The sequence below is a fragment of the Girardinichthys multiradiatus genome, chromosome 2, assembly GCF_021462225.1.
Source record: "Girardinichthys multiradiatus isolate DD_20200921_A chromosome 2, DD_fGirMul_XY1, whole genome shotgun sequence".
NCBI classification, from domain to species: domain Eukaryota; kingdom Metazoa; phylum Chordata; class Actinopteri; order Cyprinodontiformes; family Goodeidae; genus Girardinichthys; species Girardinichthys multiradiatus.
In genome coordinates this window covers 24,767,822-24,839,910 of record NC_061795.1, presented here as the reverse complement: position 1 = coordinate 24,839,910, position 72,089 = coordinate 24,767,822, and the positions used below count along the sequence as shown (strand labels likewise).

The 72,089-nt window shown below is 41.1% G+C and overlaps 1 protein-coding gene across 9 annotated transcripts; it reads left to right on the top strand.

Moving 5' to 3' along the window:
- The first annotated feature begins 31,670 nt into the window (after nt 1-31,670).
- Nucleotides 31,671-59,363, top strand: tle3a (TLE family member 3, transcriptional corepressor a). 9 transcript variants are annotated; one of them, XR_007042136.1, is made up of 21 exons: nt 31,671-32,073; nt 32,542-32,689; nt 33,104-33,204; nt 33,385-33,448; nt 34,751-34,795; nt 40,959-41,021; nt 41,254-41,328; nt 43,876-43,902; nt 47,315-47,519; nt 49,048-49,055; nt 50,326-50,448; nt 51,895-51,945; nt 52,037-52,189; nt 52,637-52,769; nt 52,903-53,078; nt 53,976-54,049; nt 54,138-54,387; nt 55,385-55,632; nt 55,755-55,902; nt 55,997-57,298; nt 57,583-59,363. XR_007042136.1 is itself a non-coding variant. In XM_047390297.1 (21 exons), exons 2-21 carry the CDS (start codon nt 32,666-32,668, stop codon nt 57,688-57,690), a joined length of 2,274 nt encoding a protein of 757 aa, XP_047246253.1. In that variant the 5' UTR covers nt 31,671-32,073; nt 32,542-32,665; the 3' UTR covers nt 57,691-59,363. The 9 variants fall into 9 exon arrangements, 1 of the variants encoding a protein (XP_047246253.1); XR_007042135.1 differs by having other exon boundaries at nt 43,873-43,902; XR_007042132.1 differs by having other exon boundaries at nt 41,254-41,358.
- Nucleotides 59,364-72,089: the final 12,726 nt, after the last annotated feature.

Below are 72,089 nucleotides of genomic sequence, written 5' to 3'. Positions count from 1 at the left end.
TGCAGAACAATTGATTGGATGTCAAACAGTTTGATTTTTCAAAAGATTTTTGTGTGAGGTAATGCTATCGCAATAAAATATGAATTAATCTAAAGGCTGTTAACACATCTTTACCACGTGTGCCAACATTTTTCCTGCATCTGTACATAAGGATTTGACCTTTACTCAAATTACTGGGAAACCAATCATGAATACTGACTGAAGACATTAACACACTGCTTCATTCCTTTTGCAAAGACAGATGAAAACCTCAGCTGCAAGCCAATGGTATTTCAATAGACTCTTGGCTTCTTGTCAGAGCTCCATTTGTGAGTTTAAACGATTGCTGAATTTCATCTTAATTACAATAAAGTCGAGCCAGGCCCAGAGTTCATCCTCATCTTGTTCAGTTTGCCAATTATAGATGTTGGCTGGCAACAAGGTGGTTTTTCCACCTCTTATTTCTCAAACTCACATTATCCCCACAGCAGAGAAGTTTGGTATGTGCCTGGAATCCTGGCGCTTTGCTCAAAATGAAGCAGATGAGATTACTCAGTGTGCATGAAGAAGGTTTTACCTAATATCAACTATGAGTCTGCCACGTGCATGCTAATGAAGTGGAAACGCTCTTTCATATGAACCAGCTTTCACCTTCATTAGAGTATGAAATGAAACATACTTTTCTCACATGATTGATATTCTGGGGAAGTGAGAGACGTCTGAAACTGATAACTATGCAAAGCCAGGTTTGGGTGTGTCCTGCTTAGCTCCCTCTTCATTAAAGCACATTAATACGCAATAAATCTGGCCTGCATTCGTTTGCATTGAGCCTGATAATTCATGTTTCCCCATATCAGATTAAATTTGCTGTCTTCATGCATGTGCTGAAGATAATCTGCTCTGTAGCTCGGAGTTATGATTATCCCGGTAGCAAGGACAGAATTGCAGACCAGCCACAGCGGCCCCAAGTAATTAAATTAGCCCTGAATGGCTAATTGGATCAATTTAGTAGGCAGACACTGTTGAGGATAAGTGTAATCATCTATGCAATAGCAATCTTTTACTGCCCAGATATATCTTGTAGAAAGACAAGGTGTGATCGAGAAGGTTAATGTAATTACTGTCCAATTCTCTCACTCACTGTGCACAAGAACGCTAATTAATCTGCGATCTCTGGACTATAATGAAGCGCGACAAACCAGGTAACCCTGATTATAGTTTTAAGGACATCACTGAATATTCTCTATTATTTCTTCACGCCAGGCTCTGTGCTGGGGCTGTAATTAGTCCACTCATTTCTTTCTAAATCACTATTGCTTCAGAGTTTTTGATCTGCTGCAAACTGAGTTGGATTTTTTTTCGACCGGTGTGCCACTTTAATATGATAGTGATGCATTTTAGTCCGATATAGTAGTGGTTTACATTTTATCCAAGGCAAGCTCTCTCAGTTCAGTAGAGTGTGAAGAACTATAATGAGAGAGAGAGAGAGAGTTGGCTTATGAGCTGCACATTCATATTCATTAGCAACAAACATTAACATATGATGCCCATGACAGATCTGTGATGCATGTTTTATGAATGCAGTTAATGGCATGCTGACAGCACGGCAGGCCATAAAGGACCACAGCAATCCACCAAATGAAAGCCACAGAGCAGTGGGGCAATTATTGATTCTCCCCTGTGTCCTATTGATCTCTGACGTTTTCATCTGGCACAGAGCTGCTAATCTGCTGTGTATCAGAGAAACACCTACAATGCAGCCCACTGACTCTCCTATCAATAGCCACAAAGCTGGATATCATTAAATCCTCATCACTTTGTTTCCCCCCGGCCAACCACCGCAGACAACGGAGAACTCTGCCTGACCTCCGAATAACCACCGTCTGCTGGCTTGTTTATGGCCTCGGTTTCTGGTGCCTGACATCCACAGCCTCCTTTTTAATGGGCCAGTGTAACAGCTTTGCTGTGCACAGAGCTGATATTGACCACAAACTCGAAGAGTGTGACTGGGCATGGTTTTACCCAATCAACTGAACACATAAACTGATCCACCCACCAGCAGTTAGGAAATACAGTTTGCTTTTGTGAGCAGACAGGGCTTATATGTGTCGGGACAAATAGTGAACATAAGTTACAAGACTGCAGAGGACTAAATATTAATATTTTTGTTGGATCTAAATACTACTCTTACAGATATTTAAAATCTGTTCATTGCTGATGATATATTTTCCTGATTAAAACTGTGTTTTTGTGATGAAAGTGATGCGGAAAGGATGATCTCATTAAGTTTTAAAAGGACTCTGAAAGTTTGAGTTGGTAACCTTGTAGTCACCGCTTAAAGAAACATCTCCCCAATTACATTTAGTATAACAAGACAGGTTATTTGGTTGTATTGCATGTAGTCTTTTGTAGATATGAGTATTTATATATGGGGTGTACAGCTAAAACCAGATATTTGCATTGAAACAAATTACCTTGCGTAGCTAAAAATATTTTCATTTGCAAATTTCTTATGGGACTGAGATCAGGACTTTGTGATGGCCACTCCAAAACATTGACTTTATTGCCCTTAGGCCATTTTGTAACCAATTTAACAGTATGTTCAGGGACATTGTCCATTTGGAAGACTGGTTTGTGCCCAGGCTTCAATAACTCCACATAATGTTGATAGCTCATGGTATCATCTATTAGGTTAGGTAACACACACACTCTCCATAGATATGAAAATGTTTGGAAGAGTTCCACATCCTATGGCAGTGCTGGAGATGAGTGCAAACAGATGGGATGATGAAATCAAGGAAGGAGGATGGAAGGAGAGAAGGTTGGTAGCTGAGGGATGCTTCGAATGGAAGCTAATTTCTGCTGCCGGATGTGTGTGTTGTGTGCGTACTCCACCCAGGTGAGGTGTTGGCTCCAGGTAGTAGAGTTGGAGGAGTACACACACCTGAGAGCGTTTTCCAGTACTTGATTCATTCGCTGGCACTGCTTGTTTGTTTGAGGATGAAAAGCTGAGGAAGGTTGGGATTTGTTACCTGGGAAAAACCAGAAGTCTTTCCAGACTTAGGCGATGACCTGTAGACCTCGGTCAGAAGGGATTTTGGAATGGATGCTGTGTAGTTGGAAGAGGTGGGGAAATGAGTAGTCTGATGGTTTCTGCAACAGATGCGAGTTTAGAAAGACAAGCAATGGAGAAACAGTCTATGCTAAAGATAACAGATATCTTTTTTGACATTAGAAGACCAGTGACAAAGTCTATTGTGATGTAAGACAAGGGACTGAGAGAGGTTGAAACAGACCAGAAGGTGGGCAATGAGAACTCTTGTTACATGCACAGATAGTACAAGCTGATACGTATTCTTGCACATCCTTGACAAGGGAAAGCTACCAGAAGTACTGACTGAGGAGGCAGATGGTTTGACTAACACCAGGATGACAACAGAAGCGGGAGGTATGTGCCCAATGAATGACCTTGTAGCAGATTGAAGATCCAACAAAGTGTCAACTGGGAGGTTCCTTCCGGGATCTGGTTCATTCTGGAGAGCAAGTTGGATTAAGCTCTCCAGATACCAGGAGAGAGACCCGATGATGCACGATGGAGTAGGAATGGATTCTGGTTATCTGGATGTTTCATCAAAGGACAACTGTCTCGAGAGTGCATCGGGCTAGGTGATGGTAAAGTTGAACTGGGTTAAGGAACAGTGACCAGTGAGACAGATAAATGTTCGAGGCGCTTAGCAGACTGAAGGTAGGTAAGATTTTTGTGATTGGTCCAAACTATAATGGGTTAATTAGTACGTTCCAGTCAGTGCCTCCACTTCTTAAGTGGGAAGTTTTTGACCTGCAGTTCCTGGTCTCTGATGTCATAGTTTCTTTCGGGTGGGGGAGAAATGCACAATAGAAAGCACAATGTACAAGCTTACCATCAAACCAGGACTTCTGTGACAGGACCACACTGACCCCACTATAAGAAACATCAACCCTCAAAATGAACTGGATGGCCGTGTCAGGGTGAATCAGAATGGGGACTGCAGAGAACTTCCTCTTAAGCTAAGAAAATGCTTTGTCAGTTTCTAGTGACCAATAAAAGGATCTTTTAGTGGATGTAAGGGCAGTGAGAGGAGCAGCAACCAGACTGCAATCCCTTGTGAAGCATCTATAGAAGTTTGAAAATCCAAGGATCTGTTGGAGTTGTTTAAGGGCCTCATTTTTTTCCAGGTCTGTCTTCACCTGCTCAAGGAAGGACTATTGATGTTTAATAAATCAGGAAGAGTGGAGTTCATCTGTAGAATTTGTTTGGATAGTGTGTCCAGAGCCTGAGCAACAGAGTTGTGCTGTTAAGTGAGTGTCTGGAGTAGGGAATCCTGGTGACCAAGGAGGATGCCTTGTTCCATGACGGCATTCTACAGTTGTGCAGCAGAGTCTCAGTGGCCGAGTTTTTCTGTTAAAATGGTTTTGTAGTGAGACCCTTGTGCAGGTAACAACTACAGACAACTGAGTAAGGTTTAAACAGTTTTTTGACAAAATAGAGAAGGTTTTCTCCCAGGTTTCAGGGGCAAGTTCAAGGATGGCACTGAGGAGAAGAGGATGGTTATAATATGAAGCTGAGTCTTACTGTTAGTTAGAGTTGAAGAGGATCCGGGGATAGGTGAGTATATCCACAGGGAATGAGGTTGATAGATTGTGGTGTGTGTGTGATGGTGATCTGGTGATGGTGTTTTTTCTTTGTTCCAGGAGAAAGATGGAGACGAGAGTGGAGAGTGGTGAAGCAGTGGAGCACTGGAGGGTGGAAAGGAAGGGGAGTAATGGTGTAATGGCGGGAAGGCAGTGGTTCCTGGGAGCACCAGCCAGAGGAGCAGTAAGGAGATTCTTCTGTGGGAATCCAGTGGAAAGTTTGCCAGCGAGCACTCAAAAAAGGGTGGGCAGAGGACTGAAGACCAAAGGGCAGCCTGAGGACTGGAGAATCGATTGCTTTCTGGAAGGAGGACACAACAACTTAAGAACATTGGTGAGAATGTAACAAAGTACAAAGAGGCCTGATTACCACTCTGCAAGTAAGAACAATCTGGCATCTGCCTCAGGGGATCCACCCCTCTTTATGCTCCTCCTGATTGGCCTGGACAAGCTCCAGCTGTGAGGACACACCTGCCAGTCACACCCCGCAATAAAACAAGGCGAGGCACACAAACACACAAACCTGCAGACAGTCCTGTGGATATGACACTTCTCTAATGTAGAAATCTGGAAGCTGATCTGAGATATGCATACTCTTGCACAATGCTGAAACATATGCTAAGAAACACAGAGATTTCAAGACTATCAAGAGTAAAGTCAAGAAAGATGAGAGGGCACTGCGAGTAAAGTTCACATTCAACACATTCATCAATTCAAAAGGGTTAAAAAGGCAAATTCCTGCCTTTTTGGTTCATATTTTTAAAATACAGTTGTTTTTGTGCTTTGACCAGACCTGGATCACTATATACAATTGAAACCAGACATTTCCACAAACCATATAAAAAGACACTTAACCTTTTTTCTCACTGCTCAACAGTAAATCATGTCAGCAAGGAATATCAACATTATTTCTATTTGCTCAACACCAGAATACTCAGAGTCAGTCAAGTCATTTTCTACCGCTTATTCCATAGTGGGTCGCGGGGGTGCTGGTGCCTATCTCCAGCAGTCTATGGGCGGGAGGTGGGGTACACCTGGACAGCTCGCCAGTCCATCACAGGGCAACACACAAACAACCACGCACCCACTCATTCATACACCTAAGGGCAATTTAGAGTTACCAATTAACCTAACAGGCATGTCTTTGGACTGTGGGAGGAAGCCGGAGTACCCGGTAAGAACCCACGCATGCACGGGGAGAACATGCAAACTCCATGCAGAAAGACCTCAGGGCAGGAAACAAACCCAGGACCTTCTTGCTGCAAGGCAACAGTGCTACCAACTGGGCCACCGTGCAGCCCAATACTGAGAGTTTGGAAAAAAAATTATTTTGCTTTCTTCAAATTCAGAAGTTTGGAAACACTAAGAATGCTATTTTTTTTTACCAGTTATGGACCAGATGTTGATGTCATGGCTTTGTAGGCTTCAGATAAGTTAACTCAACTCACAACATCTGAGTTGAATAGAAGCACACCTGTGGATGCATTTTAGGGCATCATGGAAAAATCAAAAGAACTCAACCAAGATATTGTCATATCCAGCCAGTGTCTGTGTTTTTGAGTTTGTGTTTTTGTTCATTTTACCCGGTCTGGTCCTTGTTTCCTTCTGTTTACCGCAGCCTAGCTAGCACCTGTTTCTTGTTTCTCCTAATTACCTAGTCTTGTTTTTCATTGGTTCTCCCTGCATTTCCTGTTTGTATTTAAGTTCCTTAGTTGCCTTTGTTCCCTGCTGTGTCCTGTGTCGTACTTATCTTTGTTCCTGGTCGTACCTGGTCGTGCATCCTATGTCCTAGCCTGGTTTTGGTTTCCCTGCCTGGTGGGTGAGTGAAGAACAATAAATCTCGGACTTACCATTATTCATCTGACTCTTGGCATCTCCTTCTCTGCACTTTGGTCCTACCCACAACCACACAAATATGACCTCCACAAGTTTCATGCATCTTTGGATACAATTTCCCTGAATGCAGATACCTGAATTTGCTACGATTATCTGTTCAGACAATTAAACAGAATTAAACACAGCATGGGAATGTCCAGCCATCATACTGTTTGGGAAGAAGATGGGTTCTACAGGGGTTGGACAATGAAACTGAAACACCTGTCATTTTAGTGTGGGAGGTTTCATGGCTAAATTGGACCAGCCTGGTAGCCAGTCTTCATTGATTGCACATTGCACCAGTAAGAGCAGAGTGTGAAGGTTCAATTAGCAGGGTAAGAGCATAGTTTTGCTCAAAATATTGAAATGCACACAACATTATGAGTTCAAAAGAGGACAAATTGTTGGTGAACGTCTTGCTGGCGCATCTGTGACCAAGACAGCAAGTTTTTGTGATGTATCAAGAGTCACGGTATCCAGGGTAATGTCAGCATACCACCAAGAAGGACGAACCACATCCAACAGGATTAACTGTGGATGCAAGCTGTCTGAAAGGGATGTTCGGGTGCTAACCCAGATTGTATCCAAAAAACATAAAACCACGGCTGCCCAAATCACGGCAGAATTAAATGTGCACCTCAACTTTCCTGTTTCCACCAGAACTGTCCGTCGGGAGCTCCACAGGGTCAATATACACGGCCGGACTGCTATAGCCAAACCTTTGTTCACTCATGCCAATGCCAAACGTCGGTTCCAATGGTGCAAGGAGTGCAAATTTTGGGCTGTGGACAATGTGAAACATGTATTGTTCTCTGACGAGTCCACCTTTACTGTTTTCCCCACATCCGGGAGAGTTACGGTGTGGAGAAGCCCCAAAGAAGTGTACCACCCAGACTGTTGCATGTCCAGAGTGAAGCATGGGGGTGGATCAGTGATGGTTTGGGCTGCCATATTATGCCATTCCCTTGGCCCAATACTTGTGCTAGATGCCAAGGACTACCGAACCATTCTTGAGGACCATGTGCATCCAATGGTTCAAACATTATATCCTGAAGGCGGTGCCATGTATCAGGATGACAATGCACCAATACACACAGCAAGACTGGTGAAAGATTGGTTTGATGAACATGAAAGTGAAGTTGAACATCTCCCATGGCCTGCACAGTCACCAGATCTAAATATTATTGAGCCACTTTGGGGTGTTTTGGTGGAGCGAGTCAGGAAACGTTTTCCTCCACCAGTATCACATAGTGACCTGGCCACTATCCTGCAAGAAGAATGGCTTAAAATCCATCTGACCACTGTGCAGGACTTGTATATGTCATTCCCAAGATAAATTGACGCTGTATTGGCCGCAAAAGGAGGCCCTACACCATACTTATAAATTATTGTGGTCTAAAACCAGGTGTTTCAGTTTCATTGTCCAACCTCTGTATGTCTCAGATATGAGCTCTTTATGCTGGGAAATGTGCCAATCCACCCCAGAAGAAAAGACCTTGTGAGGATGTTGGCTGAAGCTTGTAGGGGGTGTCATTATCCACAGTGAAGTGAGTCCTTAACCAAAATGGACTGAAAGGCCAAAGACATGAAGAGGACATTACTCCAAGAACAGCCTAAAAAGCCAAGCTACAGTTTGCAACACTCCTAATTGTAGAAGATGTGTCACATGATCTGATTAAACTACAACTGATCTGTTTGCCCATAATAGCCATTATTATATTTGGAGAGAAAAGTGAGTGAGTGGTGAGTGCAAACTTAAGAACCCCATGCTATTATTGAAGTATGAGGTTGTTCTTGGTGTGTGCTGCAGGAGTGAGTGGAGCACTTCTCAAAATAGATGGTATCACGAGGAAAGAACATTATGAAAAAATATTAAAGCAACATCTCAAGATATCAGTCAAAAACTAAGCTTGGGCACAAATGTCTTCCAAATAGGCAACAACCTTAAGGATACTGGCAAATTAGTGGCCAAAGGACAACAAAGTCAATGTTTTGGAGTGACCACCACAAAGTCCTGTTCTCAGTCATGTTTCAGAAATTTTGTATAAGGTAAGGTAAGGTAAGTTTATTTATATAGCGCTTTTCAGCAACAAGACACTCAAAGCGCTGTACATACAATTACAATACAATCACAAAACAAATAAACACAGATAAAGACACAGAAAAACAAATCAAATGATAAAATCAAACAACAGAGGTAATTTAAAAAAGTAAAATAAAATAAAGAGAATAGAATGATGGACAAGAAAATGAAAGGAAAATTGGACTGAAAACGCAACTAATCTGCCTAGATGGCACAGTCAAAGGCCACTCTAAACAAATACGTTTTTAATCTTGATTTAAAGCAACTTAGGGTTTCGGCGCTTTTACAGTTTTCTGGCAGTTTATTCCAGATTAGTGGAGCATAAGAACTAAAAGCTGCTTCTCCATGTTTGGTTCTGGTTTTGAGTACGCAAAGTAGATTTGAGCGAGATGACCTGAGAGGTCTGGCTGGTTGATACACTGACAACAAGTCTGTAATGTATTTTGGTGCTAAGCCATAAAAAGCTAAAAAGATATGTGAGCAAGACAGCCTACAAAACCAGACTCAGTTACACCAGTTCTATCTGCAGGAATGGGCCATAATTACAGCAAACTATTGTAAGAAGCTTGTGGAAAGATACCCAAAACGTTTGACCCAAATCGTACAACTTAAAGGTAATTCTAGCAAATACTAAGGAAATATATATCTAAACGTCAGAATTTTAAAGAAGAAAAATAAAATCTCAAAAAATTGTTCCGCTCATTATACTGGGATTTAACAAATACAAATAATTCAAACTAACCTAACATAGAAAACATTAAGTAAAATTTAATTTCAGACAGTGAGGAAAAATAAGTTTTTTTATTTGGTTTATGTAAATATCTGGTTTCAGCTGTATTTGGTCACAATTAGAGGATGAATGCTCCTCATATGGTCAAAGCGGCAGGATGAGAAGGGTACCAGAGAAAGAAACAATATTTTTCTCACAGTACAGGATATCTGCTCTCCTCCAAAGACGAAGGACAAGGATCGGTGACACGGGGATCAATAGTGCTTAAGGTGTGTGGGTGACAAGGACAGGTGCAGGATAGCCCCCCCCCCCCCCCCCACGGTCCATTAAAGACTGGGTCTTCCTGCTGAGAACAGACAGAATGATAAACAGCTTCAGCTCTGCTAATACTCTGGCTGATCAATAGCCTGTCCAGCTAACCTCCCCAAGGGACAAGCAGGAGCAGCAGCCATGACAGTTGACCCTCGGGTCATATGTCTTGGACTGTTTCTCTGTGTTTGTGTTTGTGTGGGGACCCACACACTGCACCAAGAAGGTTTGGGAGAAAAGCCTTCACTGAATCAGACACAGCATTGAAGGGGCCCTCATGACCTTTCTGTCTAACCTCATCTTTATAGTGTAATAGAATCAACCAAACATTTCTAATTAATATCTGCATGTCCTTCACTCAAGCTCTAATGGTTTGTTCATTGGCATTTTCACACACTGGCCTGTCATTTTCACAGGGAACACTTTGTTCCACCTGCTTCAGCCCAGTATTGACCTATGCCTTTGGAGAGTTTTAACGGTAATGAGGTGCCTACTGTTGTCATCATCTGATACAATCAGGCCTGAACTGATATGCATATATATCCAAAGTTCTTCTTTACTGACCCGGCTGCCATGGTAAGCAGTTCCTGCACTGAATTGGAATCTTTTACTTTCTAGAAATGTTAGAAATTAATTTGTTCAGAAGGAAGCAGTAACAGGTTGTTTCCTCTTCAAGCAGGATCGTTAAAAAACATCTATGGATGATGGGGTACAGATTACAGAGCATAACCTTTCAGCTGATGAGGAATGACTCCAGAACATTCTTCATGTAGCCTTGTCAGATAAAAAGGCTATCTTAGTACTTTCTCCAGTTTATAAGGAACATCCAGCAGCCAAATTTGATTTTTGATCTATATTAATCTTCACACTGTTTGGCACCTTTAGTAACAATGTGTAAAAGGCCCTCTACTAAATAATATTTTGTTGTAGAAGCGTAATCTTGTATTTAAAAACAAAATAAATACAACCTTTAATTCTAGTTCATTAATTTAAAATCACTGATGCTAGAGTTGGCTGGCAATTCTAACTCTCCCTAGAAAATAAATGTAAAGGAATAAATGTTCATTGTGTCTAGTTTCATAAGTAATTCATAAGTAGTTCATGTTTGACTTGTGTCGTGTCAGAAAAATAACCAAACGTTTTAAACAAACTGAACAAAAAACAGGATTACCTTGTTGCCAAGCATAGTCGGGATGGTGGTAAAAGAGGTAAAACAATCATCATAGTTCCCTGTTGGGGAACTATATTAATATGTGTAATTGATCTTTTCAGCAACAACCACTCAGGGCAGTCGTTGTGAAACAAACCTCAAGCCCGCTATTAACTGTGGTTGAAGGTCTATAATGTTGTGTGCCTTTTTCTTTTCCAAAGGTCAGGAAATATTATTAGAGTGTATTTCATCATAAAACATTGAAAACCCCTGTAGGAGAGCTAAAATACTAGGAGATTAAAAAAAATCAGGTGTACTCTGCCAGTAAACTGGATTAAATAAGTAAATGTGTCACCACTTGTTTTGGCAGGTCAGTGATCAAAACGCTGGTTCACTAGACCCAAAATCAACCTTTTTCCTAGGCCATTTCAGTCCCCATACCTAAATCCTACAGAAAACCAGTGGGGTGAACAGAAGAGAGCATAAGAGAGGACCATGAATTAAAAGTGAGCAAATTATGATTGTTTTTGGAACAAACACAGAAATGAAAATGGGAAAAGAATTCACAGTTTACCAAGGGAACCATCTACGCTTTATGGTGAACAGCATTGTTGACTTTACTATTCGGACCCAACAGATGTGTTTCTTTTTTTGTCTGTGTTTATGCTGTCATGATTAAGCATTTTTGTCCACCACCACCTGGGAGTTATGTGTGCCCACCACAGCATGGCCACCCAGAGTGACTTTCCAGCTTCCTGGTTTCTGTGGTGTGGTCACATACTTTCAACACAGTGTGTGTCAGCTAAACTTAAAGCAAGATTGTGCTTATTTAATCTATTTCTGTTAGATCAGATTGAATCAGAAACAACTGTTACCAATTAAAGTATGAGTGAAGCTCCAAATTTGCCATTGAATGTGTGGGTATTGTATTGATGACTATATATAAGTGAACACATTTTTAGTGGTGTACCTGATGTTACATGTACCTAAGAAAAAAGTGAAAAATGTGTGTTAAACTTCATAAGCCAGGAAATGGATACAAAAAATGCTATTCACCTTAACTTACACGCATCAGTAATCAGAGCTATCATTGTGAAATAAAGATAGAGACATGGAAAAGAAATTGTCCATTGTTAGGCATGGCGGAGAATCTGTGATGCTGTGGGCCTGTTTTCTTTTCAAAAGGTCCCCAGGAAATGCAGCAATTTTCTTCAGTTTGTGTTGGTGTTACTAAACTTAAAAATTTATTTATTGAAGGCTTTAAACATCTTTATCAGGTGCTAAAATATGACAAGCATTGTAATCCCATACTATTTTGCTCATTTGTATAATTAGGAAAGGATGACAAAACCAGAAAGAGGATAAAGAGGTGCCTAAGCCAGCAGCACTGCACCAGTGAGTGGATAAACAATGGGATCTGAAGCAGATGTACACATGCTACCGCACAAACTGCAGCACCGTCACTCACTGAACTAAGACTACACGTCGACTCTGAAGTCTTTCTTCTAGACGTGCTTGTGTTATCGCTGAGCTACAGTTGCGGCTTCAATGGTAGAGAGACATCCTGACTTGGAAAGTGAGACTCCATATCTCGAGCAACCCCACAAGCCATAAACCGCAGGCAGCAGCTTCTGCGGGCCAGCTCGCTGCAACTTCAAACACTAACAAGCTGGAATAACATTTTGCTTGGGGTGGCTTCCCTTGATGGCTTCCAGCTGCTGGAAGAATGATGGAAGAAAGACAAGAATTATTCCAGGCTTTGTCACGTTTGGATAAAACCTAACCACGTTGTACAGAGACTGTGGGATCACAGAATTTGTGGCTGCTGCTTCTCTCTTTGTGGATCAGCACAAAAACTGCGGCAGAATCAGTTTGCTGGAAAATCAGCGTCCACATCTGAGCCTGAATCCTGAAGTCGGTGGTTCTTTAAAACGTTTGTTAATTTAAATGTTGTTTTATGCTGAACAGGAATTGCTTTAAAACCAGCTTTGATTAAAAGGAAGAACTGGGAGTAAAGCTGTGGATCTGAATATGTTCAGACTGCAGGATAAACTTTCAACCAAAAGAGTTTCCGCCCTCATGGTTTGTTAAGATCCGTTTCACTCAGAGAAAGGGTGTCGCGCCGTTTCACAACAGGAAGTGTGGGGTGATGATGAACCAACGATGTGACCCAAAAACACTCTCTGTGGGAGTGCAAAAGGAATAAGTCTCTTTCTATATTAAAGCCTTTAAAAATGTCACACCTATAGCCCTCCAAATGCAGTGGCAAGTCATCTCTGCTGAATCGCCCACTCACAAAAGCATATAAAACACCTAAAAGCCACATTTTCCTTCCCCCAACAAGTCTCAACAGATTGTACTCTTCACAGGTCACTGTGTTACTTCATACCTGTAAGATGAGGAAGTGAAAACACAAGTGAGCAATGTAGTTTCACCACGGAAAAACAAGAAGTGGATGGAAAAAAAGCATGTGAGAAGATTTTCACTTACAATGAGTTTGTGAGCTGTCAGCAGCCCTACTCTTTAAAGGTCAAGTAGTGTGAATGTGTGCGTGGGTGTCGGTATGTGTGCTGTATGTGTGTGTGAGTGTGTGTGTGTTTATGGTGTCTACTCTTTCAAAGATATCAGCTCCGCGTGGCTGCAGACGCTGCAGCAGAACAAATCTTTCACAGATGCGCTGACAGACGAGCTCCTCCGGGCTTGAAGGTGACATGAGGCTCGCCACTATCTTACATTGCAAAAGTATTCACAGCCCTTGGACTTTTTCCCATTTTGTGAAATTTTAACTACAAACTTTATGAATGCTCACAGGGGAACATCCGCCCCAGTGTTTTGCAGCCTGTACCCGATTTTCTTCCAGAATTTAGGTTTGATACTCCATCCATCTTCCCATCAATTCTGACTAGCTTTCCTTCTTTTTTTCTGCTGAAAAAAAATGAGTCTCCAGATCATGATGATGCCATACACATATATTTCATGGTAGGCATGGCATGTTTAGAGTTATGTGAGGTGTTTTTTCTTCGGCACACTAAGGATTTTGCATGTAGGTCAAAAGGTTACATTCTGGTCCCATCCGACCAGACCCTTTTCTTTCACGTTTAATGTGTCCCATGGATGTCTCGTGTCAGACCACTAATGGGACTTTTTATGACTTCCAATGATGGCTTTCTTCTTGCCACTCTTTAATGCCAGATGTTTAGGGTGTACTATGTGGATCTCGTTGGCATCTTGGTTGCTTCTATGATTAATGCTCTCATTGCTCAGTCGGTCGTAGGTTTGCAGTTGTCCCATACTCTTTCTATGTCCAGATGATTAGATTAAACAGTGCTGTGTGAGATGTTCAAAGCTTGAGATAGTGTGTTATAACCTAATTGAGCTTGAAACTTCTCCAGAACTTTATCCCTGGTCTGTCTGCTGTGTTTATCCATCTTCATGATGCTGTTTGTTCACTTATGTTCTCTAAAAAACCTCTAAGGCCATCATAACACAGCTGGATTCACAGTGAGATTAAATTACAATGAGATTGACTATATTATACCTGGTTGCACTGGATTTTATTTAGAGTCATCAGAATAAAGGGGGGACGAATACATATGCATGCAACACTTTTCAGATTTTCATTGGCAAAAAATATTTGCAAACCATGTATCATTTAACTTCACAGCAATGAGCTACTGTGTTAATCTATCCCATAAAATCCCAATAAAAAACACTGAAGTGAAAGATGTGACGAAGCTGAAGGGTGGGAATACTTTTTCAGGGGACTGAATATTGTTGTATTCAACACATGCCTTTCTTTCACCTTGACATTAATGCATAAGTCAACACTGAAAGAGATCAAATTCCATTGGAAATCTGAGCTGCACGTGTCTTAAATGAACAATGATTAGGTGATTTATTTGAAACAAAACAAGAGTGGAGGAAAAAATGCTGTAGGATGTGTGCTGTTTACCCTTATAATAAACGGACACGAGAGGATGTGGGGACCACCCACCACGGCATAAAAAACGAGGGAGTCAGGTTGTGGTAGCAAAGCAACAAGCCCCTTCCCCCCTAACCAGTTAAAAATCTCCTTTCATGAACCACATGAGAGGCACCTACATCTGCAGTATATTTTAGACGACATTTGAAGTTTGTGCAACTTACAATTTAGACATCAGAGCACTCTGAAGAGGTGGAAATTAGGGATTGGGGTTTGTATGATGGAAAGTTGTGTGGCTACAAAAACAGGATGAGTGAAAGATGGTTATTCATCTGAACTGGGAGGATTTAAACCCAACACCTGCCTGCCTGTCTTTCCTCTCTCTGTCTGTCTGTCGGCCTGTCTAACAAATTGTGATGCATGATTTCAAACTGAGACAGTCTTCATCTGTAAACACACATCTTGAGTGTTCAGTGTGCTTGGGGTGAATAGTCTCCCGAATGTCTTCCAGACGGGCTGAATTAAGAAAAAAGAAAAAAATGGAAGCTTTTTTTTTTTTTCCACATGGTTTTGATTTATAACTCCCGGTCAGACTGCAATGCACTAAAAATAACCGGGAAGCAGAAGCAGCACTCGCAGCCCTGTGATTGTATTGATTTTGATAGCTGGCCACAGTGTTTGTGTGGCTGGGGGCATATTTTATCGAGAGCAGTAAAATAACAAAGGAGATGGGCTAGAAGTTCTCTATGTATACCAATCAGAATTTATAAATTGCTCCATTACCTTTATTTCCCTTGGTTACTCTGGGAACATTAGCAATCACTCTCTCATGGGCTTGGCTCATAAAACTAATAATCTGGTGATTTAGTGCCTCATGGCATAGTGCACCCAGCCTAGCCCACTCTAATCCATTCATCTTGCCACCTATTAGTTTTATTTTGGAGGGACAAATTGCATTCCAAGAGAAAATAGGTCAATAGGTGTCCTCTATTAGAAATGGCTAACAACGTAACCGTTTTTTTCTCTCTCTGTGCATGGTTTTGGGAGTGTAGTGAGGCTGATTATCATTCTATTTGCATACTGGGAGGTTGCCTCAATTATCTTTCCTGGGCTGCATGACAAATTGCAAATAGCCAAGGTTTACCCGCAGTACTTAATTTATTCTGCATTTGCTTCTGTCCAAGTGTGTGCACAATGCTCTGCATCCTTGCTTGTATGTGTGTGCACATACAGAGAAGTGACAACACAGTCAGTGTCAACATTGTTCTTTGTCTTTTCGTGTGTGATCGTGTCACTCTGAGCTGCTTGGTGGCTCCATCCCACTGTGCCATTAGTAGTCCCCCCTGCGGGGGAGAGAAAGACCTGGAACCAGATTAGCTCACAAATCACAGCCCTGGGGACCGAGGCAAAACAGTGACTTCATCACTCTGAAACTTCCTTTCCTGTGTTTGGCTGACAATGCAGTTCCGCAACTGATATGAGTTGACAGCTAACTGTGGCACAATAACAGTCCACCCCAAAAGCGCCCAGGGTTTTTCAGCATGTGTATTGCTGCTTCGAGTTTGTCACTTCGGTGACTTGAAGTGTGTTGAACTTTTTCGCATTTTATAACAAGTTTTAATGTATTTATTGGGATTTTATGTTATAAAAAACAAAAAAGTGGTGCATCATAGTGGAGTAGACAAGTAAAAATAACAAATAATAAATGGTTTTCAGAATGTTTTGCTGTCAAAATCTGAAAGGTTGGATATACATATATATGCATCCCCATTAGCTTTGATACCCTTAAATAAATTCTACTATAATTAGTTGCCTTCAAAAGTCACCTTAGTAAATCTACTCTAATTCAGTCTTAAATACAGTTGTTATGTTTAAAGCAAGGCCAGGGTTGCATGATATAGGGAACTCATGCACTGAAGATATCAGTTATGATAATTCCATATTTTGCCTACATCTTTCACTGCAATGCTTCAATTTCTTTCTGTGACCTTTAGCAACTTGGACACCATCATCTGTGTCAGGTTTGGATTTTCATGGCAAGCTGAACAAATCGTTGGCCTGCATGGTATCAGTTTCTGACACATATTTATTTGTATATAATGCTTGGGTATTAGGTCCTGTACAGAATTAGGCAAAACTGCTCTCCCTACATTTGCTCCGAATGGTCTCCACAATTAGTATTCATTACACTCACATTACATCCATCATCTAAAAAAGTAAAGATGTGCAATTGCACACCTACCAAGGCATGGCCATCCCCTAAACCAACTGGCTAGACAACAAGATGATTAATCGGAGGAGCAGCAGAGTGGTACATAACTTTGGAGGAGCTTCAGAGGTCCACAGCTCTGGTAGGAAAATCGAACAACTATTAGCTGCGCTCTTCAGAAACCTGGCCTTTATGCAAGAGTGTCAAGAAGAAACCATGAGAAGTCTCTTTGGAGGTTTGCCACAATCCCTGTAGGAGACACAGCTAATATGTGGAAGAAGATGATCAGGGCAGAAGAAAACAAATTTGACTTATTTGTAAAACACAAGGTATGGAGGAAGATTAGCACTGCACATGACCCTAAACACACCATCCCGAAGGGGAAAAGTGGTAGTGGTGGAACCATGCTGTGGGGATGCTCTCTCTCAACAATGTCAGGGTTAAAGTTCACAGGAAGATGGATGGAGCTAAATACAGGGCAAAACTGGACGAAACCCTGTTAAAGGCTGTAAAAGGCTTGAGACTAGGGCAGAGTCACCCTCCAGCAGGACAGCTCTAAACATACAGCCAAAGTAACAACAGAATGGTTTAAATAAAACATATGCATCTGTAAGCATGTTCCAGCCAGGGTGCAGGCCTAAATGTCACAAAGAATTTGTAGAAAATTTGAAAACTGTTCACAGATGCTCTCCATCCAGTCTGACTGAGCTTTAGAATTTTTTTGAAAGAAGAATTAGCAACAATGCCAGTATCTCAATGAGTGATTTAGCATACACATACCTTAAAAGAAAACAAAATAAATACAAATGCATGCTTTGACTTCACAATTATGCTGTACTTTGTGTTGGTCTATCAAAAAAAAAATCCCAATAAAATACATAGTTTTATTTCAAACATTTAACACTTATCTCCTTAAAGAACAAGATATGTTTGTTTTAACATTACAGTAAGAGATGGGCACTAGACACATTCTAAGGCTGTTGAGGACAAATCCTGCAGTGTTGGTTGGTGGTTGCCAGTGGCTGTGAGGTAGTTGTTTGTGAGGCCCAGTGTGAAGCTGGGTCTGTAATAAGGCTTCTGAATCCCTCCCTGCACCCCTCAGAGGTCTGTGGTCGCACAGCTGGCCCCGTCAGGCCAACCACTGCAACCTCACCACTTCCCCTCCCTGGGTGGGATGACAGTGGAGAGGAGAAGGACGGGGCGAATGCCTTCTGTGGGTCGCTCACCAGATGTGGTCTGTCTGTAAGCCGGTCTGTCTGTCTGTGTGGCTGGAATGTGCTGTACATACAGTATATGGATGGGGAGGTCTTTTAGACCAACACAGAGGGTGTGTTTATGTATCCTAAAATGAACCTCATTTTTGTGGCCTCTGGACCACAGAGAGCCTGCATGTCAGATGCGCTGTGCTTCCCTCATCAGGACACACCTCCATACAGCTACAACACAGACTTTTGTGAAAAGTGAGGCATGTTGTCCACTAAATCACTATTCTTGCAGCCAACAGGGAAAACAAATGCTACGGGGTGAGTTTTGGGACTAAATAGAAGATGGCAGTTTTAATTCCAGTTCCTCTGGGGGACTCACTTTAACTGAGAGGAGCTGTCTCCCACAGTACATCCTGTTCCTGCTTTGTTAGTCCACGAAGGGTGGAGGGGACGCATTTGTCGCATGAAGGGAGTCATCCCGCGCCCCCGGCTGCCAGCCTCTTTCCCTCACAGCCTCAGCTGATGTAATCTGCCAGACTAAAACGTACATTTACACAGGACATGAAGATGAGATAAGAGGCCCCTCGGCAGACTTATCTGCTCCTATCAGAGGAGAGGAGTCGAGCCACCTATCCTTCTGCTTCTCTCCCATCTCTGTCCTGCAGTATGGCCCTTTTGCTCTGTCAGACTGTAGCAGTTTTTTGTAATGACATCAGAGGGAGACTGAGGCCTGGCGACAGTGGCCCAGAGGCGCCCGAATCATAAACATAATTGGTGGCTGTCACAAGTTAACTACATAGCAAATTTCCACATTTTCCCTTCGCTCTTTTTATTATTTGAATTGTTCTGAGCTGAGAAAACATGTCTTAAACTGCTTGTTTCATTTGTAAGCAATTTCTGGAGAGCGAGAGCTATGCAGAAGTGTTTTGCTATTGGAAGATTCATATTACAGGATTTTTCTTAAGGCAGATAAGCAAAAGCAACAAAAACAAAAATGTGCACACTTATTTAAAATCTTGGCCTTTCTTGCCTGGGGGGCTGTTATAACGATGTGTAGGCCATCATTGCACGCCATCATTGCCCTGCCCCCCCAATACAAAACCCCATTCAAAAATACTGCATTTGGCTCGGCAAAACGGCTGGCTCCACGGGGCCAGGCTTAAGCGGCTTCCCGACCTCAAAGTAAAGGGGTCAGTGTGGAGGAAAAACATCACACAAGAGCCACAATTGCCGCCCTCAAACATGAAAAGTCTCTTTTTATTTTTGACAGGCTTCCCACTTTTAATGGCCGGGTCTACGTGCTGCATAAACAAACAGTGAGGATTGGTCTGCACAGGCAGCCAGCAGCAGCGGCTTCAGTGGTGAGTTGGATTACAGGCTGCGATGGAGCTGTGGTTAAGATTGTACTCACTGAGCTCCGCTCTGACTCTGACAGTCAATCGAGCTCTCTCCCACTTTCTAACAGCTCATTGGTGAATGCCGCATTTCCAAATGTCAGTGCTGTGGCGTCTGGTCAAGCCAATTCACACTGTAGCCTCATTTAGGTTTAAAATGTTTTCTGTATATCATGTTTAACATAATCTATGATTTCAGACACTTTTAGATACTAGAAAACTACTAAATTATTTTCCAATCTTGTAACAGATATCCTCACATCAGTCTTTTTCTGTAAAGATTGATTTTTGATATTTGTGTTATTTTTAGTGCATTCTGAAAATTTCAAGTTGAATGCATATTTTGCTGTGCCACCAGTGCAGAAAAGACTAGAGTGGATTTTAAAAGTATTTATAGCCCTTAAACTTTTTCACATTTTGTCACGTCACGTTTGAATTTGTGAAATTGCGATTTTTGTGACAGTGGCACATAAAGGTAAAATGGAAGGAAAATTATACAAGATTTTCAATTTTCTTTACAAATAAAAATCTGTTTGAAAAGTTTGAAAAAAATCAACCCCCTTTACTCTAATGCCCCTATATAAAATAGGGGATTTATCAGAGAAGCAGCCATGACGCCCATGCTTACTCTGGGGGAGCTGCAGAGATTAACAGCTAAGGTAAAAGATTCTGTGGACAGGACTACAATTATTTCTCCATTCCATAACTCTGTCTTTGATGAAAAGGTGGCAAGAAGAAAAAAAAAGTTTTAAAAAAAGCAGATGTCCCAAAATATATCCTATTTTCAGGTTCCCACAAACCATGTGGAGGACACAGCAAATATAATAGTATAGATATAAAAAAAACAGTGAGCCATGGAAATAGCACTCCATGTCACACTGAACACACCATCCCTGTTGTGAAGCATGGTGGTGGCAGCAACATTAAATCTTGTCAGTGTTGAATAGAAAAGTGGATGGAGCTTAATTAAAGCCAATGCTGGAAGAAAACTTGTTTACTTAAAAAACCTGGTGAGACTGGAGCAGATGTTCACCTTTCAGCATGACAAAGACACTAAACATACAGCCAGAGCTACAATAAAATGTTTTGGATCACGCATGTTCATTCGTTAGAAGGGCCCATTCAAAGTCCAGACCTAAGTAAAATTTAACATCTGTGGTAAGACTTGAAGACTTACAGCTGAAACTGACTCTATCCACCAATCTACAAATATGCATTGCATTTGCCAGTTGATCAAATAACGATCTAATGAAATACGTATTGTTAGAACATGGCAACAAGTGAAAAAGTCACCGTGGGTTACAGTACTTTTTCATATTAAACTCCTGCCTACAACTCTTGTTTATGCTTTTGTATATTGTGGTGCTGACATGAATTTTCCTATGTTAGGACCTCCCATTCTGTGGCAGTGCCTCGTGTATCTAATGCTGCTAATAACAGCGAGCTTAATTAGTGCCAGCAGATCCCCCCACTAACTGTAACTTCATTATCTGTTGTCAACAGGCCAAGCAACACTGCACATAAATAGAGCTCATTATGTATCTGCTCTATCTTTTGTCTCCTCTCTGCTGCAGAACCAAACTCTATCTTGATATCGCTCTCTCTGCATTTACATATATAAATCTTGCGGCATAATGAGAGCCCCCCAGATAGAATGGATGGGAAGCAGTAAGGTCATTTTTAACTCTGTACTGACTGTAAAACTGCAAAAGTAATCCAAGCTAAGTTGTTTTTTTTACTTCCAGTTAAAAGATACAGTTACACAGCTTTTGCAGTGACATGTATTTTCTGTAGAAGTTTGATGATTGGAATATTAAGCTACTCAAATCAAAGACATTTAATTTTAGTCAACCAGGCTGCTGAGTAGATGATGGAAGTCATGTAAAATCCATGTTTTATTGATTTGTAAACTTGACCCATTAATGCAAATCATATCACCTCAAGATGTATCGATTGACCCTGTGAGATCTTTGGTAGCAAGATCAATATCCTCAAAATGAGATGGGTGATGGGTGGGTAATGCTGGAGGTGTATTCATCTATAACAGCCTTTTTGGTAGTGCAGACGTATTGCAGTTACTCCTTAAACCTTACCGCTTTTTGTCACATTGCAACCCCAAACTTCAATGAATTTTATGTGATAGACCAACAGGCTGTAGTGCATGATTTTAAAGTGGAAGGAAAATGATTGGTTTGAATAAAAATCTGAAAAGTGTGGGGTGCATTTCTATTCATTTCCCTTTACTCTGGTAATACTTAATAAAATCCAGAAAAATCTGTTGCCTTTAGAAGTCTTCTAATTAGTAAGAGTCCAGTAATTCATCCCTAGTATAAATCCAGCTGTTCTTTGAAGACCTCAGAGGTTTGTTAGAGAACATTAGTGAACAAACAGCATCATGAAGGCCAATAGCAAAGACCTTTACAAAATACTTTAAGCTTGTCAAATTACCTAGACGACTATTTAAGTCTTACCACAAATTGAATTTATATCTGCACTTTGACTGGGCCATTCAATCACATGAATATGCTTACATCTAAATCAGTGGTTCAATTCAACAATCTGGATGGTTTTTCTTTCAGGGCTGTCCAGTATTTACTTCTTTCTCTGCTGAAGAAAAGTACCTCTGCAGCATGATGCTGCCACTACGCTTTTTCATGTTGATAGTGGTGTGTTTAGGGTGACGTATGGTGCTAGTTTTCTGCCACACACAACACACTCACAGCAGGATACACACAACATCCTTCTGCATAAATGAATGCAAACTTTAAACAGAACTTCCTATGGGTTTTAATCTTGCCACTCTTCCCTAAAGGCCAGACTGATGGAATGCATAACTAATAGTAACCCCAGAGTTCCCACAAGCCTCTTGGCTGCTCTTGCCTAGCCCACCCTGTCCGTTTAGGTGAACCTCCATGTTTTGGTAAGGCTGCAGTTGTCCTGCAATCATTCCATTTTCCTGTGATGGATGGAATAGTGCTCATCTCTGGAAACTGTTTGAAAAGCTAACCCTGCTTTGAATTTCTGCTGTTTCCTTGGTCTTCATGATAAGCTTTGTTCCTGAATATTCTCTAACAAACCTGTGAGGTCTTCCCAGAACAGTTGGATTTACATTGAGTAGAGGTTATACACAAGTAGAATCTGTTTATTAATTTGATGACTTCTACTATAGATTTTATTTAGGGTTATCAGTGTAAAAGAGGACAAATGCATACCACACCTTTCATATTTTTATTTCTAAAACATGTGGAATCATGTATCCTTTTCTTCTCACACCACGAGATGCTACTTTGTGTTGGTCTGTCACATTAAATCTCAATAAAATACAAAGAAGCTCATGGTTTTAATGTGAGAAAATGTGGAAAGGTTCATGAGCTGTAAATATTTTTGCAAGGGGCTGCATGGATTAAACAGTTTCTCTGAACAGTTATGCTTGGAGGATGCTGTAAACTGCATCTCAGTAGTACTGGACTCCTGATAGAGAGATAATCCCAAGCCTTGTTAGAGTCCTGACAGGCGCACCTTGTCAGTCTGTAGTTCTCAGACCTCCCTAATCAAAAAATCTTGTGAAGTCAGCCAGTGGAATCTGCAGGGAGGGAAAGCCATCCAAAGCCTTTCATGTTTTCTGGCCAAAGGGAGAGAGCTGAAAGAGGAGAAAGCTTCACCAGGTACACTATGCTCTTTGTTTACCCTTTCTTTTCACTAAGCTGGTGCACAGATGGCCAACTATTATTTCTATGTGTGTTCATTGCCATGAGCGAGCCACCAGCTTTTCAAATCGGTGTAATCCTTTATTATTTATGATTGTCTGGGATTTTTTGGATCAAGATTGAACACAATCTGTTGAATAACGGAGACTAGCTTGAAGGGAGGTGGGAGATGGAGGGGCGCGGGGGGGGGGGGGGGGATGAAAGGCAAACAGAGAGAGCGGAAACTGAGAAGTCAGGGCATACATAATGAAGATGTGATGCTCGCTGTTAGGAGAACCACTCCCGAATCCTGCACACTTTAATCCCATTAACACTGACTAAATATACCATTTGTTTTAAACTTGCCAGTGGTGGTGTTTATGCTAATAGTCGGGCTGCTCCAGGCAATTTCAGGAGACTTTTGGAGGGCACCAGCTAATAATTAGATTCAATAAGGAAGTCAATTTCTATCCTCATCTGAAATAAAAATAAGAGGCTTAGGCTCTCAAAGGACAGTCTTTAATTTGTTGATTTGGTCTCGCTTTCTCTTGCCAGGCTTGTCTGTAATTCTTTAACCCTTTTGTGCCTATTTTTCATCATGTTTAGGTTCATCCATTGCCTAGGTTGCTCCTCAGACTTTCCAGGAGGTCAGTGATGTCCTGATCTGGGAGGAGATATCCCACAACAGACGTCATCCATCATCTCATAAAGAGCATGCCTCATCAACTACTGAGTACCATTTTGAGTTGCCACAATGACATTTCAGCAAAGTGGACAAGGTTCCCACATCAGTTTTTCAGTAAACATTTCTTGGTGACTTCGGTGTATATTTATCTGATAGTAATCAATGTGGATGGATGGATGGATGGATGGATGGATGGACTGCAGAATTATCCAGATGAGGTTTCCTTATAGATTTTAATACCAAAAGCTTATTTTAAATCAAATTAAAATCTCTCTGTAGGCCGTGTGGTCTGTCTGGGGGTGATTTTTTTGATGTAATATTGGAATTGTGCTTTCAGTGCACCAGTAGTTGATGCTGATATAAAGATGTGGACATGATATAACTTTGATAGATGCTACTGTTCGGACCTGTCCAATAATACCACAGACCTTATCATCCTGGCTGACTGCTGGGTGCGGCTTTGCCGGGCTTATAAGCAGAGGTTCCAGCTGGAGGACCTCTCTGATCTGCTGTCAGACGGCATCCACACTCAGCTCTGCCCTGATAACTTCCTCAGACGTCCATTATTCTCTTCTACCCAGGCAAGCTTTTTTTTTCCTTCCTCCCCCTGTCTTTCCACTCACTCTGGCTCTCTTTTCCAGCCTAATAATGGAATCAAGCACACTTCCAGAGCAAGAAGCAGTGCCAGCCACTGGTGAAAGAATCATTTTCAGTGAGCATGTGTCAGTCAGCAGGTATAGGAGTACTTGTGGAGTCAATTTGGCATTGAGGAGTACAGCTATAGCACTGTGTGCCATAGAAAGGGAAATGCTCCTCAGTGATGATGAAGTGGTGAAATACTTGCTTGCATGTATGATAAACAGGTTGTGCTCTCATATGGAGATTTGTGAGATACAATAGAGCTCACGTTGTCGTTAGAGAGTGAATTAAAGCTGTCTGGTTTCCATTCAGCAGTCATACAAAGGCACTGCACAATCCTCACTGACGAGGATCACTCTTTGACGTATGGGAACATAACGCTCAACATCATGCGACACTTAGCTAAATAATTCTCAGGCTCTGACTTCAATAGAAGAAGCGCTTTTCCTGCGAGAGCCGTAACCCTAACAACAAATTTTCCTTCGAGACAGTCATGTGAAGTCATTCCCCTACCATGTGAATGTTATCATGAACCAAAACTGAAGTTAGGCCCAAAAAATCTTTTTAATCACATTAGCCATTTAGGAAACTGGATTAGAGTAACAAGATCTTTGTTGTGCAGCTCAAGGTCCTCTTAATTAACTGGTACAGCTTGATCCTCTGATCGGTTTAATGTCATTGAATCTTTACACAATCTTTGCATGTCTACAAGCAGATTCTAAGGACTAATTTACTTCACAGACTAAATACACTTTACATAGATCTGATCTGTGGGTGTAAAAATAGATGTAATGCAGAGGAGTCAAGGGTCTGTTTAGCAGGCGATTTTGAGTTTTGATTATGCAGTGTAAAGAGTATAAGGGAAAAAGAAGTTAAGAAGGACGACTGTCTGCCAACATCACTTTGCTGAAAATAGTTGGATTTAAGTGGCAAAGAATCGAGCTAGAAACCGTCTAGTTCTGCTATTTGCTGTGCACAAAACAATAACAACACATGTAGATGACAATATTACAGATGAGAAAAAGTCTCTGAGGTTAACAGAGATTGTGTAAAAAAATATATTTCAGACTGCACACAAAGAGCTACTTGTGATCCTTCTCTGTGTTTTAGTTTCCAGTGTGCTCCTGTAGGCTTTCACACCACTAAATGCTCCAATCAGTTTGCCGATTCGAAATGCTGTGATTTATTTGACCAAACCGAAAGACGAGGACGTTGCAATTGCTGTGAAGATGAAATGATTACCAAATAAATGCCTGATTGCCTCAGACTTTTATTCTCACTCTGAACCTTTGTTTTTTAATCACTGTGTGGCTTTCTTCTTGTAAACTGAGTGCTATCAATTCAAATCAACTATTTTTATGACTATGTTACAGCAAAACCAACACACATAGCTGTGGTTTGGTTAATCATTAATTTTTTATATTACATATTTTTGATTAAAGTATTAATGCCAGAAAAGTTTCCATTAATTCAGGGCTTATTTAATCATGTTTAAGCAACATATCTCCATGTGATTGAGGATTTGCCTATTTCTTTGAAAGCAAACATAACTATCTAATTAAAGAAAACAAAGTGAAGTACTCGACCAGAAAATATATATTTATTAAGAAATATACAGAAAACTTCAAGACGTAGAGAAAAAAAGGGAACATAACCTTTACACTTCTGATGATCTGCATTTTTATTATCGTAAGTTGTTTTCACAGATATGAAAACCATAAATTATGTTTTTTTTTTGCCTGTCAGTATAAGAGGAGAATAAAAATTTACACAGGGAAGGGACTTTTTGAACTGAAAGTTATGCATGTATTGTTCTTATTGTCAGTACTTATCAGAGAGGGTTATTAATTGCAGGGGAATATTAATTTTCATTGTATCAGTTGGCTGTGTCCCCCTCGGTTTACGGCTATTTACAGCTCCAGATCACTGCCAAAAGGCTCTTTTTGTTTTGCGACACTCTTCATATGTGCATTTTTTCTCCTTTGACAAGGACTCTCATCCTGTTTTCATTGATTACTGTCTGATGACTCATCCTGATAAAAACAGAACAGGCAGTTCATCTTTCCACCACATACTGTGGGCTCTTTGTTGCGTGGAATGCGTGTGACTGTTTTTGCACATTCTTGTCTCTCGCCTGTGAATGATATGGCAGCGATACACAGTGTTTATTTGTGAACGTGCAGTATAAGTCTGCAAGTCTTCATGCAAATAGTCTGCCAGTGTAAGGCGTGTACGTTGCTGCAGTAAAAGTTTGAACCCTAACACTCTACTGTAGCAGGGGGGTCATTTTTTGCTTTGTAAACAGAAAATGAACCATGCAGGAGAGAAAAATTGGTAAATAGTTTATTACAAAATGTTTGTTGTTTTAAAGAGCCAAAACCTTACAAATACTACCATTAAAATGTTAATAAATATTTCCACGCTAACATTAATGTCTGGGTTATTTGTGGAGAACCAACAAGAGGAATTTAATCAGCACCAATTTTCCAAAATTCATTTTTGTATAATTTTTCAATTAGTGTTACTTTTCAATAATTTGACCTTACAGTGATTGTTCTGTGGCAGACACAAAATATTTGCTCACTGGCTACATTTCAGCTAAGGGAAAAGTGTATTGCTAGTCACCTCAAAGTGGCATCACTGAGGACAATCCTTGCTCTGTCAAGAATTAGAGCCACCTCTGCAAACAAACCTATGTGCAACGCCTAAGGGAGGGACTTTGACTGAGGCTGTGGTTCCGTGTAAATAAACAGTGTGGGGGTCTCAGTGGGTGGAGGGCCTCTCCTCCATGGGGTTTGGCCCGGCCTTTTGTTGCCTTTAATCCAGGCACTCTCAATTGAAAAGCATGAGGGGGTGCCTGGCTGAGATTAGCCTGCCAGCTCTTGTGTGTGCTTGAGTTTCTCACAGACTGCCCCCGTACTTTTGGAAATAACACAATTATCCCACATCCTCAAGGTGGCTGACAAGAATGACAAGTAAGACGACTGCTGGGCAGTCTCAGACCTCAGTTTGACATAATGAACTTAGCATTCGCTCCAAATCTGCTGCTGTGCCACAGTTAAATATGGCTGACTGTTTTTGCACTTAAGTAATTTTATACACCCAAGTCTGGTGGTGTTAGTTTAAATTTGCTTCACTAGAATAGCCATCATTATGTTCTGTGTTGTATGGGATTACATGTTGCAACTTTGCACAGGGCACCACACGCCTTAACTTTAGCCAATTTATCATCTTTGATTATTAGCTATACCAGTAGCGGTTTCTGATACGAGCGATGTGGCTCTCCACCCAAGACATCCTGTTTTTATGATGCTCAAACATTATTTTTTAAATTATTTTTCAGTTGTGAAAAGAATTTCTGTAGCTATTTCACTGCCTATCAATGGGGAAAAGGGTCCTTCTCCCTGTATTGTACATCATTTAATGATGTGTTCAATTAGTCTCAGAAGTCGAAGGTCAGATTTGAAAAATGGGCCTCAAATTAGTTGATCATGTTGTCGTACTAGTTGGAAATGCAGTGGATTTGCTATTTATTGTTCTGCTTACAACTAGCACTAGTAAAAGCCAGTAACCATGTATTTCTCAGCATTTTATGAATTCAAACACTGAAGGAACACATTCACAGATAGTGGTTGTACACCACCATGTTACAAACTGTGAGAATTCAGAAAATGTCACTTTAGGCCTTGCAGATACTGAGCTCGGGACTGCTTGGCGATCTGCAACTTTCTAATTATGCGGGATGTGGGGCTGAGGAGTATTTTCAACTCAGAGCTCACAAAATCCAGGTTCAAGTACAAGGAGAGTGCGCTCCATAAGCACTGTAATTGGATGTGGCTGTTTTTACATCACAGCTGGCTATTGTCACTGAAGCTTGTATCCTTGTGCATGCTGGTCAATTCACTCCTTCACCATTTTGTATCTTTGCAATTTCAGTTATTCGTACATAACTTTTTTGGGAACAAAATTCTGTGTCTACAGCAGGATATTTTGTACCAACCATGGGTCACTTTGTACTCGCCAAGGGATGTTTTAAACCCACTTTAACTTAGATTAATAATCTACTAATTAATAATCTCTAATCTACTCATAGCCTACTGTTGTTCATAATTCAGAAAGGTTATTGAGCCCAAACGAGGATCAGAACTAAACTAAATGGAAAGCAGTGTAATTAACATGAGATCTGAACATTTTATGAACATTTACCTACATAATTCATGAAAATGTAAAAAATAACCAGGTAGGATATTGATCACGGGTATAAAAGGGAAATAGGAAGAAACAAAATGGCAGTGCATAGAGGCATTGCCATTTTCTACCTATATGTACGAAATGGGGGTAAGATTATGTAAATGTATATACTAATTGTACTCTTCTAGACTTGTATACGTAGATGCCTTTGACCGTCCAAGAGCTCTTGGAGGCTCCTGCTGGTTTAAGTGTGAAAAGGTTGTAAGTCACTTAATTCACTTTTACCTTTGGCAGGATCTGGCACAATTCATGCAAAAACTGCTACTGAGCTAAACATTATATGACACTCTACAATAAAACCTAATTACTCTACATCTTTATGTATAATGTTGTCTTTCCTATTGGCTAAAAACAAGTAGTGAGTATAACTATAACAGCATAATAGCCTTTTGATCCACAACATGTTCTATAAAACATAACATTAAAATCATGTCTACTGTTAAAACAGGTCGATTTGCATTTGTGATAAACACTATCCTTTTGCCTGCTTTTTACATAGACCCATATGTATGGGGTAAGAACGCTGTCAAAAACAATGTGTATGTAAAGATGGAAATGTGTGCATATTAGTCAATAGTTGTGCATAAGTAAAATCCAAAAGAGGTATTGTATATTTTCTCTATAAGAATACAGACTAAAATGTTACAGCTTCAAGAAATTACAAACACAAAGTTCAAGTTTACAGTTGTGGTTTATTATTTATGAATACAATATGCTATAAGAGTTTGTGAATACGATTTCTTTTCTATGAGAATACGAATTTACATCAGCGACTTGGCGTCACGTGATCTCAGGCCAGTTAGTCGAGCACAGAGCTAGTCGATTCGCGTTGCGCATGCGCTGTCACACTTCTCACCGCCAGTAAACGTAATGCCGGAATGGGAGATAATTCAGTCTAAAAGAAATATTAGGAACAGAGGGGAGATAGGGGGGGGGGGAATCAAGAGTATTATAAATAAAGCATTGTTCTTATTTGTATGAAATACAAAACTAAAACATAGAATATAGTGTGTGGAGTTATACAATGATGTACAGTAGGTGGCAGTATGCACCTCTGAATTTGTTGCGAACCACCAGCAGAAAAAGAAGCAGCAGCACTAGCGCCAAGATGACGGACCAAGAAACTACAAAGCCAGGTAATGTTAAAAAGTTTATATATGTCTTAATGTTGTTAATATATGCTCTTGGTCCGTCATCTTGGCGCTAGTGCTTCTTCTTCTTCTTCTCTTCTTCTGCTGGTGGTTCGCAACAAATTCAGAGGTGCATACTGCCACCTACTGTACATCATTGTATAACTCCACACACTATATTCTATGTTTTAGTTTTGTATTTCATACAAATAAGAACAATGCTTTATTTATAATACTCTTGATTTCTCCCCTCTGTTCCTGCTTTTCCTTTTAGACTGAATTATCTCCCATTCCGGCACTACGTTTACTGGCGGTGAGGAGCGCATGCGCAATGCAAATCGACTATCTCTGTGCTCGACTAACCAGCCTGAGATCACGTGACGCCAAGTCGCTGATGTAAATTCGTATTCTCAAAGAAAATAAATCGTATTCACAAACTGTTATAGCATATTGTATTCATAAAGAATAAACCACAACTGTAAACTTGAACTTTGTGTTTGTAATTTCTTGAAGCTGTCACATTTTATTTTGTATTCTTATAGAGAAAATATACAATACCTCTTTTGGATTTTACTTATGCACAACTAATATGCACGCATTTCCATCTTTACATACACATTGTTTTTGACAGCGTTCTTACCCCATACATATGTAAAGGAAAACTACAGGTTGTAATGTTACAACTGTTTGCATGCTTCCTTTCTTCCTTTGTTTAATGTAGGCTCTCATTACCACGTGGTGGTAACAGATTGTTTGAACTGGAGAGAAAAGCCATTCGAAGCTAATTAAGCAGCCATTCCATGCTCTATTCACAGGCAGAGGACCGGGGAGCACAGGCATTTGTCAGCGCTTGACCCCGCGTGGTATTGATTGACAACCCCGCGCCGAGAATGACAGGCTCGGCGCCAGCGGGCCAATGGGAGGCCGTCGAGTAAGTGCACCCCATCGCTATTGGTCGAGAGGCCTTAAAGCCGCAGAGGATTTCCCCACGTGGGGAAGGAGCCGAACCTTCAAAACAAGGCAGTGCTCAGACATGGCTGATGTTCATATCACACAAAGGCAATCATCTCCTCTCATCTCTCCCCTCCCGCAGTGTAGCTATCGCCCAAATGCTGATGGGTAGGGGCGCGAACGTGTTGTGCAACAATCACGAGTTGCTTAAAGTAGAAATTTATGGCTTTGGTTTGGCGAACGTCGACGATCGATTGGTCATTATCGTGCCCTTCACGGTGCTTGTGCATTAATGGGCGGGTTAAATCTGGATTTCTTGAGGGGGTTTGCACGTTGGATATTTCACAGTAACATTAATTCGTGTTTTTATTGCCCGTTTGCTTGTGTTGAGGATAAAAATGGGAGGTATGCTTGTTGCAACGCAGACCATCTTCCCGCCCTTCCACCCCCCAAAGTTCTCTCGGTGGTCTTAACCCCCCACCCCATAAAAAAATAATTAAAATCATTTCATCGACAAAAAAAAACAAAAAAAAACAAGCAACCTTCCCCTAATGAAGCGCGGATGTGGTATTTGTGCTGCCTCTGTCAGACTTTGGAGATGATCGTCGGCACATCAACGTGTCGTATACACTGTGGGACGGGCGGCTGATGCCTTGTGGATCTGCGGGATGATGTCATGTATCGCTGCACCCCACGTGGGGCCGTCGCTCTCCGATAGGCAGATGTGGTCATATTCCTTCCGAGTAATGCGATTGGACAGATAGGGCGCTTTCACGGCAGTTCAGCCCTGCTGCCTGTGTGTGGCAAAGCTGGACAACTGGGGGGGATGGGGGGGGAAATGCGAGATTGTGGAGAGTACTGTGTTACGCTTTTATAGAACCTCTTCGACTCGTAGATTTTTGGAAGCCTATATGTATGTTTTTTTTTTCCTGTTTTGGGGGGATTCACCAGCCGCGTAAGAAGCGCATTCCTCGGAGGTTCAACGCCGAAGAATAAAGTAGTTTATTCGCAATTTTCACCCAACAGCTCCCTCCAGTCTGGTCTAGTCTGGCTGGGTGCGTTCTGGAGAGAGTGGAGGATGCCTGTCGAGATCTGCGTTCACATTACGAGGAATTAAACGCCTGCCTTACAGCCTTCATTTGGTTTTTTTTTTTCTCTCTTTGGGGAAACTAAGGTCGGACCGACGATTAGGACGCACGTTTGGGTAGGTATTTCTCACAGCTCTTGATTTCAGCTTCAGCGTATTTTAATGCTCTTTTTTGGGGGCGTGCGGTCCGCAGCGCGCCTCTTCACCGCTCCGTGCGGAGTCAAAGTCGGTGGAAAAGCCAGCTGCCTTCGGTGGTGTCCTGTAAGTGCGGGCTTTCTGGTCATTTGACGAACATCAATAATAGACCAATCTTATCCGAGCGTTTACAAGTCCTGTCTTCAAACGAATGACGCTGCATCACTTTAAATTGTAAATTTGGATCATTTTTTTCATATATAGGTAGACATCGCTGCCCACTAACCGAATAAGGTCATCAAAAGACGGATCGGGCACGCATTGTGCTGCTTTTTTTTTTACACGACTTGGATTGCTACAATAACTGTGGACTTGTTTGGAACAGCATTAAGTTGTTTATTCTACATATATAGGTTAATTTGCGGTTTTGTTTTTCCATCCCGAATACAGGATTTTCACGACCTCCCCTAACCCCCCCACCCCTGCCTGCTGAGACTGGTATCTCTGAGCAAATTTCGACCATTTTGCCAAAGGACCTGCACACTGGAGACATAAACAAAGGATACATTTAAAGATGTATCCACAGGGCCGACATCCGGTAAGATACGCCTCTTATATATACATTGAGCATATGACATTTATGCAAGGGGAAAAAAAAAACTCCGATGCAAAGCCCCTTTTCCAACCTTAATGCAGATCATCTCATTCTCCTGAAGAGCATGCGGATGTTTTGCATGTTTGCATGCTTTTACTCACATGACTTTTGCCGAATGTGAAGACAGGTGGTGGCTTAAATTCACGTCTGAGAGAATTCATGTTCAGTGTGAAAGCCTACTCATGTGGTGTTATTAGCAGCTGGAGGTGTGAAGTATGGACCCACCTCAGCTTTTGGTATAATGTCCTACAGCTGAGGAGATGTTCATATCCTGGAAGTAGTGAATTTATTGAATAAAATTTCCAAGCAGGTGAGTCGGATTGCTGAGATTTTCCCTCTCTGTTCTTCTGTTTTCAGGCTCCACATCAGCCCGGCCAGCCTGGCTTCAAATTCACTGTTGCTGAGTCTTGCGACAGAATAAAAGACGAGTTTCAGTTCCTCCAAGCCCAGTATCACAGGTAATGATTATCACAGAAATGACAAGAACTTCAGTTTACTTTATTAGTATGTGAACGTTAATAGTAACAAACTGTTTGGAATGAATGAGGGCCGGCTTTTTTTCCTGCTGATCTGACAAGTAGATACGCATGAATGAGTTCTGAAGTGGTTGAAATTGACACCTTGTCTTCTGTTTTCAGTCTCAAGGTGGAGTATGACAAGCTGGCCAATGAGAAAACAGAGATGCAGCGCCACTATGTCATGGTAAGCTTGCGTTACAATGGGGAACAATTATGGTACCAAATTGCAAGGCTTGTTGAAGATCAGGTCAGGGTGGAGCGGCGCAGGCTATTGTGATCACCTGCATGTGGTGGTTAGGGCGGGCTGGGTGTCAGGTATGGGCCTGTGAAAACCCTCAGGGCGGTGGTGGAAAGGAGGAGGGGTTTGGTGGAGCCAGTTGTTACGGAAGAGCTCTTCCTGACATGCAGTGGGCTTCATTATAGCCCGCCTCTCTGATCTCCAAGGGGTTGACTGCAGCTTTGCCCTCTGTGTGTGCTGATCTGATTATTCTCCTTGGAGACACCACGCTCAGACATATGCAGGGCCATAAATTAGGTGCGAGCTGTCGGCGGAGGCCGCTGTAAACAAGATGGAGGCTGTGGAACAGGGTTGTGGTTGTATCTTTGCACTAACAGTCTTTATAATCTTTAATTATTAGCTTTAATTTAAGCAGCCTTTTAGAAAAACATAGGTGTGTCACTGACGTAAGAAATGTGTCCAGACATAACGCAATGAGCAGGTTTTTCTGTGGATGTGTACTCGCTTGTCTCGAGTAAACACAAACACACACGCAGCAGGGGTGATTTAAACCAATACATTCTGGCTTAAATTAAGCTACTTTTTTGTTGTTTTTCATGTGAAAACAACATGTCAGCCTGACAACCAGGAGGTTAGGTAAACATGTAGGGAAGTATCCCACAGCCAGCGATGGGTGTCAGGTTACGCTATGGCTGCAGGGCTCTGATCTCAGACAGAATGGCTCTCTTGTTTGAGAGTAATTTTCGAAGAAGCTAATGGACTGAATAATGCATTGGCCTCATCAAATAGACGCTGACTGGAAAGCCATTTCTGCCCCGGTTGCCAGTTCTGGACTCTACGGATTACATTTCAGCCAGCCAGACAGACGGACCTGGCTGGAAATATCAAGCGTGTTGAGCAGTTGCGTTACGCTAAGTAAACAGACATCGTGGAGATCTGAGGGCTTAAGATAGTGATCAATACATCTGACCCTTTCCTTCCTGTGCCTACACTACAAGCAGCAGGGGAAAAAATCAATTTATCGACTGCACACTGTCAGCTGCTCAAAGAAGTTCTTTTCTGGTTTGATCTTAGTTCATCACCTTTCAGGGTTTTTTTCATCCTGGTCTTCAAAAGCATGTGATAATGTAATTAGCCTAGGGATCAATCACATTGATTAGTGGCTATGCAGAGCTGTTAGTTACGTTCAAAATCATGAAAATATCACACATTTTGTATAATGTGTACTTTTTTTGTCTTATTTTCCAGTATTACGAGATGTCTTATGGTTTGAACATAGAGATGCACAAACAGGTATGTACCATCTTTTAATCCCTATACCCTTTTAATAGTGAAACATGAAACAGAAACATCTGTCCTATTTCCAATCTCCAGTCTTTGTAAAGCTTTGACTTGCCAATACAGACTCTAGTCAGTTTTAAATTCTCTTATTAAGAACTATAATATCACAACAGGATTCAAAAAAATTTTTTCTAGTCTTTACCTGTGATTGCCACTAGTTGTAGGTGCAGAGGCAATGTCACGCGGTGCGTGAGAGAGAATCTATTGTAAAGCAGCGTTTTACTATTATAAAAGAAATATAAAATAATTCCAGGATTCATATTAGCGGCAGTCTCTGTGTGTACCTAGAGCAGTCGTTGCCTAACTTTTCAGCGTGAGAGGCTTGTAACACAGACAAAAACTTCTGGTAGGGTGAATTAGACGAGGTGTAGTGACAAAACAACATCAAACAATGTATGTATCTCTTTTATCAATTTGTAAGTACTCTTTTTATCTGCTGTGACTTAGTTACAGCTTAGTTGCGCTTTTGCCATATTTTTTTTTATTTTTTAGCTTGATTTCTCCAGATCTCAAAACCCTGGATGTGGGTTTGGGACCTCACCAAACTGTCACCCAACTGTTACTGTTACAGTATACACACCAAAGAATGTTGTTGCACATAAAAATGCTGTGTTCACTGATCAGAAATTAATCAGAGTTTTGAGCCTTCAACCGGCCCGGTCACCGGTCAGGGCTGATCAAGCTTAAAACTGTCCGATAGTTGATTTATCTGTGGGTTACATTATTGCCTTTTTTCTCTCATTGTATCATAGCAGTCAGATTAATCAAAAACCACGTTCCACCTTGTAAACCTAACATGAGTGTGCAGGCGTATCTGCTGAATGAATGAAACCATGTGCCACCATTTATACAATCAGTCTCAGCCATTTTATTGGATATCTGCAAGTGGTGTCATATAATTCGAGTCAGCTTTTTGATAAGATTAAAGGTAGACTTTGACAAGCTCTGCCTTTGACATGATGATTACAAAGACAGAACTGCTGAACAGTTATTACAAGAGCAGAGCAAAAGTCATTTAGCAATTTATTGCGCCCTTATCTTTATCCAAGGGTCCTATCTTGTGTTGCTCCACAGATCAGTCACAATAATGCCTTAAGTAATAAGAGATTGAATGAATGAGTAATCCTCAGATTCTGCTACATGCAGCTTTTAAACAATTAAGTCTGTCTCTTCCCCCTCGGTTAATGACGGCATTGGTGGCACAACGGATTGACATGGTGGGATGATCCATCAGTGTCTGGGGCTGTTTGTCGCACTGCCACATGTCTGTCAAGCCTCAGGCCCCCTCTGATAGCTTCTGTCAGGCACTTATCACCAACCAGAGGGGCGATGGGGGTGGAGGGGTGTGAGCTGGAAACTAGCAGGAGAATAGAGCTGAAGGGGGGAGGGGCAAGAGCCTGGCTTTGTGTAAACAGGTTAATCGACTGATCCATTTTAGCGCCTGACTTTTATCAGGAACCTCAACAGAGCTGATGGAAGCGCTTGAATAATTCATCAGCGGGGCCCCTAACCTCCTGAACGGCGTGTTTGTGAGCAAACAGTGCAGGGCCCCGTTCTTGCAGCTTCCCCAGCTTTACAAACCTGGGCAGGGGGGGAGGAGGAGAATATCCGGAGTGGTGAACAGGCAGGGTTGGGATGGATTATTGGATGCACACAGGCATATTATTTCCCTGCCAGGAGATTTATTCTATAGTGTGGAAGCTCATTCCTCTTACTGTTCCTTTTTCATTGCTGCACAGGGACATATTTCAGGTTTAAGAATGCACACACCGACACAGCTTAGATGGACTGATGTGGCAGTGTTATCTGATCCATCTCTGTCAGTCGCAGCAGTAAGTTGATGCAAATGGGCTAATTTCTGTTGCATGACGTCAACCCCGTAATTGCCATCATATGGTGCTTGTTTCCTGGAGCTACACAGGGGTTTGGGGCTCAAAGTTTAGCTTCAGTCTGATTTTGTTACCTAGTCGTAACACAGACTCATGTCTCCATGAGTTTGCTTACAGGCAATATAACTTCTGGAACCAGCACCAAAGGAAGCGTTGCCCTCCAAAAGTCCGTCGGTCTGTATTGTTCATAGAAAATTGAACAGCGGTTTAAGAAACTGTGGCTCTTGTAAGCAATCAGTGCTTCCACATCCCAAATCTGTGACAGGGGACTGAGCGTCAGTGTAATAATCTTAGGGTGTAAGCATTTGTCTGTCAGGTCCACTTATGTAAATGGAAAGTGTTTATATAGAATTAGAACAAGCTTGAAACCTTTTGCGTCTTTGCCTAAAACAAGTTAAAAAGGTTACTTCAGAATTCAGATTATTTGGTCATGGAGGTTGAAGTTATCAACTCGTCAAAGAGGGGGTCCTTTATGGTGGTTTATTGGAAACCTATGTTGTGAATCTTGCAACTATCGTTACATTTGCATTTGATGGTTATTTACACAGGAGGCGATGAATATTTATATAAGAAATGTAGTTGGGAGGTGGTGTGCCACCAATTACCTTACTGTGGGAAACATACAAGGAACGGTACAAAGCATTTCTTTTCAGATTAACTAAGTGATAGAAAAGTAAGACTATTGGACCAATATGATAGATGTCATATGTCACCATGTCTCACCATATCTAAGGTTTTAGGGACTAGGATACAGTTGGACCCCTTTAGAGCTGCATTTGGGGTTTGGATTGCTCCACTATCATGCAGTATGAAATGCATGCTTTTGCATCCCTTTTGGCCAGACATTGTATCCTAGTCTTCTGGGATTAACATAATTAGTATGGCTTTGTTTTGCACATGTTGGAAACACTGTTTTAGTTTTTTGCACAGCTTTGTTTATACATCACAGTTACCCTGACTGGAAACACTTTATATAATCCGTTCTTAATGCGTTTCACCCAGGAAGATCATTGGTGGCACACTGCCTCCAACCTTTATCTCCTGTGTAAATGATCAGGAACTTCTGTGTAAATAACTGTCCAGTACAGGCTTGTTAGTGGTTTAAAGGGTCATAAAATATAATTTGGGTAAAACACTATGACATTTTCGTGACAGAGTGGTTTTATGTCTGATTTGGTCTTGGCCCCTCTGAAACTAGCCGTTAGCTTCAGCTTCCAGGCCCAGCTAATCTGATTTTATCTACTGCACATATAGTACCCCTCCTCCAAATTTCTGACCTATCCCTTTAATGTTTGAGGTTTGCTGATCTGGGTGCAGTGTCTGACAAGGGTAACCAGAGCAATGACTGCATGTAGACAGGCCATTTGGCTTTTCTTGGTCAATATTGATCACTTCTAATGCCAATTAGAAATTTGCTTTGGACTTGCCTCAAATTAACAAAGACCTGGGCTTTGCTTCTCAGTTAAGTGGAAAACTCATTATTCAGCTTAGAAGAGCTGACCGTACCACTCCTTGTTTCTTCTTAATGGAATAGTCAGACCCTTAGGCCATGCTGTCAGATAGTACAAATTACTGACCCTCTAAATATGACCAGTCAAGCAGTGTTTTTAGATAAATCACCTGCTTTTCCTTTAAATATAATGCCCATCAGTGTTTTTTAGGTCCATTTTCCACTGCTGATAACAACAGGCGAATACCTCTCTGTACACAATTGACATGCCAGCCTGAGAGTGCTCTTAAAGTGGTACTATACAGGTCCGAGTACCTATAATTGTGTAGCAGCCGTGCAAAGCTGGCCTCTCAAGGGCCAAGCTGTCATCTACTTAAAGCGACAACAGCCCCATTTTTATCTGCCAACAGACCAAAAAAAAAGAAAAACTGAAAAAGGGAGAAGCAGTTCTTGCAGTGCTGCACTGTATCTATTTTGACAGCGGCAGAGAGCTGAGCGGATGCCTCTGCCATGTATTTGCATGTTGTGTTGTGGGAGTGCAGAGGCTGGCAGTCGTTTAGGGCACAACGGATCTGTCACCTCCTGACCTCTCCCAGCCAGCTGTCACCATGACGCTAAGCTACAGAGGAATGGACCCCAAGTGCTCGAGTACTTTTTACAAATCCCGTCAAATGTTTGAGCGCTATTTACAAGGCTTATCTCAGCAAACATGGATTATACAGTCCCGGTAGCTTTTCAGTCGTTTCTAATGCCCTCTGTCAACTCTTTCTAGAACTCTTACAAAATTGCATTGATATAACTCCCATAAAATCTTTATCTTATCTCTCAGGTCAATCCCCTTCTTGTCTAAAGGCAATAAGCAAGTTATGGTCAGATTTGTATTACTCAAGGAAGTGTATCTCAATAATACAATACTATGTAAAATATATTTTATTTCAGAGATCCAGTCCAAAAAGAAAAACAAATCTATAGATTCATTAAACAAAAATTAATATTTCAACACTTTAATTCTTTTAATTTCTTGATTATGACTTTCAACTGATAAAAGCCCAGAAATTCAGTTTCGTCTAAAACTTTCATATAATGTAAGGCCAATTAAGAATGGAATTTTTAATACAGACATGTTATCTAACGGCCTACACAATCATAAGGAAGACTGCTGACTGCATAGTTATCCATCAGACAGTCTATGACACCATCCTCAGGGGCGATAAGCCACAAAAGCTGGCTGTTTAGAGTGCTGTATCTAAGCAATTATATAGAAAGTTCAGTGGAAGGAAAAAATGTAATGATATTTCTAAAATGAGGTTCACTTTTCAATGTTTCTAAGAGATTCTAATTTATTGAATTATACCTGCGTAGTATGCAGTTCTTTCAAATTATTGCTTCCTGTGCCAGACATCTGACTTTGTTTCATCTGACATTGCATCTCTAGCTTGTTTTTTATCCTGCTGGCTTGCCTAGCTTAAGTAGCTATCCATGTTGCAACTTGGGTCAGTAGGTATTGTACCATCATTACTTTCCCATCGCACTCTGGCTCCGCTCTGAGGTAATAGATCAGGCTGCCAGAAACTGCCTGGCATTTCTGCTATGTGTAATAAATAAGCCGCCGGTCTGCAAGCTACATTGTGTGTGCTGCTTGTGCTCCAAATGAGAAATCAGAGAAAATCCCTGTGATGTGTTTGTGTTCTGCAGTGGCCTTGGGTTAAACTGCGGCTCATAAATTCCAAAGATGATGTAGCTTTGGCCCTGTTATTCTCTTTGCTCTCAATGCAGAGCTCAGACCTGAAAGTCTCATCTCCCAGCCTAGAAGGAGAGAGAGAGCGAGAGAGAGAGAGCAAGGGGAAAAAACAAGCTGGCTGTGCTGTGTTTTTACAGGAGAGTGGGGGTGGATCAAACTCCCCTCTCCCACTGCTCTTTTTAACCACCATTCATTTGGTCCGTTCATGTGATCGACAGGCTGAAAATTCAATTTAATGACCTGCCTCCGAGCACGTAATATGATTTTTAAAGCCTGTTACGGTCAAGCAGAGGTGCCATTTGCATAATGATCCAAGCCAGATAGGGCTGCAGCCGTTGCCATGGCAGTTGGTAGACAAGCAGAAGAATGGAGGCAGGGTTCTGTGGATAGATGGGGGGGCGAGGAGGGTTGCAACACGGGGTGGGGGGTGGATTGATGGCAGCAAGAAATCTCTCCTGCTCAATTCTTAGAAAGGCCAAGCTTCAGCGAGCCACTCCTGATGCAGACTGCATGCTGTCTTTGTAATGCTCATCGATCACAGATTGGAGGACAGTAAGCCACAAAGTTGTTATGGTTTGTTTTCATTGTGCGCTGTGAGTCATAATGTTGATCTTCCACACTGTCACGTGTAACTAAACAGTGCAGGTTGAAGGCCTCGGCTTCATAAAAGGGTGTGGTTGTGTGGTTTAACTCTGAGGTTAAGTGCAGGACAGTGCAGTTGCAGTTGGAGGGGGAAAGGCAGGGCAGGAGAAGATCCTCTCAACACAGACCCGCTCTGCCTGCTCATATCCGTTTAACGTGGAGTGCTCTCTCAGCACAGCTGTGCTCCATCCCCCTGGGCTCTCCTAATGTTTTAAATATTTCAAATGTCAATATCACGCTGTTTAGAGGATGTTGAGTCAAGCGGTTCTGATTGCCAGAGTAATTGGCTTAATCGGTGTAAACATTAAAGGCGGGGTTATGTGCAGTCACTGTGTGCTTCATGCACCGCCAACTTATTTTGCTTCTTTTTTTATTTTTATTTTTTTTTTACAGACGGAGATTGCCAAACGACTGAATGCAATTTTAGCTCAAATTATGCCTTTCCTGTCACAAGAGGTAGGTTTTGAATGCAACCTTCAAATGGTGTCACAGCCCCCTTTTTTTTTTTGTTTTATGAAAAAGTGCCTTATTGTTGCCTATGCTGTTTAGAGAGACTATTAAGTAGTTTTGAGTAACTGTGCTGTGTTTTTGACATTCACCCTCACTTTAGAAATCCTTGTGGTGCTGTGAAAATCAAACTACGATTGGGTTGTCGTAATAATAATAATGTGTAAATGTCTCCCCGCAGCACCAACAGCAGGTTGCTCAGGCAGTGGAGAGGGCTAAGCAGGTGACTATGACCGAGCTGAATGCCATCATCGGGGTACGTGGACTTCCCAATCTGCCTCTCACCGTGTGTATACTCCCTTTTTTTCCTTTCTTTTAACTTGGGTAGGGGCAAACACTCAATGCGTCTAAAAGACATAACTTCACCATATTGTCTACACTTGTAGATTCACATAGAGCCTTGCAAAAGTATTCATCTCTTTGTATTTTATTGGGATTTTATGTGACAGAGCAACACAAATAGTGCATAATTGTGAATGGAAAGCAAAAAATAAAAAAATATTTATCCAGCTTCTTTCATTCAGATTCCTCTGAATAAAAGTGCATTAATTATTCAAAAATGGGAAAAGCATGGTGCACTTACAAACCGAGCAAGACATGCACATCCACCCAAACTGGCAAGATAGGTAAGGAGAGTATCAATTAGAAAAGAAAACAGGCCAGTTGAGGAAGAGAGCTGCAACTCTGGTGCAAAAATCAGTTGACAGGTCAGCTAATAGTTATGTATTCTACAAATCTGGCTTTAAGAAAGGCATTGCTGGAAGAAAAAAAAACCAAAAGAAATTCTGCTTGCAGATTGCCACAGGCCATACACAGCAGACATGTGGAAGGTACGGTGGTCAGATGAGACAAAACCTTTTGGGCCTAAACTGCACATAACCCTGAAAATAGTCACCCTGTGAAACATGGTGGTGTGGATGGTTTTCTTCAGCATGGACAGGGCAGATGTTAGAGGCTGCAAAAGACTTGAGACTGGGGTAAAGGTTCAATTTCCAGCTTTACAACCTCAAACTATATAGTCAGCACTACAAAGGAAGGCTTTAGATCAAAGCATAGTCATGTGTTAAAATGACCCAGTCAAAGTCCAGACCTAAACCCAATTAAAAATCTCTGGTAAAAGACTTTTGATGTTTTGATGAAAATTGATGTTCACAGATGTTGTCCATCTAATCGGATTGGGCTTGATCTACTTGGCAAATAAAAATTGGCAAGAATGTCAGTTTCTAAATGTGCAAAGCTGGAATAGACAAATGCCAAAAGTCTTGTAACTGTAATTGCAACAAATTTATTATCTATTATTGTTTTTTTATGTGAAAATGTTGAAAACTCTTCTATTATTCTGTTTATTTCTACTTCAGAAACATGTTGCTTTGTGTTAGTCTGTTATATAAAATCCCTAGAAAATTAGAGTTTGAATATTGAATCAAAGTATGAAACCTGTTGTAAGGCACTGTAGATTAACCAAATATTATGGCATATATGCTCTGTATACTTGGTATAACTCTTATAAGATGGCCTGTTTCTGCAGCTTTGGTCTCAGTAGCGATGTCTTGTTGTGCATTTACAAATGTGAGCCTGAGAGCTCTCAAGACACCCTCCGCAGCCCGCATTGTTTTAATTGGCAAAGGTTTTAACGGGGAGCCTCATCCCTCACTGTTGACCTGGATAGCTGTGGGAGTTAAAAGGACCGAGGCTGACCAGAGCAGCCTCCCAGTCACGGTGTAGACGGCCGCCATCGGCCATCCCCGCTGCTCGGGACTTTGTAGAGCTCATCGCCGAGCAGTTAATGTTTGGTGTTTATCACTGCTTCAAAACGCCATCTGCTCCTCATTCATCAGCGATACCCATCCTGCCCTGCTCAGGCAGAGACGACTGGTTTCACTGGAGAGACATAGCTTGGAATATCTGTGGTCTTATTCAAACAGTTGAATCTTCAGCATGCAAGTCCATAGAGGCTGATCTGAGACCTGGATGCACATATTGGAATTCAATTGTTGCCCTTCTTGTGACCTTTCTGTTTCTGGTTTATTGCTTTCTTAAATAGGTGGATTTCTAGAGGTGATGGAGAGCCGCTTTTATTTTAATATGTCGGGACTGAGGCAGATGCTTTATTACTCTGCAGCAGCAGTTCTGTCTAACAATAGTAATATTTGATTTGATATCTTATATATGTATTTTTCATCTTTGGATAGTACTGTAATACATTGCTGATTAGAATTTGGAGCCGGAGTGATTGTTTTACTGTGATTCAATATTGACCTATAGTTTTGAAGGTGGCTTCTTTAAAAATAGAATGAATTATATGATGTGCCTATAGGAGGCTTTAGTACACAGTTCTGTGTGGCATCAAGGCTGTCGAATAAAACGACGAGGCCTCAGCCCAAAACTTTCAGCGGTTGCTAATGTCAGGGGATGTGGTTTAAGAACACCATCCTATGAGTTATTTATTAAGGAGAAGCTCTGTAGACATGCCAAAATCCTCATGTATATTGTAAAGCAAGGTGGGGGTGAAAGAGCATGCCAGGCAGACAGGCAGTGTACAGGAACCAGGTGCATATCTTATTGATGGAGCTGCAGGCCATGAATAGAATGCAACTAGGGCAGCTGCTTGAGGTAAAGTTGACTGCTGGAGCATCCCATTTGGTTCAAACACAGAAGTCTCTCATATGCCAACTTGGGTTCTCTCGCACCTTCACGAGCACATACTCTATCTGTATGGTCATTATAGGAAGGTCTTCTGTAATGGTGAGAGAGCATCTGAACAAGCTATAGCTTTGACCACCTCTATCCTCCTTTTCAGCAGCAGCAAGCTGCCTACCCTGCTCTTATGGTCAGTAATACACACAAATATTTGTCTTATTTACACTCTTTTGACTGGATTTGGCTCTTATGGCTTGAAGGGCTTGTGAATGTTGCATGGCCCTACTTGTGTCCAATTAATCTGCCTTTTGATTGAGCATGCCACTAGAAATATAATAGCCTACCCAATATTGCATCCTTTGAGATTGTGAAATATAACAACAAAGATTGTGATTTAATGTTGTGTAGCTCTTATGCTAACACAAAAATATAGTAAAATAATATACACCACTGGTCAAAAGTTTTAGATAGACTTTCTCCCTTAATGGGTTTCTTTATTTTCATGACTATTTAAATTGTAGATTCTCACCAAAGGCAACAAAACTATGAATGAACACACATGGAATTATATAATAAACACAAAAGTGTGAAATAACTCTAAACATTTTTACATTTTCAATTCTTCAAAATAGCCACCCTTTGCTTTGATGACTGCTTTGCTCTCTTGGTATTCTCTCTTCATGAGGTGGTTGCCTGAAATGGTTTTCCAAAGAGTCTTGAAAGAACTTCCCAGACGTTCATTGAGAGATAGCCAAAGGTTAATCTTTTAGTCATCACAGCCAAGGGCGGCTACTGTAAGGAATCTAAAATAAAAACATATTTAAAGTTCTTTTGCAATTTTTTTGTTTGCTACATAATTCCATATGTGTTCAATCACAGTTTTGATGCCTTCAGTGAGAATCACTGCACAATGTAAATAGTCATAAACATAAAGAAAACCATTGAATGAGGAAGTGTTTCTAAAACCTTTGACCAGTAGTGTATACCTAATTGCTTCTATTTATAATAGATGACAGCTATGATTGATCCTGCTGCTGCTGAAATAATAGAACATTGATTATTGCTGTTAGAATAACTATAACACTCATTTATTGTACAAGATTTCATACATAAACTGAAGCAAAAGTATACTGACCTGCTATAGCGAAAAGTAGTGCCTATTGCATAGAGCATTATGTCTTTTTGCCATTTTATTCTTTATAGAGTAATACTAGGAGTATAATAAGCTGATATTGGCTGGTTAATTAGTCAGGCTATCTGCTCAAGCAGCAAGCCAGCAGTGACGTAAAAGGCGTTCCTCCTGTAGTTTTCAGAAATCTTTCCAAACATCCCAGTTTGTTGTTAATGTAAGCAATGGAAAGTTGTAGCTGTCTTCTCTCTGCCAGCTGGTTGGCAGTGTGCAGCAACAGGTGAGGACTGGGTAGCATTGTGTTTCCTGAACAGTATAATGATAAATTCTAGTGGTTTGGTACCATAACTTTAAAAAAAAACCTTGATGAACTCTGATTCTAGTAACTGGCCTGTGTCTGTTTTGAGTGTAGTTGTTGGACTCTCCAGTCTCTGTATAGGTGGGCTCTATTTCCTGCAGTAATACTCAGTGTGAGGGTTAAAAAAGGGGCACGGTGTAAGTCTTTATCTTGCATTATTAAATTAGAAGAAATGGGCCAGACTTCTTTCTTTATTTATTATTGCCTTCATTTATAGCCCTTTAATGAGGGCTCTTGCTGATCAGCCATGCTTATTACCCATCAGTGCCTCATTAAACACAATGAGCAAGGATGTCGTCGTCCCCCACCCCCCCGCCAGTGAACTGGCTCCTTAATTTCCCTCATGGACACAATATTAGAAGTCTCTCTCTCTCTTACTCTCTCTCCTCGCTCGCTCTCTGCTGTTTTCCAGAGTAGCTCATATCACAACAGGAGAGAAGCGGATTCATATTTTAATGCCATTTATACTTTTGTGTTCCTGCCATACCTAAAACAAAACCCATGCCAGGTTTATCCACCTCCTTCTACTCTGTAGTAATTACCAACTTCCTGATATTCCTGATAAACTGATCTTAAAAGGCCACTTATTGAAGTCCGTCTTGTAAAAGAGAAAGACCGTATGCTGTAACAACAGTTGAATTATTCTGCCGGCTTGTAGATGGGTAATAAATTGCTGATGTTTTTATTGGTGTCTCGGCTAAGTGTTATTTAACCTTGCTTTAAACTGCTTACTTCCATGCTGAGTGCCTTTTAACTCCCATTTATTTCCCCGTGCCTTTTCAAATATTGATGGTGAATATTGGAGGTTTGACTGAGTGCCAGCAATGGGCCCCATGCTCCTGGCTCCTGAAGCTGCCTTCTCAAACAATGAGACAGAGAGAGGGCCAGCTTCTGGCACTCAAAGTTCCCCCTGTGTCTTAAAAGTTTGGGTGTGCAAATGATTTATGAGCTGTCAATACAAGAGTTTGAATACAAAAGCAGTAAGCAGACTCTGTTGTGTTTTTTTTTTTTTAAGTGTTTTTTTTAAGTAGGTAGTTGTTTTGGCCCCAAGGCTGACAGCTTACTGCTCTTTAAAGATGATTGTTAAACTCATTGAAGGCACAGGAGTTATGTGATGCTGCAGAGTGAAATGTGGCAGTTTGAGTGCTTTTTTTTTTTTTTTTTTTTTTGCTGTGCTAATCCAGGCTCTCATCATTAACTTATCTTTGCTGTTTTTCTTTGTTTCATACTAGGAAGATATGCTATTATTTTTTTTATTGAAGGTTACTAACACTATGTTAGTGCACAGCTTAAAAGCACGTCTTGTATATGTTTGGTGTTTTAAAAAAAGGTTTTAGAATAGAGGTGCACTGAGAATTAATGAAATCACCAGTCAGGGCAAGTTTTAAGTCTTATCTTGTTGCTACCTGGTTGTGGTAACAACAACACTCTTCGATGTGGACTTGTTATTGTGGGAAGATGAAGTGTTTAAAAAATAAATTAGTGGAAAAAAATATTTTTGTATGTCCTGACGTGTGTGGTTCATTCAGGTTGGTAGAGAGAGCAAGGGTTTCAGTAAATAACAGGAAGGCTGAACAGTTTAAAGCAAAGTTGCTCTGTCTGTCATTGGATATGCTGGAGTTGGAAATGTTGGCAGCCTTTTTGAAATCTTCATTTTCTCTGTTTCTGTTTTAGCAATTCTAGCCATATTAACTGTGCTAATTGCTGCAATAAGAAGTTAAATACTTTAGTCTGTGATCATTTTGTCTTGTTTAAAGAAAATAACTTGGCTCCTAATGTATTGTAAATAATAGATGACCACGCTCGGCATGAAGGCTAGGCAGAAGAATTTGTAATGATTTTAAATCTAGTTCTAAAAGAGAAATTGGATTCAGCTAAAATTAGAATTGGCAGGGCTAAAAAAACTGATCTGAAATTCGTCACGTAACTGTCATCAGTGTGTCTCTATTGTTCACAATAAGTTGCACTCTTCTTGATCTCAGTCCTATGCCACTTTGGCCTGGAATGAAGATAGATCTGACAATAGATTTGCTGCTGTCTGCTTTTCTGCAAGGGCTTTCTCCTTCCCTCCAACCCATTTGGTGTTTGTCTGTCTGCATCTCTGTCGACTTGCAGCAGCAGCAGCTCCAGGCGCAGCACCTCTCCCACGCTGCTCACGGGCCTCCGGTCCAGCTGCCGCCTCACCCCTCGGGTCTGCAGCCACCTGGCATCCCCCCTGTGACGGGCTCCGGATCGGGCCTGCTGGCTCTCGGGGCTCTGGGCAGCCAAGCTCACCTCCCAGTGAAGGACGAGAAGAACCACCACGATCTGGAGCACAGAGGTGCGTTGTTGACTTGAGCTATATTACCTCTTTTTGCGGGTTAGTTGAAATTAGGCATGGATCAATATGAGATCCTCACTATACAATATCCTTGAATAAAAAAAATACCAGTTTCATGGTATTCATACAAATAAAACTTTTAAATAACAATTATTCCTACTGCTGCTAAATAATATAGCATGTTGTCAATAACATTTGATTTTTGTTGTTTTGAAAACTGTTTTTGAGTCCTTATAGAGCCAACTAATAGGGTTCCTACAGAGTCTTGGGAAATCTGGAAAATGATGTATGAATTATGGAAATAGGAAATTGAAAATTGAATAATGTTTTGAGTTTTCTGACTCGATTGAATACAAAGTTTTGAAGATAAAGAGGCTTTTTTGGATTAAGACGACATCCTCTATCTTTGATTTTCCACTCAAGATTTAATTCAAATTTTTATCCGACTCATTGTCTGGTTTTTCCGTTATTTGTTGACAAATAAGGGCCTTTTGGGTTTTTGTAATCAATTTTATAATTTAAAATAGCTCTGTGGTTCTTAAACAGGGTCCAGTTTATTTATTTATTTATTTTTATTTTAATGAACAAAATAAAGGTATTGCAAATCACAAAGTGGAATTTAAAGAAGCTGTATTTGATACTGGAAAAATTGTCTTAAACATTAGAGTCTGAAAAAGTGTGAAATTGAAAATACTCTGATTGTACCTTTTTCTGCCTTTTTATAGAGTAGAACAAGTATATGAAGTTGATATGACATGGTTAATATAATAGCTTAGCTTAGTTGGGTTATCTTACATTTGTTGCTTGCTAGCCATTAATAGAAGTGATATATGCCGCGTCTTTAGTGTCCAAGCAGTGGCTATCTGTCATTTTTGCAAGCAGAAGTTGTCTCAAACAGTCAAATAAATTTTTCCTGTATGGAAAATAAACATACATTAGATTTTGTAGCCAGTTGAGCAGCAGTGCACAGCAATGTGAGGTCAAGAGGCTCTGCTGGGTTAGTCTATGCTCCAGTCCATCCAGAAAACTCTGGTCTCTAGTGGTACTTTCTTTGGCATCTCATTAAAGGTTGTCATAGCAAATGAAAAGTGGCTCTCAACTGACTCATCCGGCTAAATTAAAAAGACTGTACCATTTTTAAATCATGGTATACCATAATCAGCTATTCCTAGTTGAAAGGAAACGTATGTCCCTTGTTTAAAAAGATATTAAATATGGGGTAAATAACATTAAAGCAAGTAATGCTGCTTCTCTCTATAGCAGTACCATAGAGCTCTAATGTGAGGAACACATCCTGTCTGTTCACATTCTGTCTGTGTAATGAACTGGTGCATCCCCACCCCATGACTAATACATAAGCTATTCAGCAGCTCCAATATACATTGATGAACGGGGCCTTGTGCCCTACAGCTGATTCACACATGCTCAGCCAGAGGCTTTTGTTACTTTTCACCAACTGACATGTTTTTCTCTTTGCTCACTTGGTTTCCTCATCATCTCCACTGCCTCTGTGACATCTATGGAACAGAAAGCACGGTGAGTGTCCAGCACTGAAGGGATTGTTGGGTTTCACAGTATCTTATTGCTGATTTGATATGCTGTCATAATCTGCTTTCAGTATTTAGAGTAATGGGAATTGAAGTATAAAACCGGTGTGCTATCATGCTAGAGAGATTACAAGGCTTGTAATTTCATCTCATTTGAAGGACTTCGCCCTCCTTCTCTTAAAGGATTTGTTTTATCCCCCTCTACTGTCTCTCTTGTTTACCAGCTCACTCTTTATTCTTTTTGGCTGTGTGATGAATATTCATGCTCTCCGTTCGACTGGACCTGCTGAAGTGTTTTATTCAAAGTGCTGCAATGTCGGATGACTTGTGACGGGCCTATGAGGTTCTGTTTCCGTAGGCCGTGCCGGCTGAATGGGTTCAGTCATCTCTGAAGAAATGGAGCTCCTGGGGCGATTAGCAGGCCCTGTTTTGTTTTCTGTGTTCTCGTCCCAGGTCATCTGATAGTAGAGTGGTTACTTTGGTTAATGAGTCACGCTAAGCATCTCTTTAAAAGTCAGCCATTATGTAGTGGCCCTTTGCCCAGACTTCTAGTCCATCACCCATTGTTCTCCTCCTCTGGTTTTTGTCCATGGCTCTCTGATGGAGGGATGTAGAGATTCAGGACAACTTGGCAGTTTGCAGGCAAGTGGCAAGCTCCTTGTGAATGCTGCTGGACTCCTGCCGAGTTCCTCTCCTTTTGTTGGTGTTTGGAGTAAGCAGTCCCAGCTTCTGTAGGCAGGTTCCATGGAGAAGCACCAGTCAGTCCCCGCTGCTGTGCCCAGTGGCAGGATATAGATTATTTTTCTCTATCAGAGCTCAAAGCAGGAGCTGAAACAGTGCCCAACGCCCAGAGCCCACTGCCTATAGTTTCTCTTTGTCTCTCTCTCTCTCATGCTTTGTCCAAATGACTCTGGAGAAAAGGCCCTCTGTTCAGTCACGACACACTGCTCAAGCCTCTGTGAAGCTGTTTGTTGTCCAGTTTTAGGGGGGGTTTGGTGGGCCAGCTCAGTAAACAACCCGTACTCCGTTTATTTCAGAAAGCAGCTCATTCTGTTGTGTGTCAGCTTGGGCTTGGTTTGTGTCAGGGTACTGTTTGGTGCTGGCCAGCAGCTGCATTTTAAGACGGCTACTGTGACCATCATTGTGTGAAGGAGGCATTTTTTAAGGTTTGGATAAACTCAGTGTGTTCACTGTTTAATTTGAAGGAAATGAATGATATGGATGTGGTGGTAAAAATGTTTTGTTTTTCCTTTTTGTAGAATAACTCGATATCCCCATCAGAAAGCTTGCGAACAGCCAGCGAGAAGCACCGCAGTTCTTCGGATTACAGTTTGGAGTCAAAGAAACGCAAAGTAGAGGAGAAGGACAGCATGAGCAGATATGTACGTTTATAAAAGGAAAAGAACAACATGATGGGGAACATCATTTGTTTTCGTGTGGAATGTTTAACACAGTTTTCATCATTAAAGCTAGAAAGGGCAAACATTTTACAAATTTTAAATGCATGGTTAAAATGCCTTGCAAAAGCATTTATACCTCCGGAGCTTCACATCGCAACAACTTTATTGTGTTTTATGTGATAGACCAACACCAAGTATTACGCTGTGAAAAGCATGGTGTGCAGGTGTACTGTATATTTAGCCCTCCTGAGTCAACCCTATGTAGAACCACCTTTTGCTTACAGCTTTAAGTCTAGTTCGGTGAGTTTCTACCAGTTTGCACATCTTGGGAGTTTAACTTTTGCCCCTTCTTTTTACCCAAAATAGCTCAAAGTCAGTTCATAGTCCCCACAGCATGGTGCTGCTACACTATGTTGGAGATGGTATGTTTAGGTCTGCTGGAGCAGGGCTACATATAATAAATATGTAAGACCGTTGTCCTGAGGACTCACAGTTCGATGTGCTTCTAAATATGTCTTTGTTCCTGAAAACAATTAAAATGAGGTATAGGGGAACATCTGCCTGGAAAACATCTAAAATGTATAGGACAGTGAGCCATGAAAACCATGGTTGGGGAACCCGGCCTTACAAAACTTGTAAAAAATTGCAACGGTGACTATTAGTGGATTTCCTCTTCCCACATTTTCGTAAAGGCCAGATTTGGGCCGTGTCTTACCAAGTGTTGTCCTGTTGACAGATCATTGCACCTGGACGATGGATCTTTGGAGGTCCTCCAGAGTAACCATGATCCTCTTGGCTGTTTCTCTTACTAATGCTTTCTTTATCTAGCCTCTCGGTTTAGGTAGGGAAGCCATGTTTTCCCATTCTCCTCACAGTTATTTGTGAGACCTTTAAATCAATGTAGATAGCCTAACCTAGCTTTAAACTTTTCCAAAACTTTATCCCTGACCTGACTGTCTGTTGTGTTTCTTAGTTGCCATGATGTTGACTGGTCATTAATGTACTCTAAACCTCTGAGGCCTCCACAGAACAGCTGCATTTATACTGAGATTACATTACACATAGGTGGACTCGGTACTTTTGAAGGCATTTGGTTGGTGTGAATTTTATTTAGGGATATCAGAATAAAGGGGGCTGAATAAGAAATCCACCCAACATTTTCAGATATTTATTTGAAAAAACTATAATTTCCCTCCCACCTATAATTATGCATTATATTGTGCTGGTTTATTACATTGAATCCCAATTAAATGAACAGATCTCTTACTTGTATAGCAACCTCACAATGACAGGTTTCCACCTACCCTGGCTCTAGGCTTGTCCAACTCTGAGCAAGAAACCAATATTTTTGAAGCTCCCCATGGTTTCACACACATTAATCCAGAGTATATCTGCTAAGGTGGCTGATTTTTCTAATTATCTCTGCAGGATAGTGATGGAGAAAAGAGTGATGATTTGGTGGTAGATGTGTCTAATGAGGTGAGTGGTGTGGAGTTTTAAATGATAACGCCTACATTTACTGAAGCTGTTATATAACCATGAAAATCTGTTGCTGTGTTTCTTTTGTCAGGATCCTGCGACTCCACGGGCAAGCCCAGCCCATTCTCCGCCTGAAAACGGCATCGATAAACCACGCCCAACCAAGAAAGACACGCCCAACAGCCCAGCGTCTGTGGCCTCCTCCGGAAGCACCCCATCCTCCAAGGCTAAGGAGCTCAGTCATGTAAGACATTAAAAGAGTTTAAGGACAAACTAGGACAGAAATGGTTTTTAAAAGGGAATTGCAGAGAGAGAGGGATATATGCAAATAGATCTGGAACATTTTCTGCTGTGGATTAGGAATGGCTGTCTGTGCTTTAAGTGCATGACTAAAATGTCAGGGATAATATTGTCGCATTGGGATCAGTCAGGTCTCCTCTGTTAATAGCTCAATGTATTTAACTATTCTGGGATTTTTGCCTCTGCCTCGCTAAAAGATTAAAGCTAAAGGGGATAGAAACGGCCCCATCTCCATTGTGACCGTAATAGGTTTTAAAATAAATAGCAGTTTATGGCTGTGGCTTGTCAGAATTAGATTGGATTAAGTTCAGTTTGGTTTGAAATTGTCAGTCTGCACAGTGCCTGGTTTTCCAGGATTGTGAATGTGCTTGCTCTTTGGTTCCCTTGACAGAATGACAAATCCTCCACGCCTGGCCTCAAATCCAACACCCCCACCCCCAGAAACGATGCCCCTACTCCTGGCACCAGCTCCACTCCTGGGCTCAGACCCATCCTGGGCAAACCACCAGGCATGGAGGCTCTTGGTTGGTACCATTCTTTGTCCTTGCTAGAAGCAGATTTTATTATTTTTTTAAACTATTCTTTTCCAGTCTATGGTTATCTCACATACTGATATCCATCTCCTGTTTTGTTTTTTCTTCATTATTTTTCCTGTAGCAGCACCAGCTTTGCGGACCCCTCTGTCTATTGCGGGCTCCTATCCTACCCCCTTTGCCATGATGGGCCACCATGAAATGAATGGAACCCTGACGAGTCCAGGGGTGTATGCTGGCCTGCACATCTCCCCTCAGATGAGTGCTGCAGCAGCTGCAGCTTATGGACGCTCCCCCATGGTAACGACTCCACCTCTTTCTTTATGCCACTTATTACGCTACCTTCATACTGCGAATCTGACTTTTCTGATGACTAGAATCAGGTTCATTTCAGCTGGATTGGCCCTGACTAGTGACTGATCGGTTAGAAACTTGGAAAGTTTGTCTTTTTCCCTACCTAAGTGCTACCATTTTGGGGTCCCCGCAAGCAACTGTCTTCATTGTGAATGTGGTTACTGAGGCAACAAGATCTAGACTTAGCTATGTTCAGAGTCAGTGATGTGTTTAAGTTAAAGTCAAGGGAAGTAAAAAGAAATAAGAAGGTATTTAAAACAGAATCTTTTTATGTATCGAGACATGTCTGTAGTTCAGTCAGCGAGTGAGAGCAAGACTTTCAGCAATAACAGGAAGGCTCAACAGTACAATAAAGTAACTGCGTTTTATCCTTTGAAGTCTTCAACCTCTGTCTTTTTATAGAACCTGTTGGAGATGGAAATATTTTAAGTCTTTTGAAAACCTCAGAGCTAAGGATCTACATTCTCTAGAAATACATATGGAGGGTGCTGTTTTAGTAATTCTAACTGCGCAAATTGCTAGCATCAGATGCTAAGAACAGTTTAAAATGCCAACTTATTTTGTCTTATTTTAAAATAGTACGTTTTTGTTCTCTTACACACATGATGTGATGTCGCCTCTGCTCCTGATAGAAATAATAATCACTCCCAGTGGGAAGGCTGGAAGAAAGTGTGTTTCTTAGTTATGTCTTCTTATATAATATTTCTTAAAGAGAAGCTGGTATTGACAAGTCAAAGCTTTCCAACAACCCCAGATTGAAAATTCTGATTGATGGATCCTAAGAGGGGGCTTTGTTCGATCCCACATCTGTACTTGAAACATTTATTTCCTCTCCTCCTTTAGGGGTTTGATCCTCATACCCATATGAGAGCCCCTGGGCTTCCAGCCAGCCTCACGTCCATTTCTGGAGGCAAACCGTAAGTGTCTCACCAGATGTATAGCTTTTTCACACATTTCCAAACCCAGCAGCTATTAACTGATATGAGGCCGTCTTTCTTTCTGTAGTGCATACTCTTTCCACGTCAGCGCAGATGGTCAGATGCAGCCTGTACCCTTCCCGCCCGACGCCCTCATTGGGCCCGGTATCCCGCGTCACGCACGTCAGATCAACACGCTTAGCCACGGTGAAGTGGTTTGCGCCGTCACCATTAGCAACCCCACACGCCATGTCTACACTGGCGGTAAAGGCTGCGTCAAAATCTGGGATATCAGCCAGCCAGGCAGCAAGAGTCCCGTGTCCCAACTGGACTGTCTGGTAAGAACCCGCTGCTGATTCATGTTTCACTTATTAGTGACATTTCTTAATTAGTTGTTATGCCATCAACAATGGAATAATGCTTTGCTGATGATTACATCCCAACTGGTGGGGGAGGGGACAACATCTCCCTTAAGAGTAAATGTACTAACACAGAAAAGCAAGCATTTTCTCTGACTGGTCAAAGTCATTCTGACAGCAACCAAGAAGAATGTACAGAGTTCCTTCACTGGCCTGAAAAGTATGAGCTTTGTTTTTAATATTTTCCAGGTCTGTATAGGTGTGGAAAAATTTTTGTTTCCAAACCTGTTCATGTGTTCGATAGATATATCGGCAAATCGATCGATCCAGATAATTTTTCTCATTACCAGTACCTTACATGCCAGAGATGTGCATTAAAAAAACTGTAATACTTTCATGTTTAATTAAAAAACTTTTATTGAACACATCTAAGTCTAACAACTTATCCAGGTTTACACACAACCTAATCTTGGTCCAGATTTGGACCACTGTCAGCCTATTAGAAACCTTTGTACTTAATGGCAATAAACATCATGTTTCTTTGAAGAAGACTTTATCCTAGCTATTAGGGACATTTTTTGCTTGGTTTTACAGGCGTGTTGTTCCTTGTTTTTCATCTTTGAACACAGTTGGCTACAGATATTCAGACTATCCTCATGTTTATTGTAAATATACAGCAAAAATGTTTTGACATGGGAAAAATAACCTAACTGAATATTTTAAGGATTTCTGCGTGGAAAGGTTTGGAATTTTAAATTAGGGAAATTGTGGAGGAATTCTGAAAGTGAGACGATATACGCACAAACATGACCAGCTGTAGGCCTGTCCACTTGGTTCGGACCAGCTTAGACAACACCCTTTTGTTCATTTGTTCTTAAGATTTTCCTCCCGCTTCCTCTATATTTGTTTCTAATTCTCTGCACTCCTCCCACTGGCTAGAACTTGTATTGATTGGCTTTTGTCCTCTGTGCAACAGAACAGGGATAACTACATCCGATCCTGTAAGCTCCTGCCTGATGGTCGCACATTGATTGTTGGAGGCGAGGCAAGCACTCTGACCATCTGGGACCTGGCCTCTCAGACGCCTCGCATCAAGGCGGAGCTCACCTCCTCAGCGCCGGCGTGCTACGCCTTGGCCATCAGCCCTGACGCCAAAGTCTGCTTCTCCTGCTGCAGTGATGGAAACATTGCAGTTTGGGATCTGCACAACCAGACTCTTGTTAGGTTGGGAAAAAAATGTATTCCCAGTGTGCGGGCTTTGGCCCCATAACAGAACTGCTCTTGTGTGAGGTGCTTTTAAAGAGGATGTCAATACATGTTTGTGTGCCTTCTTACTCTGATTGCAGGCAGTTCCAGGGTCATACAGACGGTGCTAGCTGTATTGACATTTCTCATGATGGCACTAAACTGTGGACAGGCGGCCTCGATAACACTGTTCGCTCTTGGGACCTTAGGGAGGGTCGACAGCTGCAGCAGCACGACTTCACTTCACAGGTACAACCATTTAAGTCAGAACCAAATGCTAGACCCAGAAGTACACTGTTGTTTTCAGCCTCTGAACTGTTGGTAATTACTTTCCCATCCCCAGATCTTCTCCTTGGGCTACTGTCCGACGGGAGAGTGGCTGGCTGTTGGAATGGAGAGCAGCAACGTGGAGGTGCTGCACCATTCGAAGCCTGACAAGTATCAGCTACACCTCCACGAAAGCTGCGTCCTCTCCCTCAAGTTCGCCTACTGTGGTATGAACAAACCTACATTAAAGGATTAGACAATTTATTGTTGTTTTGTGGGATAGACCCACAAACATTTGTAAATAGGTGTGAAGTGGTATTAAAAGGAGAGGTTTTTTTTAATTATTTAGAAATACAAATATGAAAAGTATGGCTTACATTTGTATTTAACCCACTTTACTCTGATAGCCCTTTATAAAATCCAGTTCAACAGTTTACCTTTTAGAAGTTACCTGCACATCTAACTCTACATAAACCTGAACACACCATCCCCACCTATGGCAGCATCGTGGTGAGGGGATCATTTTCTTCAGCAGTGAAGTGCAAGCTGCAACCTTTTTTGGGTGTACATCCATGATTCCCAGTTCCCCTTTCTACAAAAATCAGACTGACAGATATTTCTTAAAAAAAAGCATGTTGGGTTTGTTGTTTACCAGGTAAAAAGTACAGAAAAAAATTGTACTACAACTACTTTCAACATGATTACTGAGGTAAAAAGATAACCACTACTTTGGAATAAAGCATGTTTATGTGTTAGAAGGCCTAGTGAAAGTCCAGACTTAAATCCAATTAAGAAGGTATGCAAGACTTGAAAACTACTGCTGACAGATACTGTCCATCCAGTCTATTTAGCTTGAGCTGTTTTACAGTATAGGAATGGGCAAACAATTCAGTCACTACATGTGCAAAGCTGCTAGAAATGTACAGCTGTAACTGAAACAAAAGGAGGATCAACCAAGAATTTTAGGAGGACTACATACAAATGCATCCTACACTTTTCAGATATTTTGTTGTTTAAACCCATATATCTTCATCTTTTACTTTGCAGTTATGCACTACTTTCTGTTTGCCTATCATGTGAAATCCCAATAAAATGCATTGTAGATTCTGGCTGCAGTCTGACAAACTGTAAAATATTGTATTGTTGTATGAATACTTCTGCAAAGCCCTGTATCTAGTTTAAGAGCTAAATGGCCTTTTTTCAGTTCTTTTCTCCTAAGGGTTACAGATGTAACGACTCTTGCTATGAAGGTATTTTCACTGCCTCTAATTAGTTCAATGGCACTGCTGTTTTCTTTGCAGGTAAATGGTTCGTAAGCACTGGGAAGGACAATCTGTTGAACGCGTGGAGGACTCCTTATGGCGCCAGCATATTCCAGGTTTGTGGATCAATACATTTGTCTGCAGCCACGGCCAAAAGAACGCACAGCTGTCTCCGACAGGAAGGACATGCCGACCGCTGTCTCACAGCACCAACCTATCATTGAAAACTGAAACTGAATTATTGACCTGACAAAGGAGTCTTTTTGAGGGCCAAAACTTGATGTTGCTGCAATCTAATCTACCCTTGTAGTCACCTAATCCTCGACACTTAACTTAAATGGAGGAAAGTGTATTAGCTGCTTTCAAGAATAACGCCTTTATCTTCTTCTCTCTTTAACAGTCCAAGGAATCCTCTTCAGTCCTGAGCTGCGACATCTCAACGGATGACAAGTATATCGTGACAGGCTCTGGTGACAAGAAGGCCACCGTGTATGAAGTGATCTATTAGGACGGCTTTGGATCAGAGCATGCTCATAATTAGGAACAACATGCTCTTCCTCCGCCTATCTTCCCTCAAACAGACAACATGGATTCTCCTTTAAATGACAGGAAGTTTGGCAGTGCCAGACTAAAATGGATGGTGGTGCTGTTTGGGACCTGGATTTTTGTTTCTGATTATTACAAGACTTGTACACGAAGAGCGGTTGTGTGAGGGCACTAAGAAAAAGGAAATAAAACAAACACCTTGCTCTTTTCGCCGGTTTGGATTTTTCTTTGTTTTTTTAATCCTTTTGACAGTGGAGATAAAGTTCCATGACACAACTAGAAGCGGCGCTTCACTTTGGAGCTTTTCCTCAGAGGTCCTGTGAAAAGTGTACATAATGGAGTAATAAATGGCCTTTTATAGATTTATATTTTGGTGTCCAATTTCGCTTGTGATGGTTCTTTCTTGTTCTCTGTGATTTTCTGTCCCCTTTGGGGGTGGAAATTAGATTAGGACTTTGTAAGAGGATATTCTGTTTCCTTCTCCCCTCCTCTCCGTGGCATTTATTTTCCATGTTTTTTGTCAAGAGCAACCTTTTTGGGAAATCTAATTTGGAGTTTTTTTTTTTTTCTTCCTGGCAACAGCTTTGTTTTTTTTTTTTTTTTTTTTTTGCTTCTTGGTACAAAACAGATGCTTGTTCCAAGGAGTTTAGCCACAGAGAACTCCGGAAACGCTTTTTTTTCCCCTGACTGGAGGAAGGAGAAATTCATTGTTTTCAGTTTTATTGGCTCACTGGCTTTGGTCAGCAGAAACTCAACTCTGAAATGATCTGTCACTGAACACTGGCTGCTTTCAGTAATACCAAAATGGATAACAACTGGAAGACTGATGGATTTCCTAAAAGGCAGCCGTGACTTAAGCTCAGTCTGTTGACTCAACCATTGTATGAAAATATCATTGCTCCGCTCTGCAAAGTCATCAGTCTGTGCAAGTTAATTATTGCCTTTCTTGTTTTGACGGCCTGTGACTGATATGCAAGACTTGCTTGGTTACACATACAGATGGCAAGCAAAGCCACGTCTGCATTTGACATCCTGGGTATACCGTTTGCTTTCTACAGTATTCACAATATTCTGCCTGGAAAAACTCTTACAGAAAAAGGGCATAAACTGTGTCGCATACACTCATCACTCGTGCGGATTGTACAGTAGACAGTTGTTGATAAGTCAATAAACTGTTTTTATATAAAATATAATCTTGACTTGATTTTTAAAGTGCTGTTGTCTTGCTGCTTATAAAGGTAATATCTCCATCTTGAAGAGAGGGAAATTAACATAAGAACTGGTGATAACACTGAAAATTAAAAAAAGATAATCCAACTCTCGTTTTTATGACAAAATCTGCATACCAGCTCATTTAGAATGGTAAAATTGTATTTTGTTTATTTAATTTCAACATGTTCAGCCTAATTGTAATTCTATTTTCGTTTTGGCTTTGAATACCCATCTGTCTGCTGTTTAAACTGGTTGTCTGGCGTAGATAACAGTGGTGAGACGACAGATATCTACAAATGTCAATTGTACTCTTAATCGTTTTCTTTTTTCTTCTTGGCTTAAATTATGCTAATAAGTACGTTTTTAGAAAAGCTGTTAGGTGGCTTTTGTTCTCAGGCAATAAAACAAGACCATGTATCTCCATCAATGTTTTTGATAAATTCAGTTAATCTGAATTAGTTTATTTCCAAAATGTGAATCTCTTCTGAAACACTGGATGTAAAGTGTACACACTGGTTGAAATGGCAGGTTTTAGATGTATATAGTTCAAAATGAGACCATATCATTCCAAAACATTGTGTTCACCTTTATTGTGACATTTATCAAATGTTCACAGGTACAATTTAACATTAAAAGTAACATGGAAATCTATTAGGGAACAAAAATAAAATGAAAAAGCTACAGTAACCTGATTGCAGGTATGTGCACACCCTTTAAGGTAATATTTTAAAAGTATTTTATTTGAAGCACCATCCGATTTGATTTCAGCATTCAGTATTCTTTGGGAGGATTCTAACTACATTCCACATCTTGCCAAAATTTGCTCCCTCTAGCTTACAAACATTCTTCAAATCTATCAAACTGGTAGTAAATCTCTTGTTAAATTTACTTCCTGGTTCTGGCTGCTGCCACTGTTTTGTTGGTTTGGATGCATGTGTGGACTCAGGAATGCTGAGGTTTTTAGTGGACACCTGAGTGTTTTAGGTTAAAATTGACTGATCTGATAGTTTTCATAATTTCCTTGTTATATTTATACTGTATCTCAAGTAAGGTAAAATCAGAGCATGATGCTGCCACTACTATGTTTCACTGTGTTCTTCTGGCGATGTTGTTATTCCTTTGAAATTGTGGACCAAATTTCAGTCTTCAGTCAGATTTGAGATGTTTTAAGAAAGAAAAGCTTCTGTCTTGCAACCCTACCCCTTAGTCCAGATTTACGGGGAATACAGGAGATTTTCACATGTTTGAACACAGTCAGTACTTGCAAGAAATCCCCACAGCTCCTTTAAGCCTTGCTGGCAGCCTCCCTTTTAAATTATTAATAACTGTCTTCTCTATGAGATGCGGAATGTTTTAGTATGTTTGTTCTGACTGAAACCTTTGTACAATCAGATATTTTAAATCAATTAAATTTAGAACTGCTTCAACAAAGTATTATATTAAGGGTGTGTGCACACTTATGTTGTCGTTTACCTTTGATTCAGATACACTGGCCTGTGTCCTGAAAGAAACATTACAATAAAACAAAACAAGCTGCAGAGAAGTAAGCGATAAAAGCATGACCAAAGAGACAATAGAAATAAACACTGCATTTAGTTAAAAATGCAGCTATTATAACACATGGAGACACCTTGTTGCAGTTTTTCTAGGAGCTTAATTTTTTTTTTTTATCATGAGTTATTATTAAAGCCATTTTCATTTTTTTATGTAGAAAACATCACATAAATTTATACATAGTCCCTTAACTAGGCATGAAACCAGGTTATTGCATCTTTGTCCCCAACTGAATTTCCTTGTTTTTCTGTTGAAATGTATAGAATATAACTCCATTAAAGGTGGGAAACATTTTGAAATGATTTATCATTCTGTCATATTTTGGGATTCCAACAGGGTCTGTACAGTTTTATACCCCCTGTTCGTAGGGCATGTTGACGGTGTCTTGTCCTTGTGTCTCCTGACTGGAAACATGTCCTCAAAGTCCCTGTTTTAGTGTGTCTTGTTACGATCCAGGGATGCTTCCGTATTCTGTTCTACATTTACAGTACATGCAATATTATTCACAGGTTCTCCTTGACAGTAAATGGAAGTGCATCAGCAAATGGCTATAAATGCATCCAGGGCTGACATCTATCTCAGGAGAGCTGCAGACATAAGTGGAAGACACTCGGGGTGCTGTTAGAGAGGCTGTGGTGGACCTCCAGGCTTAACTGTAACTCAGAAAATGACTAAGCTCGCATTAATATTTGAGGGATGACCTCTGTGCAGCTTTCAAAGTCACAGTGTGCCCCAAGTGTGGTCACTGTCAGCTCCAATCTCATGTTAGGTCTTCAAGGTTGCACTCTGACATCACAGGGTCGTCTCAGCGTAATACAATAAGATAGAGGTTTTATTCAGAGCCACTTCAGGAAAAAGTGACGTAAACACAGCTCTTGAGTTCTGTTGAGTGGCCTTTTTGTTGCTGAATACTTTGGAGCAGGGTGAGGTGAATGGCCCAGTCCATCCACTCCAGAGCAACACTCTTCTAGGACCATGTGCTTGAAGCAGTGAGCTCTTCATAAGGCTGTCTCCAGAGATGATGTTGGATAACAAAAGCGAAGCCGGATGCTTTCAGCATGGAGCCAGCCGCCGTGCTACGCTCTCACGGGCTCATTTGTTAAAAGCTGTAGTCTTTCTTTTCCCACACGAGGTGTGTAGTTCCTGTGTGCATTTGTACCTTAAGCTCCCTGCTCAAGTACGTTTTTTTTTCCCTCTCTTAATCAAACAGTGGAATATCTGCAGATGAAAGGCTGCACCTCTCAGAACCTAATCGTGGACATCGAGGGGGTCATTGTCTCGCCTTCCGTTAATCTATGTTCGTTTCAATAGTAGGCTTTCAGCGGGTTCTCATGCAAAAACCCATGCTGCTCTCGATTGTTTTAAAGAAGGGCAATGGTGCAGACTGAGAGACTAGAGTGGCCTAAGAGCTTTTCAGATGTTCAAAACACAACAGCATAGTCCAGTTGCATAGTCTGCTTGAATTGTTGGAAGCAAGACCTGGAGACTATGCAGGAAACCAAGTGGTGATTGATAATTTGTAATTTTGGGGGGAGCGGGGTTACCAGGTGGCATTTACCTCAGTTAGGCATGGGCTGGTTGCTTGTATGAAGGTGTGCCGAGGTTTTAAAAAGTCACCAATATTTTCTGTCAAACTAAACTGTTTAAAGTCCTTTAATGAGATACCGGAGAAAGTGCAGGAGTGAGCAGAGTTTTCTTTGGCTGTATGGTGAATGGAGCAAAGCAGTTCTCCCAACCGTAAAAAATTCATAAATTATACAAATTCTAAAAATGAATTATAAAAAGCATTTTAATAACCGTAATAATCAATATGTCTTTATTATAGCTTCAGAAATAATAATTTATCTGTTTTAAATAAAAGCAATGAGATTATGTTTGACATTTTTTGCTTTAAAAAAATCGTGAACTCTGGTATTTTTCTATAATGTAGGAATCTCATAATGGCCCTGCTTTATCACAGTCCACTAGAATTTTGTCCTGGTCTACTTGTCGGAACTCGGTCTTGTATCTTCTTCCTTTCATTAGACAGAAAAACACTCCCCTCCACCCCCACCCCCCAGCATACACATACACACACACACACACACAGCGTGAGACTGGCACCTTGCTGGATTTCAGAATAATAATCCTCTAATCACCTGAGCATTGCCAGTCCTCAGTTTTATCTCCAATGCATGTGAAAGCCCCCGGTGCTTAGTGATTACAGCATTTGATCTGGGTAATAATGTCTTCACCGTTGCCCTGCCTAGGGCCCAAAGGCAACACAGCTCTAATCCACAGTGCATTCTAGTGGAATCGCATTACACAAAGACCACCAGGGTTCTCTTATATAGGGGAGGGGTTAGGGGGGGATAAAGGAGGAGGTTGCCATGGAAACAAGCTCCCCTCTCTCTCTCTGTTTTTCTCTCTCTCCTCTCTTTAACGCAGACACACACACACAAACACTTATACCACAGGCACACTCTCTCCTGGGACAGATAAGCGAAAGACAGGTTCTGTGTTTACTTTCCATGGACCCTCCAATCCCCAAGCAGGCTGAGCCCTGATAACACGAAGCCTGTACAGTCACCGACCACTGACAGCAGATAAGCACTCCAGCAGGGCAGAGCAGTCATCACCCTTCAACAGGGATGAACAAACCTGGGAGACCCGGATTCATTTGGATTATGGTGGATTGCTGCTTGCCAGTCCTTCCTCTGCCGCGCGCTGTGTTCAGACTGCTGATGTCCACAGGACTGTCTACATGAAAACTTGATGTTGCTCTTTACCCCGTGGAGAGCTTAGTGAAATGACATGGCCACACCAGTGGACTGGATGCTATTTAGATATTGAGGTCAAAGGGGCTGTCAGCATTGGCCACATTTGTGGCAATGCGGCCATTACAATAGAAGAAGTAAATGGGCAACCACTCATTGTCACTGTTTTTTTTTACCTTCTACACATGTCTTCTTTTAGTTGTAATAGTAATTTTCCAAAAGAAGATTGAAGACCTATCCGGAAATTCCTAAAATCCTGTAAACAATATGGTTTGTGATTAGGCTGTTTTTTCTTATTACATTAATGCCCCATGAAGGGACCCACATGCTCTTTGATGTTAAGATCAAGACAGCTACAAGTGCTTTTTTATTATGTGCATTATCCTAAGATGCTTATTATTTTTCCACACACATTCAGTGATTAAAGCAGAGCTGGAGGTGTATAAGTAACATGACTAATTACAGAGGAAATGGTGATATTGAGCTAGGGTGATGGGAACTGGATTTCCCTTTGGCAATTCTTTGCCTGTGTTTATTTCTAATCATTATTTATAATAATTAGCTCTGTGAATACATTCACTGAATTTGAGAGCAGCTGCTCCCAAATCTCATGGATTTGTATCCTGAATATTTTCTAAATACTTTCTTTTGATTCAACATAATGTAACAAGTGCAGGTTATTACTTCTTGGATTAATATGGAGTTATAATTCATCAGAATGCATTGCTTTCAGTTCTTCTTGGATTGTTGAATGTGATAGGATAATCCCATTTGTGTCCCTGCTATTCAAGACAGTTACAGTAAATATGATAGCGGTAGAAATTCTTGATGTAAATGTTGCTGAAGAAATTACACTGAGCAGTTCCAGAACGGCTGCGGTGAGCCCAGCAAAATACAGGTCCTTCTCAAAATATTAGCATATTGTGATAAAGTTCATTATTTTCCATAATGTCCTGATGAAAATTTAACATTCATATATTTTAGATTCATTGCACACTAACTGAAATATTTCAGGTCTTTTATTGTCTTAATACGGATGATTTTGGCATACAGCTCATGAAAACCCCAAATTCCTATCTCACAAAATTAGCATATTTCATCTGACCAATAAAAGAAAAGTGTTTTTAATACAAAAAACGTCAACCTTCAAATAATCATGTACAGTTATGCACTCAATACTTGGTCGCGAATCCTTTTGCAGAAATGACTGCTTCAATGCGGCGTGGCATGGAGGCAATCAGCCTGTGGCACTGCTGAGGTCTTATGGAGGCCCAGGATGCTTCGATAGCGGCCTTTAGCTCATCCAGAGTGTTGGGTCTTGAGTCTCTCAACGTTCTCTTCACAATATCCCACAGATTCTCTATGGGGTTCAGGTCAGGAGAGTTGGCAGGCCAATTGAGCACAGTGATACCATTGTCAGTAAACCATTTACCAGTGGTTTTGGCACTGTGAGCAGGTGCCAGGTCGTGCTGAAAAATGAAATCTTCATCTCCATAAAGCTTTTCAGCAGATGGAAGCATGAAGTGCTCCAAAATCTCCTGATAGCTAGCTGCATTGACCCTGCCCTTGATAAAACACAGTGGACCAACACCAGCAGCTGACACGGCACCCCAGACCATCACTGACTGTGGGTACTTGACACTGGACTTCTGGCATTTTGGCATTTCCTTCTCCTCAGTCTTCCTCCAGACTCTGGCACCTTGATTTCCGAATGACACGCAGAATTTGCTTTCATCCGAAAAAAGTACTTTGGACCACTGAGCAACAGTCCAGTGCTGCTTCTCTGTAGCCCAGGTCAGGCGCTTCTGCTGCTGTTTCTGGTTCAAAAGTGGCTTGACCTGGGGAATGCGGCACCTGTAGCCCATTTCCTGCACACGCCTGTGCACGGTGGCTCTGGATGTTTTTACTCCAGACTCAGTCCACTGCTTCCGCAGGTCCCCCAAGGTCTGGAATCGGCCCTTCTCCACAATCTTCCTCAGGGTCCGGTCACCTCTTCTCGTTGTGCAGCGTTTTCTGCCTTGATACAGCACTCTGGGAACAGCCCATTCGTTCAGAAATTTCTTTCTGTGTCTTACCCTCTTGCTTGAGGGTGTCAATAGTGGCCTTCTGGACAGCAGTCAGGTCGGCAGTCTTACCCATGATTGGGGTTTTGAGTGATGAACCAGGCTGGGAGTTTTAAAGGCCTCAGGAATCTTTTGCAGGTGTTTAGAGTTAACTCGTTGATTCAGATGATTAGGTTCATAGCTCGTTTAGAGACCCTTTTAATGATATGCTAATTTTGTGAGATAGGAATTTTGGGTTTTCATGAGCTGTATGCCAAAATCATCCGTATTAAGACAATAAAAGACCTGAAATATTTCAGTTAGTGTGCAATGAATCTAAAATATATGAATGTTAAATTTTCATCATGACATTATGGAAAATAATTAACTTTATCACAATATGCTAATATATTGAGAAGGACTTGTATATACATTTTTAATAAGTACCACTTACACACTTTTGTAATTCAGTCAGGAACCAATGCAATTTCCAAAGAGATCTCACCTAATAAAGACAATTCTGGGAAAGTAATGATATTTTTGTAGAGATTTATAAAAGCTGATTTGATTTGATTATTTTTACTATTATTATCCTTATGAACATGCTCCCATATGGGAGCATTAAGAATGGTGTGCATGCAAATACATGGTTCCAAGAGGACAGCCGATAGTTAAACTCTGCTCCATGAGATCTTTGTTTTAAATTCACCTGCAATGTAAAGCAAATTAAAGCTCCACCATACATTCAATACATAGCATATGTATTTTAAACAGTTTAAGATAAACCGTGTTGCTTCCATGTAAAACAGCAAATATTCACCTCCGCTACCCCCATCCTTTTTCAAAAAACTAACTCAGGCGTGGTTTTTTGTTGAAATTCTAGCTTTTAATAATCAAACGTAAAGTAGGTTTGTAAGTGGTCTTACCGGAGGAAGAACACTGTATGCCAATATGCAGAATGTCTCAAGATGCATTGTGGGTAGTGAGTAAAACCAACATATTTTGATCTTTAGAAAACCACCAATAATACACAAACAAGTGTCTTTTTTGTTTTTTACTTTTGGTAGTATCCTGTGCAACTAACTGATTCACAGATAACATTTATTAGCTGACTACTGGCTAAAGGTTTTTAGCTAACAATGAGATGGTGGGCGTTTACGGGATTTGGTCAGGTGAATGATGTGATGCCTGAAATTAGCTCTGAGGTGCAGAAAACATGCAGATGTTCAATGCTGAAATAAAGCGAATTCATCTTTAAGTTCAGAACCAACTCTGACATCGAAAGACATCAAACTTTAATTCCAGATAGATTTTTTGCTAGTTCTCAGACTTTTAAATATTATCCATTGGCTGTGTTTCTGAAGCTGGTGGCACCTAATCTTATGTTAAAGGTATTAAATGTATAATAACTTTGTATTTACAAAACTGGTAACCAATAGCATATGTTGACACAAAAATACCAGATATAGTCTTACTTGACTTGGAACAATTAAAGTATTAAATGTCCCATATTTCTTATAAATGTCATAGAAACAATTGAAGTGATATGTTTTAAGTCACTACTAGTGAGGATTTTACGATAGAAAAGAAGCAATATCAAAGTTTTGGAGTGGCCTGGCCTGACTCCCTACATGAATCGGAAGTGAAGATTAGGGTGATGGCAAAGAGACAGCCTTCGATACTATGCTTGCCCAAAAAGGCAAACTTAAACATTTTTTAAATAAAACATTTATGTAAACTCAAATTAAAATGGAGACTATAGTTAACTCAAGAATCTTAGTTTTTCCTAATAATGTACAGTGTTAAAGTGTCTGTCAATCTCAGTGCTCCCACTGTCCCTGGCAGAAGCACAGCCACGTTCTATTGAAAAGACTGAGGGAGCAATCTTTCAAAAAGGATCTGTTTTTAGAAATATATTATGACATAATCATGTTTTCTTTCTAAAAGCCCGGGGGAAGCCTGTCTTTCAGATTGCAGCCATCCCTTAGCTGTCTGGCCTGAACAGAAACAGCAGTTGCGTGTTAATAGAACCCAGAGGCGCTCTGAAACCTTACCCATTCTGCTTTACGCTCTCAGCCAGGAGATTAAAGTCAGGGAAACATTACAGGAGGCTGGATAATTGCCCCTGTGTCTCCAGCAGACAAAAGGCAACGCTCTGGCAATTCCCCTCAGTAAATTGTCAAGAGAGACTCAAGGATCCTTCAAGGCTGCAGCAAATTGTACAGTGCTGTCTAACAAACTACCAATCTCTAGATATTATGAGGCGTCCATATATCTTCGGCCATAATGACAGCCTGCACTGCTGTAATAGAGTGCAAGCACACTTCCAATAGACAGATTGCCACCTTGGCTCCCTGTTTTTGCTTTTCACATTTCGTTTTTGTTCCCATTTGTATTTTGATTTATTTTGCTATCATTTTTATGTCCGTCCAGAGTTGTTTGGCTGTTACCACCAACAGATGATTGCAACCTTTCTGCCTGAGGGCCACTTGATTCCCTGACAGGAAAGAAAATAATAAATCTGCTAACAGTTAATGAGCTGCCATCCATGCTTGGTGTTAAGGGTGTCTCCAAATTAACAGAGGCTTTTGTCAAGGCTCTCCTCTCTCACTTTCTTCCTCTTGCTGCCACTCTCTCCGCCCTTCCTCCTGCTCTTCAATTTTCTCCCTCTACCTGTCTGCTTCGCGCTCCAGCAGCTTCATGTCTGGGGCTCTGGCACTGAGCGGCGTTCATTGTCAGCACGGTTCATGTTCAGAATTAGCCGTTTAATGAGAACAAAAGAAATTAATTGGTGGTTTAAGCCTAATGAGACGTCTGTGAAATTAACAGGCCTCGTCAATAGAAACAAATAAAATCCTCCAGCTCGTTGTTGGGGAGCATTATCCTGAAGAAGCTTTTGACACAATGATGAATAGCAGGTCAGGAGAGACCATCTGTGCTTTTTTAAACCCCCTGACGGAGGTGGGGGGATGGAATGTGGGCTGGCTCGAAGAGATGGTGATAAAAGTAGGAGCGAGACCGGGCGGGGGGGGGGGGGGGAGGGGGGGGGGGGGGGGGGGGGGGGGGTGAATGGAAGGAAAAAGCTGAGAAAAAAACAAATTCACCAGCTTTATTCATCACCCTTTAGCATGATACCGCTGTCTAACCATGGTTACAAAGGAAATAAAAAACACCGGCATTTGCATGTGAAAGGCTCTGGGTCGCTGACTATGCGTCCAGAAAGCCAAAGAGCTCTGATTTCGAGGGATATTTAACCTCCATTCAGACAGCAACAAAGGCCTGGCTGTCGCTCTGAGAGCAGTGGTTCAGCCTGATTGGGGCTGAGGGGGGAGGGAGGGTGGGAGCGGAGGAGGGGGACAGGCAGGATCACAGACCTCATTTGTTCCCCCTCTTTACTTTAGCCTGTCTCTATTCCCACTGAAGAGCAGCATTTCCTCTCTCTCCCCTCCCCCACCTCCATCCCTCTGCTCTCAGAATTGTAAATGTAAGACCGGAGGAATAAATTGGATGGGAAGAAGGTGAGGAGGCGGCCCAGAACGCAGTAATACATCTCTATCATGTTCGGTGACCTTTATTTACAGAGCGCTCAGCAACATCTTTATGTGTCTGCCGGGCTTCCTCCCCTTTTAATGGCCCCGCCGTATGAAAGTTGCGGACGTGATGGAGGTGGTTATCTGCATGTCCTCAGCCCCAGCTGGTGACGCAGCCTCTCTCCGGCCACCAAGCTGAGCCGGCCCTGCCTAGCCCAGCCTGTTTGTGTATTATGGAGAAATTGTTTGCTTTCCTGTGCTGATCAAATAAACAGGCCATGTCTTTGGGGTGGGGGAGGTTGCGGTAGTGGTGTTGTTTGGCTCTATGGTCAAAGATAAGGAATTGTTTGATGCAGTAGAGAGAAACGAGAGCGATTTAGGTCAGCTAATCTGATTTACACAGAGACGGTCCAGCCGTTGCAGGGAGTAGTAATTACATAGAGGGATTAACCCCCCCCCCCCCCCCTTCCCAAAGCTGCCAACCCACTGAGAGGAGAGAGGTTTGCCAGCTTAAAGGCCTGAGAACTGCTCGAGTATGTTGCTGCAACAACAACAGCTTGAGCAGCTCTTGGTGCAGATTAAAAATGGTGGAGATTGTGCTTAAAACAATGGGAGCATTGGGAAAAACTAGAATTGCTGATATTGTTTACAAGCATTTAATTGTACTGTTCTTGATCCTGCAGATACTGATCAGATGGACATCCATCCATCCATCCATCCATCCATCCTTCTTTCCTGTCCCACTTTTATAGCCTGACCACTAATGGACTTGTTGTTTCTTTGAAGATGTTTCAGCTCTCAAGGTGAACATCGTCAAGAAACAGGAAGAAATCCGTTTCCCTGCTATTTACGTACTGAGGGTTGTCATGCCCTGGATGACTGAAAATCTTCACCAAGATAGGTTTCTGAAAATTTTAGAATTCTGGAATTTTGACATAAAATTGTGGAAAATACTGGTGAAAAAAACATGTAATTGGCAACTCTATGTTTGTGACATATAATTTTAGATAATGGTAATTTTCAGCCTTGGCACTTTAAAAATTGTTAGCTATTTTTCCTTTTACGCTGAGCTGATTTTCAGAGCCTCCTTTGTCTGTGTATTTAAAAATGCACAGCTGAATTATAATTGCGCTGCCAGAGCTGTCACTTCATCCAGAGGAATGACTTGCACGCTTGGCTGCTGTTCCTAAAGTGTGCATGGCTAATCCACTCATTGCTTTGTGCATTCAATCCTGTGAACCATAGGGCACCCGCTTGGATGCCCGTGCATAAATTACTGCCATGGAACATAAAGTGCTGGGAGGATTTTCCTTAACGATCGCCAACGCTTTAAATGCTTCTGCTTCAACAGTCGATACTGCTCAGCCCATTCAATTATTCAGCCGTCCGTCCCTCATTAACAAAATCCTGACCTTGACATGCCTGCCCTATTTCTTTCCCCTGACAGGCTCAGCTCTCCAAACGACTCTGTTTGCTCTGATATTGGATGGGAAAATCCATGCATATTGATAAGTTGTTTGCAGTGTAATTGAAAATGTCAGTTATGAGGCCCATGCAGACAAAGGTCATCACCAAGAATAAACGCTGACAGGCTTATGTCCATTGAATATATAGTTATGTGTTTAGGTGCATCTCAATAAATTAGAATATAATTTAAGATTTTATTTATTTTAGTAATTCAATCCAAAGTATGAAACTCACATATGCATACATTGTTTGTTAGTTTTGCTGACTATGGCTCACAGATAATAAAAAAAACCAAACTGAGCTTCTCAGAAAATGGCAAAATTGTATAAGACCAATAAAGAAAATGATTTTTTATGCAAAATGTCACATACTGAAAAGTATGTTCATGTATTGTAGAGTGGAGTCCCGACCACTCACTACTCCTTTTGTCGGAATTACTGCATCAATGCAGCCTGTCATGGAGGCAATCAGACTGTTTTTCTGCTGAGGTTATAAGGAAGTTCAGGTTGCTTTAATAGCATCGTCAGATCATCTTTGCTGTTGGCTAGGATGTCTCTCATCTTCCTCTTGACAAAGATCTATAGATTGTCCATGGGGTTTAGGTCAGGTCAGTTTGAAGACCAATCAAGTCTAGTGGTCACATTTGACACTTTTGCGGTAAAGGGTGAAACTTTTCAGGTGGTCAGATGTGCTAACTCGAGACTAATTAAAACACAATGGACCAACACCAGCAGATGACATTACAATTCATCATATGTCCAGCAGCTTGGATTCTGTGCTTTTCCAGTCTTCTTCCAGACTAGGACATTGATGTCCAACTGAAATGTAAAATTTACTTTGGACCACTGAGCAACAGTCCAGTTTTTTTGTCCTTAGCCCAGATAAGTTTTTGATGTTGTCGCTAGTTCAGAAATAGCATAACACAACAGTTGTAGCCCACGTCCAGGATGCGTTTGTGTGTGACTTGGGCTCTTGAAGCTCTGACATCAGCCGCAGTCCACACCTTCCACAAACTCTTAAAAAGAGGTTTACTTAATAATGTCAAGGCTTCACTGATCATTGTTGCTTGTGTGCCTTCTACTACCACATATTTTGCTTTCACTAAACTTTCCACAAATATGCTTGACTACAGCACTCTGCATACAGCCAGCTTGTTTAGCAATGATCTTTTGTGACTTCTCCTCCTAGTGAGTGTCAAAGACTGTCAGCCGTGTTCGCCATGATTATATAGGACAGGCCATAGCATTGTCATAACATCACATTTTTGTATAATTCTTTTTATTGGTCTAAAGTAATATTCTAATATTTATGGATGGATGTAGGTTTTTATCACCTGAAAGCCATAATCATCAACAATAACAGAAATAAATGTTTTGAATTGATCATTTTATGTGTAATTAATCTATAGACTGAGTTTCAGTTCTGAAATAAATAAACTCTTTATGATATTCTAATTTATTTACATGCACCTATATGTCAAATTAGACCATATTTGTCAAGCTTTTCTAGGTCTGAGGTAATATTTTGACTCCATGTTCCATTTCATATAATTTTATGGATTGGTCTGAAGTCACCTGATTAAAATTCTTCTCTGTTTCCAAAGGTCAAATTGCTCATCATTCATATCTCATGATCTGGGTAAACATCCACAGCTCAAACACTCGATAACATTTATGAATATGCTTATCAGCTACGTAACTCATAACGTCTTGAGGAGTAGCAGGTGTCATGTGGGTGCGGCCTTCTCTCAGCACGGTGTTGTACCTTTTGCATCAGTGACATGAGGTGTCAATCAAAGAC

Excerpts from the sequence above, each read along its gene's own strand:
- tle3a (XM_047390297.1), top strand. The coding sequence starts at position 32,666 with ATGTATCCACAGGGCCGACATCCG. Across the intron at positions 33,205-33,384 it reads CTCCAAGCCCAGTATCACAG|TCTCAAGGTGGAGTATGACA; the intron begins GTAATGATTATC and ends TTCTGTTTTCAG. Across the intron at positions 57,299-57,582 it reads ATGGCGCCAGCATATTCCAG|TCCAAGGAATCCTCTTCAGT; the intron begins GTTTGTGGATCA and ends TCTCTTTAACAG.